A 72,089-nucleotide genomic window follows, 5' to 3' on the forward strand; every position below is an offset into this window, starting at 1 on the left:
AAGGAAGAGGAAATTAAAACAATAATTAGGAACTATTTTGCCCAACTGTATGCCAATGAATTTGACAATCTTAGTGAAATGGATACATATTTACAAAAATATAAATTGCCCAGATTAACAGAAGAGGACCCCATCTCAGAAAAAGAAATTGAACAAGCTATTGATGAACTTCCTAGGAAAAAATCTCCAGGGCCAGATGGATTTACAAGCAAATTCTATCAAACATTTAAAGAACAATTAATTCCAATACTATATAGACTATTTGGGAAAAAAGGTGAAGAAGGAGTCTTACCAAATTCTTTTTATGATACAAATATGCTGCTGTACCTAAACCAGGAAGAGTCAAAACAGAGAAAGAAAATTATAGACCAATTTCTGTAATGAATATAGATGCTAAAATTTTAAACAAAATATTAGCAAATAGATTACAGCAACTTATCAGAAATATAATACACTATGACCAGGTAGGATTTCTACCGGGAATGTGGGGCTGGTTCAATATTAGGAAAACTATCAGCATAATTGATCATATCAACACCAAAACTAACAGAAACCACATGATCTTCTTAATAGATGCAGAAAAAGTTTTTGACAAAATACAACACCCATTCCTATTAAAAAGACTAGAGAGCATAGGTGTAAATGGAGTCTTCCTTAAAATAATAAATAGCATCTACCTAAAACCTTCAGTAAGTATTATATGTAATGGGGACAATCTAGAAGCATTTCCAATAAGATCAGGGGTGAAACAAGGATGTCCATTATCACCACTGCTGTTCAATATCGTACTGGAAACGTTAAGTTTACCAATAAGAGAAGAAAAAGACATTGAAGGTATTAGAATAGGCAAAGAAGAAACAAAGCTATCACTCTTTGCAGATGACATGATGATATACTTAGAGAATCCTAGAGAATCAAGTAAAAAATTCCTTGAAATAATAAACAACTTTAGCAAAGTTGCAGGCTATAAAATAAACCCACACAAATCATTGGCATTTCTATATATTACCAACAAAGTCCAACAGCAAGAGATAGAAAGAGATATTTAAACTTACTGTAGACATTATAAAATATTTAGGAGTTTATCTCCTGAAACAAACCCAGGAACCCTATGAACACAATTACAAAACACTTTTCACACAAATAAAGTCAGATCTAAATAATTGGAAAAACATCAGTTGCTCATGGGGAGGCCGAGCTAATATAATAAAAATGACAATTCTACCTAAGCTAATTTACTCATTCAGTGCCATACCAATCCAACTACCAAAAAATCATTTTATAGAGTTAGGAAAAATAATAACAAGATTCATTTGGAACAACAAAAGGTCCAGAATATCAAGGGAACTAATGAAAAGAAATGCAGGGGAAGGTGGCCTAGCAATTCCAGATCTTAAATTGTATTATAAAGCAGCAATCATCAAAACTGTTTGGTACTGGCTAAGAAATAGAGTGGTGGATCAGTGGAATAGGTTAAATATGCAAGACACAGTAGTCAATGACTATAGTAATCTTTTATTTGATAAACCCAAAGACCCCAGCTTCTGGGATAAGAACCAACTCTTTGAAAAAAACTGCTGGGAAAACTAGAAAAGAGTATGGCAGAAACTAGGCATAGACCAAAATCTCACACATATACCAAAATAAAGTCAAAAGGGGTTCATATACATGATTTAGATATAAAGACTGATACTGTAAGCAAAATGGGAGAGCAAGGAATAGCTTACCTATCAGATCTATGGAGAACAGAAGAATTCATGACCAAACAGGAGATAGAGAACATTATGAAAAGCAAAATGGATAATTTTGATTATATTAAATTGAAAAGTTTTTGCACAAAGTCAATGCAACTAAGATTAGAAGGAAGGTAGAAAATTGGGAAATAATTTTTACAACCAGTCTCTCTGATAAGGGCCTCATTTCTAAAATATACAGAGAATTAAGTCAAATTTATAAGAATACAACCATTCCCCAATTAATAAATGGTCAAAGCATATGAACAGACAGTTCTCAGATGAAGAAATTAAAGCCATCTATAGTCATATGAAAAAATGCTCTAAATCATTATTGATTAGAGAAATGCAAATCAAAACAACTCTGAGGTACCACATCACACCTATCAGAATAGCCAACATGACAAAACAGGAAAATGATAAATGTTGGAGAAGATGTGGGAAAATTGGAACACTGATGCATTGTTGGTGGAGTTGTGAAATGATCCAACCATTTTGGAGAGCAATTTGGAACTATGTCCAAAGGGCTATGAAAATGTACATACCCTATGACCCAGCAATAGCACTTCTAGGGCTATATCCCAAAGACATCATACAAAAGGGAAAGGACCCACATGTATAAAAATATTCATAGTAGCTCTTTTTGTGGTGGCAAAGAATTGGAAATTGAGAGGATGCCTATCAATTGGGGAATGACTGAGCAAGTTGTGGTATATGAATGTAATGGAGTACTATTGTGCTATAAGAAATGATGCACAAGCAGACTTCATGAAAACCTGGAGAGACTTGTATGGTCTGATGCTGAGTGAAATGAGCAGAACCAAGGGAACATTGTACACAATAACAGCCACATTGTGCGAGGACTGATATTGATAAACTTAACCCTTCCCAGCAATACAAGGATCTAAGACATATCCAGAGGCCTCGTGATGGAAAATGCTATCTACATCCAAAGAAAGTTGAATTGCTTTTTTTTTTCTCTTCTGTTGAGTTTTGTTTCCTCTTTCTGATGGTTCCTCCTATCGGTTCTAATTATTACTTACAATATCACTAATGTGAAAATATGTTTAATAGGAATGTAAATGTATAGCCTATATCAGATTGTGTGCCGTCTTGGGGAGGGTGATGGGGAGGAAGGGGGAGAAAAAATTTAAACTCAAAAGCATATGGAACTGATTATTGATAAATAAAAATAAACTAATTAAAAAAAAAACAGAAAAAAAAGAGAGATAAAAGCCTGAAATCTGAGGGGCTCAGAGAAAGAGGGAGGCCTAGAGTCTAAGATTTTGAAAGAGAGACAGAGACAGAGAGAATGAGAGAGAAAGAAAGGGAGGAAGGGGGAGAGAGAGAGAGAGAGAGAGAGAGAGAGAGAGAGAGAGAGAGAGAGAAGCAACAGCTCCCCACTGCCCACCGCATTGTATAAATTCTTCCTTTTTATCCCCATTTATGTGATAATTTCCCCATTTTTCCTCTCCCCATACATTTCTCTTCCTTACCCTCTCATTTTTCTTTTGAGATCTTCCCAACATAATAGAATCAGAATGAGAATCTCTGTCTAATGAGACTCCCTCTAATTTCCCCAGCCAATATAACATTCTGAGGGGTTACACATGTCCTTTCCCTATATTAGAATGTAATAAACTTCACCTTGTTTATCCCTTACGATTTCTTCTTCATGTTTACCTCTTTATGCTTCTTTTGGCTCCTGTGTTTGAATATCAAATTTTCTCCTTAGTTCTGGTTTTTTCATCAGGAACGCTTGCAAGTTTTCTATTACATTACAAAATCCATTTTTCCCCTCTAATTCAGGGGCACCTGAGATCTCTTTCTGCCTTGTAGCTTCCTGGCCTAGTGTTCAGTCTCAGTCCCCTTGTAGTCCCTGAGCACTGGAATGCTGGCCCTGCCCTCCAACACGATCCTGGTTACCCCTCTCCCCAATGTCGTTGGACCTTTCTTTCTATCTTCTTAAGCTGTCCTTTGACTTGTAACTTTTTCTTGGCTTTCCTGATCACAATTTAGTCTGGTGTATTTTCTAGGTTGTTGAGGAAGAGATGTGCTGGGTGAGTTAGACAAAAATGCTTCCTCTCGGGGCAGCTAGGTGGCACAGTGGATGGAGCACCGGCCCTGGATTCAGGAGGACCTGAGTTCAAATCTAGCCTCAGACACATAGCCCTTACTAGCTGTGTGACCCTGGGCAAGTCACTTAACCCCATTGCCTAGCCAAAAAAAAAAAAAAAGCTTCCTCTCACTTCACCTTGAGTTTGCCATCATAAATTTTTTGATTCATTTTAAAATGAATGTTAAAAACATCACTTTTATCTCAAAGGGACAGATTAAGTGTTTATTTTTCCTTAAATGTGTGCTAGGGAGCACTGCCAACAGCTACTTGTCATCACCTGACAGGTCAGCAAATTGGAACACCCATCTTTTTTGTTTAAAAAAATTGCATATATCATATTCAGGTTCAGTAGCTCTTTCAAGTACTTTCCCATGAGACACTCAGTGAAGGCCTTGGTGGGCATGAGTTTTTTCATGGTCTCTCCCCATCTCATCAAAATGTATCTTAAAGATTATACTATTTAAAGGTCTCGTTTTGATAACAGTGTAACAGTGATTATCCTGGCCCCCACTGCTTGAAGGCCAGGTGTGTTACATCTCCCTTCTCCCCCAGTGTTGTCCTGCACCCTTAAGGAGGTATGGAGGTGTCTAGGTCCTCTGCCATTGGCTTGACCCTCATCAATGATTCCCCTCAATTTTAGGGGTTACCTTGTACCCCAGTTTCATTTAACCACTTAATCAGATTAGTTTTTACAAAGAAATATTTGAAATAACTAACATACAATACATTCCTTTCAATACCTGTGATAATTCCCCACTGTACCACCTCATACTCTGGTCCTGTGACTACTTTCTTGGGGTAGTGAATGTTGTATTATTCCAGGATCTCAAGGACAACTCAGGCTGGGACCTGCAAGCTTTCAGTACTCCCAAAGGGATCCAGGGCAAAGTGTGATTCTTGCCTCTCCTAATCTGAACTCTGCAAGTTTCTGACCTGGATTTTGCTCAGCCCTATCATCCATCTGGGAAGCTCTGCTAGATCAATCAATTAACATATATGAGGTGCCTACTATGTGTGAAGCATTACGCTTTTTGTATCCCTGGGGATACAGAAAGAAGCAAAAGACAGTCCCTGCCCTCAAGGAGCTCACAATCTAATGGAAGAGACTACAAGCAAATATATGCAAAGCAAGCTCTATACAAGATAAATGGAAAATAATTAACTGAAGGAAGATACTGGACTTAAGAAGGGTTGGAGAAGGCTTCCTGTAGAAGGTAGGATTTTAGTTGGGACTTAAGGAAGCCAAGGAGGTCAGTAGTTGAAGCAGAGGAAAGAAAGCATTCCAAACAGAGGGGACAGCCAGAGAGAATGTCCAGACTTGAAAGATGGAGGGTCTTGTTCATGGAAAAACCAGAAGGCCAATGTCACTGAATCAAAGAGTATGTGTCAGGGAGCAAGGTATAAGAAGACTGGAAGGGTAGGAGGGGCCAGATTAGGAAGGGCTTTGAATGCCAAACATAGGGAAGTTTGGAATGGGGGTGGTGATTGACTTGTTGGGGTGGGGGGAATTCATAGCTGAGTCCACACTCTACACGGGGAGAGGTAACCCCCACTACTATTAGGTGAGAGCACAGAAGAGGCATTTTTCTTTATCTTTCACTAAAATCACATCTTGTCTTCTGGAGTGCTACATGCAAGAGGCTGCCTCTTCTTTTACTGTGTCATCCTGAGTCCTTAACTATTATAAGGATCTCAGAGGATGAGTCAAATGCATGGCTGAAAGTAGATTCTCACAGGAAGGGTCCCATTACATCTTTGATCTCTGGTTTCTCTTCAGGACTATTTTAAGCCACTTGTCCAATTTTGTGAGGGTTAGTTTAGTTAAAAACTAGATAATATAAATGTACTTCACAGGATGCATGTAAACTGCAGAGTGTTTCAATACACTAGAAATGAATGAGTGAGGATGCTGCTATCAAACATCTACCCATTGTGAAATCCCTCTCTTTCTATAGATGCCTGAAATACTGTATGTGACATATCACCATCTGACATATGGGCCAAGTGAAGGTACCACTGTCATTTCACATATTAAATATTAGGAAAGTTTAATATTTTAAAGATAAAAAATAAATAGGAATAGAAATTCTGATATTTTCTTCCCATAACTGTTAGCAAACTACGTTCCCCACTTTGGAGATCATTGTTCTAGTGAAATTTCCTCAATAGTATTCTTCTTGGAGGAACAATAGGACCACCAGCAGAGGAATAAAGCCATGCCATAGGGAGGGGCAAGACAGGTAGACAGATAGACATAGATAGATGATAGATAGATGGATAGATAGATAGATAGATAGATAGATAGATAGATAGATAGATAGATAGATGGATGGATAGATAGGAAAGAAAGTGGAGAAAGTGAAGAAAGTGAAGAAAGTAATGGGAGGGAGGAAGGGGGAGAGAGAGAGAGAGAGAGAGAGCATTTATTAAGACCTTACTCTGTGCTAGGCCCTGTGCTAAGGTCTGGGGATACAAGTACAAGCAAGCAAAACAATCCCTACTCTCAAGGAGTTTACATTCTAATGGGTAAAGACCATACATAAAGGGGACCTTGGCATGGGGCAGGAAGGAAGGGCACCTGTGTGAGAGGGCAAGGCAAGGTGGCTGGCAAGGAGGAGGAGACTGACTTTGGGAGCAGAATGGTGCATGGGGGGCCTCTGGGTTCCAAGGGGGCTGGGCAAGAAGTGGGGTTGGGGGTGGTGCCCTCCTGATGTTTCTGTGGATCACTTGGGTAGGGCAGGTCTAAGGTGAGAGGGGTGAGGGGTCCTTGTCTCCCAAAGTGTTTTTTTTTCATTCTGTGGAAAATGTTTTTATTCTATGAAGGGGGGTGAGGTGGCTGATGAGTTATCTGAGTGTATTACGATTGTCTGTTTCTCTGAGTCCTTTGTTTCTTGAACATTTTCTCTGGTAATAAATTAAACCAATAAAAGTTGCCTAGTACCCACATCACAGAATTTGAGAGCTGGAAGAGAACCCAGGGCCTCCTAGTCCAATATAGACTCAAAAGGAAGACCCGTTCTACCATATCCAACAAGTGACCACCCAGCCCATTCCACAACTCCAATCCAATGTTCCAGGTCCTTCCCTCTAGGGGTTAAATAGACCAAGTCTAGTCCCTCTTTCACATGATGGTCTTTCAACTACTTGGAATGGTATCATAGTCCTCCTGAGTCTTCTCTTCTCTGGGCTAAACAACCCCATTCTTTCAATTGTTCCTCATATGGCATAGGCTCAAGGCTTTTTGCCATCCTATTGCCTTCCTCTGCTAAATATTTGTTGCCTCTTTTAAACTATGGTGCCCAGACCTGAACACAGTGTACCAGATGGGGTTTGACCATGTCAGAGTACAGACTCTCAGCTAATTATTTATGGGAGCTCTACCCCTCTGAATGTAGTACCCACTGATCACATTAGCTCTCTGGGCTGCCATATCACACTGCTGACTCAGGAAGTTGGCTGTCTGGTTAAACCAATGGTGTGTGGGAGCAAGCTCCTACTGGCCAATTGTTAAATTTTCAAGAATTTTCCCAAGCTGGTCAGTGCACAGTTCAATTAGCTCCTACACTGGTTATGTTACCTGTTGCTTTAAAAGAATTGGTGTCAACCATAGCACAGTGTATTTTGAATACATTACTGTTTTCTTGACCTAGCTTTAATAATGAATATTTGAAAGTGGATTGAATTGCATTTTGCTGGGGTGGTGCTAATACAATGCTGGGAAGAAAGCCTGGAGTAGCTACCAAGCTGTTAGAAAATTTTCCTAAAATCATCATTTGGTCCGTGTTTGAATCATCAATTGGAATGATCACTTGAAGATTCAATATCTGAAATAAAACAAGTTAATCAGTTTAAAATCTTCCTGGATTAAATTTTATTCTATTTCTCACCAATCTAATAAAAATCAAACTTGGCTAGAAACTGTAGCTAAAGAACTCGAAATGATTAAAATTGGCCCATCTTGGGCCTGAAATAGGCAGTCTGTTGTTTAGGAACAGCAATCGCTGGTTGGTGCCCGCATCCTGAAGTACATGTGTGCACTCACCTTCTTAGCTGCGTTGGGCACAGAGATGAGTTAACATTAATTTCTTGCTGGACTTTGCTTTCGTGATTGACAGGCTTGAAGAATTTTCCCTACCTTTGACTGTATTGTAGTGAGGATCACCTAACTTCCAGAAAGTGCAAAACATGATCCAATGAATGCACCACAAGAGCTTTGGAAAATTCAAAGATTGGTACTAGAAGCATGAATCTCTAACTGAAGTTTCAGTCATCAGATAAGTTTAAAGATATTCCATTTAATGAAAATCATCAATTTAATGTTCTTCCTAGGAATATGTTACTAGAAAATATAATTAAACATATGAACTTATGTCTTTTATTGGATAGAAACAACAATGAAAGTATTTTATTTTTAATAATATTTTATTTTCCCCCAATTACATGTCAAAACAATTTTAACATTTTTTTAACTTTTGAGTTCCAAATTCTATCTCTCCCTCCCTCTGCTCCCATCCCCCTGAGATAGTAAGCAATCTGATATAGATTATATAGATTTACCATAAACTTATGACCTTATATTTTCATGGGGGGAGGAGGAAAGCAAGTTGTTAGACATTATTGGGACACCACTGAATAAAACTCCCAGATATTTTATAAACTGGAGCTTTTTCATGCCTTTACTGGTGAAGTAATTTCTTGTAATCAGGTGCAAAGATTTTACAGGTATCCTTATCGATCTTCGTTTGATTTCATTCAGCCCGATGCTCTAAGAGCCTGGCAAGACCTTTTGGGACTCTGACTGTTATCAAGTGTGTTAGCCATCCCTTCCAGTTCGGTGTCATCTACAAATTGGATGAACATGCCATCTATGCTTAGTTGATTCTCTCGTAATCGATTTCTTTGATTTTTGTAGGACTGTATACCTAGCCAACCTGTGCTTAAAATTCAATCATGATTGGAGAAATGGAGCGACATCCCAATCTGCTAACTCTTTTCCCACTAAATTTACTGTCATTAAATCTGCTATGTGATCTACAATTAAACGATTTCTTACCTTTGTACAAATTACATTTGTTAAACTGAAATCTTTTACAGCTTCAACTGCACTGACTGCAATAGTGATAACTATCTTTTTAGCTTTTTGTGGGGATTGGAACATTGATTCTGCATTCTATTTTCAAAATCCCCAAAATCATTCAAATGAATTTCATCTTTTAAAATTGTGCTTAATAACAATTTTTTTTTCCACCAGCTATCCATGGTAAAGTGAGTTCTTCATAAGGCCACCTACATAGTTCTAATAAATCAAAATAAAATGCTTTCATTGACTGAGTCAAATTTATAAGTCAAATTTATAAGAATTCAAACCATTCTTCAACTGATAAATGGTCAAAGGATATAAACAGGCAGTTTTTAGACAAAGAAATCAAAATGATCTATAGTCACGTGAAAAAATGCACTAAATCATTGTTGGTTATAGAAGTGCAATTAAAATGACTCTGAGGTACCATCTCTCACCTATCAGATTGGCTAATATGACAAAAAAGGAAAATGATAAATGTTGGAGGGGAGCTCTGGTTTCTGGGAAGTTTTTCATGACATCAATTCTCAGTCTGCTTCACTGTTTCTTTCTTTCTTTCTTTCTTTCTTTCTTTCTTTCTTTCTTTCTTTCTTCCTTCCTTCCTTCCTTCCTTCCTTCCTTCCTTTCTTTCTTTCTTTCTTTCCTTCCTTCTTTCCCTCCCTCCCTTCCTTCCAAGTTTTCTTCCATAAAATGACCAATATGGAAATATGTTTTACATGATTGCACACTCTCAACCATGGCACCGATAAAAATGGTTAAACACAGAGCAGACTACTGCTTCCTGGGGCACTGCACTAAAGCCTCCTACCACCTACGCCTTGGAGCACCAGGAACCTCTTTTGGTCCAACCATTCAAGCAGTTTTGTGTCCATCTCATTGTTTCTTTGTCTAGAGCACCGTGCTCATCTCGCTATGTTTTCCACAAGAATAGTATGACATGCTGTCTCGAATGCTTCAGTCAAATGTATCTGCAACATTTTCTCACCTTCCTATTTACTAGCCCTGTCCAAGACCTGTTTTTGATGAAAGATATTACTAACCACCTCTTTATTTTTTTTAATTATTTATTTATTTAGGTGAGGCAATCAGGGTTAAGTGACTTGGCCAGGGTCACACAGTAAGTGTCAAGTGTTTGAGGCCACATTTGAACACAGTTCCTCCTGACTCCAAGGCCAGAGCTCTATCCACATCCACTGCGCCACCTGGCTCCCCGCTAACCACCTCTTTAATATTCATATTGCATTTTGAGAGCGCATGTAGACTGTAGGACGCCCTGTTATTCCCGTTTCGGAAAGACTAAGCATGAGTTATGCTGGAAAGGCTGGAGTTATGCGTTATTGGGGGGGGGCGGGCAAAGAGCCCAGAAAAGTGACGGTGCAGGAGTGGGAGTGAGGGAGGGGGGTCCCAGTGATCTTCAGAATCAGATCTCAGTTAGTTTTGCCGGGACTGAGTGGGAAATGGAGGGCACCGAGCACACTCAAAAAGCACTTTACATACTTTAAAAGACTACGTTAATGTCAGTTCTTGTTCTTCAAGCTATTGGAGTTTGAGTTCCTTGAGGGCAGAGACTTTTTCTAGATCCCTTTTGGATCGCCAGCATGAAGCACAGTACTCGGCCCAAGGTTCGGGACATAATGAGTGTCCAATGACTTTCGGAGGACCCTTGGGTCTTTTCCAGATGGTGCAGCCTGTGTCCCTTAGAGAGCAAGAGAACGTTCACGCCAAGCCAAGGCTTCGCTAGATCAGGTCAGACCAGACTCAGCTGACTGGCATCCGGGCCCTCCCCTTCTTTCTTTCTTTCTTCTGAGCTTGGGCGCCTTCGATTGCACAGCGTGGGGCTCTCCCGAGCCGGGGTGCCAGCTCGTTGGGCCTGGTGCTGCAGTGTGCACGTGCAGGGGATAGCAGTGGGCTGGACTCCAGGTACCCGCAGGAGGAGGAGGAGGAGGGAAGAAGGTAGCTCACACTCCGCACGTACCACCTCGGCAGCTGGAAGGCGTGACAAAGCCTGAAGACGCTACGGAAGGCCGGCCAATCATCGAGGAAGCGGCTTACCTCCACGTCTCCCCATTGGGGAATGGAGGCTCCTGGGGCGGAACTTGGCTGCAGAGGCGGAGCGCTTTTGCCAATCAGTAGGGACGTCAGAACTCGAAGCTCTGAGGACTGTCTTGCTGTGGCGCCGGGGCGGGGACGGGGGCGAGGCCGTCCGGGGCGCGTCCTAGCCACGGAGCTCGTTTATTGGCTGAACGGTTGCAGGGGCCGGCCGGGGTTCTGGCGAGCTGGGGGTGTGGCGGCCAGGGCTAGCGCGCGGTGCTCGGGCAGGACTGACCAGGACTGACCCTCCGGACGGTTGGCTTGGGTACGTGGGCGCTATGGCCGCGGCTCCTCCGACTCTGTGGGGCCGGCTCGGGGTGCGCGCGGCGCTCAGCACCCGCTGCGGCTCCGGGGGGCCCGGCGCGGGGGGCGGGGGACCCGGTGCGGGGGGAGGTGAGCCCCAAGGCCTCCGCCGCCACCTCAGCGCCGCCGAGCAGCCGCAGCGGGCGGCCCCCCCGCCCCCCAGCGCCCGCTTGGACAATAAGAGCTTCCTATGGGCGCGCTACAACGAGATGAAGCGCCTGGTGCAGGGTGAGCGCGTGGGGCGCGGCCCCCTCCCCCCCCTCCGTTCTCCTCTTCTCCCTCTCCTCTCTTTCCCTCTTCCTCTCTCCCCTTCCCCCGGCCAAATGAAGTAGAGCTTGGGGGGCGGGGGGGGGGCTCGGGTGACTTCCCCTTTGCCCAGGCCCAGCCCCCTGCTTCCAGCCCGTCCCCGGGGGGGTCTTACTTGAGTCTCTGCTTGTTTCCAGTCCAGCCCTGTACAAAGAGAAAGAAATGGTACTTGTACCTGCCCCCACTGATTGATTAATGAGGGAGCTGTGGCATCATTGCATATTCCACACTGTACCCTACCCCCAAAGATTGGCCCGAAGGATCACAGACACAGAGCTGGAGAGGGACCTTAGAGCTCCTTCCAGGCCCAAAAGAGACCACCAGACTTGGCCAAAGCTACCCACTAGTAGCAAGTGATGGAAAAGAAAAGGCGAGAACGCAGGGTCTCTGACTCCAAATCCTTCGTGCCATTCCTGCCCTTTTCTTTATGAACTTTGATGCATCGTGCCTCCCTTTACCCAGCACCAGAAAGCACGCTTGCCCCTCTTCTTTCCTCTAGTGTTTAAAAGTTCTACTGTGTATCTCAGGAAATGCTGGATGTGAAGCCTACATCCAGTACCACCTAATGGGTATGCACATGGTGAGGTGAATGAGTCTAGTTATGCTGTTGGTGTTGAATGGAGTGTTGAATGGGAGGACAGCTACAGTGTTGGAGGTGGGGGTGGGGAGGAAGGTTGATCTTTTTCCGAGTGTAATTTCTTCAGTTCAGGATGAGAGAGAGGGAACCCCCTCTAAGTATTGCAGTTCTTGGGGAGTAGGACACCAGGTTTGGATGTTTTGCATCCTCCTCTACCTTGACTTTTTTTTTTCCTTTGGGGGAAATTACCGTTGATGACCCTAGAATAAATTCATCTCCTTTCAAATTTAGGATCCACAGATAGCATTTGAAGGTTCCTCTAGGCTGTGGTTTCTGTTTTCTCTCACCACACAGTGAGCATTTATTAAGCACCTAATCACATTGAAAAGTGAATCAAGTAGGCCTCCCACAAAAAGGACTCCTGAATGTGCTTCCTGAAGCATTTCTCAGCACCTTTCCTAGTACATATAATTGAAGTAGGAGGTATAACAGCTTCTGAAGCTTCTTTGAGGTCTGGATGTTTGAGGTTGACTTGGCAGCCAGACGGGTGTGAGAGAGTAAGCTGCTGGCAAACTTTATTGCTGGAGCAGGCAACTCTGGAAACTGCCTGGAAATGTGAAAGCTTATTTTTCTCCTGAAGGAGATGAAACCCTGAATCATCCCAGCACTAAAAGATTTTGCCTTTCCAGTCAGTCTTTCTTTACTTTTTATTTTTTTTTCCTTGAGGATTTAGGTTGTTTGCCTTTGGAAAAAGGACTGATAAATAAAGTCAGAGGGAAACTTCACCTGTGAGTTGCTAAAACAGATGAGCAAATAACCTTACTTTTAAGATAATTTTAACTTGTAATTTGCTGCTTATATACCTGCTTTTTCATAACACCTAATATATTCTGAAATTCATCCTCTTAGGATCCTGAATAATTGTGCAGGATTTAAACTGTATAGACTGTACCAAGTTTCTGAGCCTGTTAGCTTTTTAAATCCTATTCTGGGTCTTTGTGGGGGCAGTGAAGAGAGGAGAGACCTAATAATGTGGTTAGGTTGGAGGAAAAGAACTAATAACCCTGAGCCTGTTTCTAACCATTGAAGTAGCAAACCCCATAATAACAACTACTCCCATCACTTCCCAAATCCTAACATATTCTTAACACCTAGCTCCTTTGACCCTCACAACTAATCCTATGAAAGAGAATGTAAGCCTTCCTCCCTTTCCCAGGACTTAAATGTGACTGTGAATTCCCCCTTGTCTTCTGATCCTTGTATGACTCTTGAATAGGGACCTGCCCTTCCTGAAGGCCTTCGTTTAGCTCTTTGGACATTGCATAGCTACCAGGGGAGCACATGGACTTGGCCGTTGGTTCTGCATTGATCTTGCTGCATTATGGACTTGGAGGTAGAAAGGCCTGGGTTCATATGCCACCTGTGTCACTTAGGAAGTGTGTGGCCTTGAGCAAGCAACTTAATCTGTCTCTAAAGCTCTAAACCTCAGTTTCCTCATCTGTAAAATGAGGATAGTAACTAGCACCTACTACTATTACAACAGCAAGCATTTATTAAGTACCTACTAAGTGCCAGTCACTGTACTAAGGTCTAGGGCTATTACATCAACAACAAAAAAATAGTACCTGCCTTCAAGGAGCTTATATTCTATTGGAGGAAAGCAACATATACATAGAAAATTAAGCACAAACTATATACAAAGTAGTTTCTGGGGAAGGGAAGGAAACCGATAGGTAACACAGTGAATAAAGTGTTGGGCTTGGAGTCAGGAAGACCTGAATTCAAATCCTGCTTCAGACACATACTAGCTGAGTGACCCTGGACAAGTCACTTTACCTCTGTCTGCCTCAATTTCCTCAACTATGAAATGGAGTTCATAATAGCACTGCCCTGTCTGAGTGGTTGTGAGAATCAAATGAGATAACTGTAAAGCACTTAGCATAGTGCCTGGCACTTGGATTGCTACTTAATAAATACTTCTTCCTTTCCCTTCCCCATAGCCCCTCCCCCAAGATACTCTAAACTGGGGAGACCAAGCTCCTTGTTTGCAGCCAGGGATTCCATGAAGCAGAGGCAAGAAGGGAGTGAATTCTGACCGTAGGAAAAGTGCAGAGCCAGGAGATGGAGTATTATATATGGCTGACCAGAATGTCAAGGGAGGGGAATGTGCTAAGCCTGAAAAGGTAGGCAGTACTAATGATTGTGAAGGGCTTAAGCTGAATGGAGAAGTTTGTGTTTGATCCTAGAAGCAATAGGAAGCCACTGGAATTTCTTGAGCAGAGCAGTAACATCACAAGTCACACAGGTGCTTTAGGAATATCATTTGGCTAGCTGCATGGAAGATGTCAAGGGTCAGCCTAGCAGAAAGACTGATTGGACTATTACAGTAGTACAAGTGATTGGTGCTGACAGCTTGAACCTGGGTCCATGGCCACAGGAGAGAGAAGGGAACAGATATGAGATGTTGTGGAGATAGAATTGACAAGACTTAGAAACTGATTGAAAAGAAGGGGTGAAGGAGGATGACCAGTTGAGGATCCCTACATAACTTTAAACCTGGGTGACTCAGGAAGAGGGAAGAGTCTTGGGGGGTGGGGAAGATAGTTCTGTTTGGGACATTGAATTTGAGCTACCTCAAGGACATCCACTGGAGATCTCTTCTAGGCAGTTGATGATTCAGGACTAGAGTTCAAGAAACTAAGGTTGTTTATTTCAATCTGGGAGTCATCTATTAGAGATGGTAAGTAGATCCAGAGTAGGTGCTGAGATCATAGAGAAGGGAAATGTAGATAGAGGAAAGAGAAGGCCCACGAGAGAACCTTGGAGATAGCCATGGCTGAGCCATTCCTGATAATAAAATAAAAACTGACAAGGAGTGACCAGACAGGAAGGAAGAGAGCAAGGGAAGAAGAAATGTCTGAGAGGATGGAGGGGGTCTGCAGTGTCAAATGCTTCAGAGATCAGCCCACCTCACTAAGGCGCAAAGGAAATACTGCATGGAAAGCACTCTGCCAACTAAAAAGTGCTCTATGGAAATTTCATTTGGCCTTGGTGAGAATATCTACACAATTCTGGTTGGGAACATGCTAAAACCTACTGGTTCCTTGACATTGCCCTGTGGGTGAGCACTGTAGCATTATACTCGTTTGACATATGGGAAAACCGAAGCTCAGAAAGATTTTTAAGTTGTCTAAGGGCTTGGCTTTCCCCAGTAAATCTCAGGGAAGTATCGAGTCTGGAGCCCAGGTCTCTACAGCTCCCTGACAGTACTATCCCTCTGCTTCAGAGGTTCTTAACCTGGGGTCCATAAACTTGTTTTAAAAATATTTTTAAAACTGCATTTCAGTAATTGGTTCCCTTTGTAATCCTATTCATTTTAAAACATTCTTTAGAATGTGTCTTTAGTCACTAGACTGCCTGCCCAAGGAGGGCATAACATCCAAAAAATTATAACTTAATTGACCTGTTCTAGTTCCACCTAAGGTCATCTTCCTTTTGCCCCCATGTGCTTTGACTGCCCATGGGTGTAGGAGCCCCAAGCACAGAAGAAAGCCAGAGTGGCAGCACTCCATTGGCAGTTTTCTGTGCTGGAGGCTCCATGCTACCCAACTCTGAGAACATTCCAAACTCTACTGGGAGGGCTTCAGAATGGTATGCTTGAAACAGGCCAGTTGTTGGAGCTTCCTACTGGAGTAAGACCAAATGTTTTTGAAAGCAAATTGAGGGGAGAGGGGGGGCGGGGGCGGGAAGAGCTTATTCTTTCAGGCTGGTGGAACAAACTAATTGTTGCTTTTCATTCAAGTAGAGAGAACCCTGCACCCTTACCCACAACTTTCTTAATTGAGAAATATGATATTTTAGGAAAACTTAAAGCTTAGAAATGAAATCTTATTTCTGTTTCCTTTCTCTGTAACACATATCCACTAGCACTTGTTCCAAAAGTGGAGACAAGTCAAACAAAGAAGAACTATGTCTGACTCAGTACAATAGGGAAAGTGTATTTGATTCTGTAAATAACAAGAAAGACCCACTTTGAAAGAATCCATAGAGATTCATTTTCCTATTCGCAGTTTGAAAATGACAACTCTTTTTTTTTTAAAACAACTCTCATCTTTTATTGGTATGGAGAGTACAGCAAAACTGGGGTACAGCAAATTTGGTCCACTGCTGATTTTGGTACAGCCCATTTTTTATATTTGTAAATAAAATTCTGTTTTATCAAAAAGATGTAAAAACCATCCTTAGCTCTCTAGCTGTTTAAAAAAAAAATAGGCTGGAGTTGAATTTGGCCCATTTGCCAACCTCTAGTAAGGAATCCCCCATACCAATATAGAGCAATGATCTGCTTCCGCCTTCAGATCTCAGAGAAGTGAAATACCTAGTACAACAGGTCACAGGACCAGCATGAGGCAGAGGTATTACTTGAACCCAGGGCTACCTGATGCTTCTAGTCAATCTGCTGTGCTGATAACTGTCATATCTAATTTTGATTTTTAATATTGTAACTTTTCATTAGCTCTCTGGGGGAAGAGAAAGGTATGAGCCAAGCAGGTAATAGTAAGTCCCAGCATAATGAATTCCAAGGATGTGGCCACATAAAGCTCTTGGTTTGGCAACTGGAGGGTAATAATCTAGTTGAAATTGGATCATGCCATTTCTGCTCCTAGAAGGGCCTTTGGAGATAGTCTGTTCTATCACCCTCATTCTACTGGGAAAGAATTCAAGGCAAGAAAAGGATTTAAGTGACTTGACCCAAGATCACTTTTCTAGTTCTGCAAGTAGAGATTGTAAGTCTCTGTTAAATAAGAGGCCAGGCTTCAGATCACCTCTTCCTACTGTGTCTGTCATAAACAGATAGACCTCTCCCATGCTGAGTAATCCTCACTCTATTGATGGCTCTACCTTTCAGATGGGCTTTTGGAGCTCTTGGCACCTGTCTCTACCTCCCTTGTTTAGGGTCCCCATATGTTTGGACACCTGGGACCCAACTTAGTTTTGAAATTCTGTTCACTGGGACTAAATTTCTTGAGGGCCCTAGGCAAAGGAATTCCCTCTAATCCAATGGATTGGGTAGGAGGGCTGAATATATTTCTCAAAAATAAGCATATAACATACGTGAGAGTAATTTAAGAATCTACATACAGGTTGTTGTCAGCCGATTTCTAAGGTAGAATTCTGAAAGAGCAGAATCCCTTCCTTCTTCATTTGCCTTCAGTATAACCCTAACTCTGCAGCTCTCACAAATCACTTTGACTCCAACCCTCTGTTTCAGAAAGGAACAGTAGAGAAAGAAGGCCCACAGAGAAGGAGAATTGGGAATGCTTCCAGAAATTTCTCCTGCCTGCACTTTGGAGACCATTGGATGGCTTGTCTCTTCTGTCTTGGCCTCCTTGGCTGAGAGGCTTCGCTGCCTCCTGGCTCTGCACATCCTACAGGAAACTCAGACTCTGGGCTTGTAGTTGGGGAAACCACATGGAATCACTTTGCAGGCAGTTCAGTTCTAAATGAATTCTTAATGAATTCCTTACTGAAAGAACCTCAGTGTGCACATGCCTCCATCTTGGAGTTCCTCTCTGAATTCTGTGGCAAAAGTGGATGCAGCTCAAATTCCTGATGAGAGGAATGGTCACTCACCTAAACAGGGCACTTGCCTATTCTGAGCTAACTGTGGGTCCTGAAAATATGTCAGGGAGGAATAGCAGATTACATGTTTAATATTTAGGAACTGTGGTTTTCTCTAGGCAAATCACACAAAACTAGCAGGCAAACAGTTAACATTTCCATCTTCACTATAAAGAAAGTGAAGGCGAGACCTTGAGCACTCTTAGAGGAAGCATTGGTTATTTGGTGATGGAGACAGCCAGGGTTGAGGACAATCATTTCTTTGATTCCTGGTTCCTGCTATCTCAGTGTTGGTTTTACTGAAAGGCTATGTTTGTATCAAACTGCTGTTTCTCTGAGGCTTAAAAGAAGAGGATGGGAAGAAGTTACTCATCATAGGAATGACACAATGTGAGTTGCCATCAAGAAGAAACTGTTTCAGAAGAGTGTGTACCAGTGCAAAATGCATTGTGTTTTAGGACTGCATGAATTTTAAGCAAAACATGAAAGGATTGGTTGAGCTCCCAGGAATCGCATAAGATATTGTGATACAAATGCTTTGAGCTTTCAGAGTGTGATACAAATGCTTGGGAAGCAAGGTGTCTGGTGACAGTACTGCAGTTAATAAATTGGATGTTGGGCAACTTCCCCCAATCTCTTATCTTTGGAGGGGTCTTAGCACTGGAAACTTCACTTTGTGCCTAGCATTGTGTTATAATAAAACACCCCCTCTTTTTCCCATTCAACAAGAAATAAAGCATTTGGGGCACCACTTACTTGAGAAATACTGGACTAGTATCCTGAAGTGTCAACTCTTAGAGTTGCAAGGGACCTTAGAAAGTTCAGCTCTCTCATTTTATGGAGGTGGAAGTGAAGGCCTGCAGAGCTTAGAAATGCATATGATTTACTAATCCATTAATTACCTAGCAATTTGCTCTGCTAGGCCCTAGAAGCAAACCCCAGAATATTTGTTATCCCTCTCTCTCTCTCTCTCTCTCTGTCTCTCTCTCTCCCTCTCTCCCTCTCTCCCTCCCTCCCTCCCTCTCTCCCTCTCTCCATCTCTCTCTCCTGCCACTTTCTACCATGACTCAGGATTGGGTATACCCTCTTGGTGGCAGGAGCTTTCCCTAAATTCTCCTGTCTATCCTGTATTTTGGGCTTTCAGATCTGCTCCCCCCCGGTGTGTGTAACCTCCTGAACCCTTCCACCATCTACGCCAACAATGAAGTGTGCCTGGCTGACATTGAGATCTATGGTTTTGACTATGACTACACTCTGGCTCTGTACTCCAACTCCCTCCATTCCATGATTTACAACACTGCCAGGGACATCTTGGTGGAACAGTATAAGGTAAGGGAGGACTCTTCCCACCTGGTCAGTGGCCTGGCCCTCATTGTCCCACTTGGGAAGTGCAAAGCATGCGTGTTGATGAATAAATAACATGTTGCTGACTCTTTGGAATTTCAATGGTTCTTGAGGTACCATCCAGCCTGATGACAAAGTTTGGGTCGGACCGGTTGCCTAGTTTGGTTTTGTTTTGAGGGGAGCAAGGAAGGGAGGAGGTTATATAAATCTCCCTGAATGTAAACAAAGGGAACCTTTGGAGACTTGCTGTCAGGGGGCATGTGGGATACTTATATATTTATGGCACTGGAGAAGTAGAGGTGAGAGACCTGGTTGCAAATCCCAGCTTTGACTTTGGTTTGCTTCACCCACAGCAAATCAGTTTGACCTCCCTGAGCTTCAGTTTCCTCATTTGCAAAATAGTGTGTGGGTGTGTGTGTGGGTGTGTGTGTGTGTGTGTGTGAGAGAGAGAGAGAGAGACATCAACACTTCTGACATCAACGCTATGACCTTCTAAAATAACTGCCTCTTAAGTCTAAGAAGAGGTTTAATGATTGAATTATAAGGTGGTTTTGGTACTTTTCATTATGGCCACTTTCAAAAAGGCAAATGGTTTTTTCATTCTGGCTCTTTTCCCTACTGCCTCCTCAGCTCCACTTTCTAGAACACAGGTGAAGACTCTACAAAGCAGAAAGTATTAAAACTCCTTAGTCGTGACTAACACGCTGCTGAATGCCCCATGTCTCTGAACTAAGACTAGATAGAGCTTGACTTGCAGTGCCATTTTTGAAGACAACAGTATAGAAGCAGTGCCTCCTCATCCCTCTTCCACTTCCTTTCTTCTTGCAGATAATTGTTCTCTCCTTTTCTCCTTGTAGTATCCAGAAGGGATCCGCAAATATGACTACCTACCAAACTTTGCCATCCGAGGATTGCACTATGACATTCCCAAGGTAAGGCCCTTCTGATTGCTTTGGTTGAGTACCTTGGGGGGAGTTGGGGTGTATCACTCGCCTACTTTTCATCCTTCCCACTCCCTGCAAAAAAGTGTCTGGATGACGTAGGATGACCTCTCAGAAAATTCTTTTGGTGGGTTTTCCATGTACTTACTGAGTCTCTTCCCACTGGGTTTATCCAGGGCTTACTGATGAAGATCGATGCCTTCCATTACATCCAGCTGGGCACCGTATACAGGTGAGACTTTCAGGAATTGGGGGTATGGGGAGAGGTGAACACACAATAGTGGCCTTGGAATTTTGCTAAATGGCAAAAAAAAAAAATCTAACACATAGAGAAATGAGAATTCCATGAGAATATAGTCATTGTTTTGTGGGCAGGAGTGTTGTCTTAGAGACATTGGGGTATTAGTGTAGGTTAGCTCTCATTCATTTGTTCTGTTAGATACCCACTTCCCTTCCATATAGGAGAGCCCAGGGTCCCATAGAGAGAGGAATCAGTTAAAGCTGACAGAAATCCATTTCCCTTCGCTGCCAACATGATTATTTTGTTTTTCTGAGAATGGATGATGACTTTTGACCAGAAGGTATGAATCTTCTCCCCAGTCTGGCTTGATTTCCTCATTTCTCAGACATGCCCGCATTGGGACACCAAGGACAGGCTGATTGGCAATCCCAAGCTTGCAGATCTATATCTGGAAGAGATCCTTTGCTCCGGAATGTTTTTTTTTTTTTCTCTCCACAATTCTTTCAAATTGCCCGTGCGTCTCCACTTACCTTTTCTCTCATGGTTTTTTTGCTCTTTTTAATCTTTCCTAGGGGCCTCAAGCCAGTCCCAGATGAAGAAGTGACTGAGTTGTATCAAGGCACACATCATATCCCCCTCCACCAGGTTAGCGGATTCTATGGCAAGGTGAGTAGACAGAGACTCAAGCCTTCCTCCCCTGAGGGTAAGTCTAATAATAACTGAAGGGAAAGGGTGGGAGTGGGGCATCGGGGAAATTGGCTTTCATCATCACTCTTGGCTCACTGATCTATAGCCTTTTGTAACTAAACAGTCTAAAGACTGGAGCTTACCCAAGGTGCAGTACTTCCCACAAGCCTTCACATCAGGAGTTACCTTCTTGCTTACCTTTCCTCAGAGAAAGGTCAGGATTTGAAACCTAATTTCCTGACGCCAAGGCCAGCACTCTCTATTGCATCACAGTTCTGGTTCTGATGCTTCCTAGTCAAGCTATTCCTCAAGGGAACTCTTATTCCTGTTAGATTCTCATCTCCCTGGACCTCTGTGTTACACTAGCTCAGAGTTTTAGACAGCCTATGCTTTGCTGGTGATATTCATGCTGCATAAAGGCAGGCAGATAGGTCTGGAGACCTCCCTCCCCTGTGCACACACCCGCTGGTGTCTGCTACCCCAGCTTGTTCCCCAAAGTGACCAGGTATGATGGAGAGAGAGAGGAATTTGATTTCCATCTTTGTTAGCTAAAGAAATCCTTGGGGAGCGAGGGAGTTAGGTGCCTGTAGCGAGGGGAGTCTAGTACCTGTCCATCATTGACTGACTCAGCAACTTCAAAAACGGGGACTTTGGATATTGGATGGGTTGGAACCTATGGTCATTTCTGGAGGCTGCTATTTCTGGAGCTATTGTCAGAACAGAAGCCTTGGTGGGGGTCAAGGAGGTGAATGGGCAATTGTCAGTAAAGCCACCTGCCTTGTATCTCTTGTCATTGGTGAGGAATCCTAAGCCATGGCTCTGTCACTTTGCCAGGGCTACAGTGCAAGATGATTAACACCTATTCCTCCAAGCATCTTACCCTCTCTTCCTTTCCTGGCTCTCTCAGGGACCAGCAGTGAAGCAATTCATGGACATCTTTTCCCTTCCTGAGATGACCCTCCTTGCAGTGGCCAACGACTTCTTCATTTCCAATGATATTGATTATGATCCCATCCACCTTTATAAGGATGTCACGGTAATGCTTCCTCCTGCACACCTGTCTTCTTCCCTGGGTGGTTTCCAGCCTGAATTCCTCTTGAGCGAGGTTGTAGAGATTGGGGCTCCATGCATGCCATCTGAGCCAAAGGTAAACTCTCAGCTGTTGAATGCCCTGGATCCTCAGCCTTCAGTCATTTCATGGCTACCAGTGGAATGAGCTTTCTTTTCCAGCAGTCGCTGGGGTTATGCGTAGAGGCAACAGCTCTGAGAGAGTAGTGACTTGCTTCTCCGTAGCACATGGCTACTATGTTAATGCCCTACTGGAACACTGATTGAGCACCTGCTCTGGAGTATGCTGGCATAAGACAACATCCTTACCTTTGAAGGTGTAGTATCCTGGTGGGGAGATCATGTTGTTGCATCCTTTATTTTATTTTCCTTTTTGTTATTTCATATTTGTTACTGTATATTCTAAGTGCCAGTGCTGCTATGACAGTAGGTGCACTAGACATTCAAAAGATGTCATCAGGGGCTGAGCAGAACCTCAGGGCAGTGCAAATGGATGGACCAGCTTAAATAAAGGCACCATGACATATGTATGTAAGGCAGTGGTGAGGGCCAGGGAATCAAAGACAGTGACTAGTCGGAGAATTTGGTTTACGTAGTAGAGTAATAGGAGATAAGTTAGTGAGTTTAGACTTTACTCAGGGGTTGGGGTTGGAGGGGAAGTCAGCAAAGTTGTTACCTGCTAAGGGGTGGTTTTAGAAAGATTCTCCTAAGGCCCAAGATGCTGAGTGGAGAGTTAGGGAACCCACCTCAAAAGTTGTTAGACTAGTCTAGCCTGAATGATGGTGATAATGATCCTGGACTGGGATGGTACCCATGAGAATGGGAAGGGGGGAGAATGAACAAAATGCAATGACTGACAGGGGTGAAGGGAGAGGAATGAAGGATTCCCACATTCCTGTAAGCACCAATGAATGCTTATATTGGAGGTGCTATGCCAAGCACCGGGTACAAAGACAAGTCGGGTCTAACCCCCACTCTGGAAGGGCTCCTGGGCTGCGGCAGAACAGAGTAGGGGCTCAGATAGTGGCCGCCCAAGATAGACCAAGATAGACCAAAGAACTGTCAAATAAAGAGGAAGGAGAGAGGACTGTGAGCAAGGGAATCAAGGAAGGCTTCCTGAAGGAGGTGGCATTTGAGTGATGGGCGGGGCCTTGGAAGACGTGCACACTGGTCATTAGCAGTGGTATCAACCAGAGGATGGACGTAGAAAACCATAGAGTATGTTTCAGGAACTGAGAGTTTGGCAGGGTCCTAGAGCAGTGCAAGGTAAGACTTGCAACAACCCCTCAGGTTCCATTTGTAGAGGCTTTGGATTCCAGGCTAAGGAGCTTCAAAGTCTTTAAAATCTCTGTCTGAACTTTCATTTCCTTGCCTTGGCATTAGGACTAGATTTCTAAGGTTGCTTATAGTTCTCGAGTGTTTTTTTGTTTTTACTTTATTTGTTAGGCAGTAGTGAACCCTTACACGTTTTTGAAGAGGAGAAGTGTTCATTTGGGAGAAGGAGTGTGTAGGGTATAAAGAAGGAAAGAGACTGGAGGCAATGAAGGAGACTATTCAGACATCCACATGAGAGGAGATGCTCAAAGTAAGGTTGGGAAGATGGAGGGGGTGCATGGAAATGGTGCTGCATGGCTCCAGTGCTGGAAAGAAGTCTCAGAGGGAAAGACTCGCCTCCCAGAATTAGTGGAGCTGCAACCTCTGCTCCACATCACTTTTCTTAGAAGAGGAAGGTTACCCTTTCTGAGAAATAGTTCCCAGAAGGAGAGAGGCTGGTCATTTCTGCCAGAGGAGAAGTTCTTGGTATTTTTTGATTCTTGAAGAGCCTCAGACCCGATTTTGTGGTATGGCCCATGGAAAGGATTGGGCGGGGGTGGTATTTGAGGGTGAGAGGTGCCTGCCTCCCTAATCTCTACCTGTGTGACTGAGAAATGGAAGGTTCTATCCTGCCCTCCTTTATGTCCTTTCTTTAGGGGAGGCTAGGCCATTGTGCAGGCTACTTTCTTAGAGACAAAATCTCTTCCCCTGGAGTGGTAGCTGGGGGTTAGATGAGTTTGCATTTTTCTATATCTTTCTTGGGAAAGAACAAGCTGTTCTATTAGAGGAGAGCAGGGACCCTGAGCACAGGCCGTTTTCTCTTATCTTTAAGAAACAGCTGCCAAGGAAGCTCTGAAGCTTGGAAGACCATAGAAGTGTCACTGCCTAGTGAGCTCAGTGTGGAGGTTAAGACAGGCTGGAGAAGAGAGAGGCCTTTTTTGGAGTTCCCCCCCCACCCCTGTACCCCTCTGAAACCACTGCAGCTCCTCCCCTCAGTGAGACGAGTGAGCCCTTGGTAACTTCCCAGGCAAAAAGTCAACCTTTCCATTTGGTTTTCTTGCCCACACTTCTGGGCTTAGGTTTTTTAGTGAGCTGGACAAAGGCGGGGAGCTGCCAGTTGGGTATGCTTGGGTTGTTGGCAGGCTTAGAACCTTCCCACAAAGTAGTCATTGGAAGTTAACTTTGGAGAGACAATTAAGACACAGAATGGTCCGTCCCCATCAAGGGGTATTCACCTTTCAGGAACCTGATCACTGTGGCATCCATAGAATGAGCAGGAATAAAAAAAGGCAGATGATGTGTAGATGATGCCTAACGTTTCTTGAATGAAGACATCCCAGTGGGCTGAGACACCCTGGCCCTAGAGCCTCATCACTCACCTGATGAGGGAAGCTCATGGAGTATCTGAAGGGATCCCAGGAAGATGGGCCCAGAACTCTGAGGGAACTAACAAGAAAAGGACCCACGAGCCTTCTCAGTGGCAACATGCTGACCTGGGTGTCTCTGCAGGAGAGGAGAAATGGAATTGGAACTCCCAACTGTGAAGGATTTGGTTCTTGTTCCTCACTTCAGCCTCCCACAAAGTGACCCTCCCAAAGGCCAACACTTCAGCCGGTGCATGTGCTAGATGCTAAGAATCCAAAAACCCCAAACCTCCCTCGTCCCTTCCTTCCTCATCCAGGCACCCATGACTGTGCAATAGACCGGTAAAGAGGGCCTGACAGGCTTGTTAGGCTTCACACTTTTGTGGTCAGAGCAAGTCCAAGGGCTGGGAGTTGGGCCTGGGTGGTCCATTTTAGGAAGGTTTGGAGCATTGAAGGTTTGGACGAACATTAAGAAGATTTGGAGGAAGGTAGCCAGGATGGTAAGAGGACCAGAAGCCATCCGAGGGCTCCATCGAAGGAGTAAGGACAGAGGAGAGAAGACTTGGAGTGGCAAGAAGGAAGGCCAAACCAGGAGCAGCAAGTGGGGGAAGGGGCCTAGGGTCCAGGAACATCAGAAGGGAGGGAATTTCCCCTTCATCAGAGGTTTCCAAGCAGAGGCTCTCCACTTCATTGAGACATTGTTATTCAGATATGAAGTCAGGCTGGACTAGATGACCTGAAGTCCCTTCCTAGAGGGTTAGGTTGGGACATCAGAGAAGGGGGAGTAGCTTAAGTGAATGGCCCTTAGTCTCTTCAATTTCTTTTCTTTCTCTCACTCTCACTTTTGCTCCCCCCTTCTCTTTTCTCTCTCCCCCGTGTATGCCTTGCCCCTTTCTCTCCCCCATCTCTCTTTTCTCTCTCCCCATCTCTCTCCTCCCTTCTCTTCCCCCTCTCTCTCTTCCTCCCTCTCTCCCTTCCCCTCTCCCCCTTCTCTCTTCTCTCTTTTTTCTCTCTTCTTCTGTCCCCCTTCCCCCTCTCTCTTCTTTCCCCTCCCCTCTCTTCCCTTCCTCTCCTTTCTCTCTCCCTTCTATCTTCTCTCCGTCACCCCTCTCCCCACACCCATACCCTTTCCTCATCCCTGTGTCCAGTACTTTTCTACTGGTGTTTCTTACTGCCAGGAACATAGCTGACACTCTCTGAAATTCTGGGTCTATGCATTTTGGCATCATGTACCCTGATTACTTTTTGAGGCTACATCAACTCTCTGCTAAATATACTGTACTGTTTTCTGACTGGGAAAGAGCTAGGGCAGACTTTGGAATGGGTGAGATTCTGTCTTCTCTCTCCTTACATGTGCTGTTGTGGCCTGGCTTGGCACTCCGTGCTGCTCCTGCCTTCTCTGCCAGGCTGCAGAGCAGCCTGTCTATTTCCAATAAATGTGGGGCCCAAGGTTTGGTGGCCCCCTCACTCCTGTTTCTGTCACTGCTCCAAGAAGTAGGGTCTTTTCTAGAGTAAGTCTAGGCTAAATCAAAAGCCCCAGACCTTAGGTCCCAAGGATATTTTGAACAAGCATAAGCCACAGCCATATTGGCTCATTAGATCATTTACATTCCAGGCCAGAAGGGATCTTAGAGGTCATCTGGTTTAAAGCCCTCCTTTTAAGGAAACTGAGATGCAGAGAAGTTGAGAGATATTTGGGCAGTAGCATAACTGGGATTCAAACCCTCTTGAGTCCTCTGTCTTCCAGTCTTGCCATTTGAGACCTGAAGGTTCTCCAGGTATGGTCTAGGGACCCCCAAGAGGTCTTCAACATCAAAACTCTTTTCATTCTAATACAAAAGTGTTTCATTTCTAATATGGTAAATATCAATAGATAGGAGCCATTCAAACCAAAGCTCAGTGGGGGTTCCTCAGTCATTTTCTGGAGTATAATTTGAGAACTGCTGCAGGAATCCCAATTCCCCAACCACAGGCCCTAGTTGGAAACCACACAAGGGCCAGAGGGATTTAATACCCAAAGTTTGCTGAAGAGTATTTGTCAGACTCCTGCATTTTCTTTTCTAGCCCTCCCACTCCCTCCTTTGAGCCCTTGGTGACCCCAGATAAGTTGTTCTTCTTGAGCCTTGGGCAGACTCTTTTGTCTCTCTGGTTACTGGAGGGGTGAGAGTCTTTTGTTTTCCTCCAACTCAAATAATTGCTTTGCTTTACTTTTTTGGGAGCCTCTTTTGCTTGCCCAGATGCTCTCTGGGAGCTCTCTGGGAATATGTAATCGGAAACCTTGAAGGCTACTCTTTGACCCCCTGAAATGTGGAATGTGCTGCTTCTTTTTACCCAGATGATTTCTGGCAGCTCTGTCTCCTGAGGGCATAAACTGAGAACTTCTCTGTTTCATCTCTTAAAAGGTGCAAAGTCCCAAGTCTGTCACTGATTCTGAGTTTGTTGTCCAGTCCTCAGACAAATCCTTCCCTTTGGAGATCCTTTAAGGAGAAGCAGCTAGTGGAGCCCCCAAAGCCCATCTTGAGCCTGAGTTTCTGCCATAGAACAGTTTGCATTCTGGAGAATTGTTTCCAAATGAATTGCCTTCTCCCTTGCAGCTGATGAGTTAGGACTAAGGGGGGGGGGGGGGGGTGGTGGTACGTGAACAGGCCATCAAACTTGCCGTCTGAAATGTAGCTGGAGACCTGTTTTCCTTCAAGCCTCATTGTGGGATAAAGAGCTGGATTGAGGTTTCCCTCTCACACCTGCTGGTCTTGTGGGCCACTCCCTAAAGCAGTGAGCTTCGGATCAGCTGCTCCCCATGATGGGGATGTTTTGAGGTTTTTTTTTTTAAATACACCCTCAGCTTTTCTAAAGCTGCATATTTCCTCCTTTTTTTGTCTTAGGATGCCATCAGAGATGTGCACATCAAAGGCCTTATGTACAAATGGATCCTCCAAGACTTGGGTGAGTTTGGGCCTTAGAACATGGGCAGACTCTACGTAGAAACTCCTGAAATTGAAAATGAGAGTGAGGGAGTGCATGCCCATGTGTACGTGTGTGTTGCATGCGTGTGGGTAGGTGGGTATGTAGAGGGACCCAGAGAGAGAATTGGACCACATTTCCTTGGTTGTGTGGATCAGACTGAAGCTTACCTAAAAATGCCAATCCCATTGGTTTTGAACTGACTCTCACATGTGCATGTGTTGAGCTCTGAGAGATTTAGAGACCCCTCAAGGACCGGAGTATAGGACAGGATCGTCTGGAATGAATTCACAGACTCAAGCATCCTTTAAGGCAAGATTTATTGTTACTCTATACAGTGGGCAGGGGTCCTTAAGGAACCTGCCAAGGTGGGCAGAGTTCCTTAGGGAACTTGCAACCTAACAGAAATGATGCTAAAGCTTATATAGGAAAAGTAGTGGATTATGTGTCAAGTATGCTCATTAGGTGATAACATACAACTACGTCATTCACTACTGGAAACGTGGGGGGGGGGCCAGGAGAAGAAAGTGTTCCTAAAGGTTACATTTTGATCTGTTATGTCTGATAACAAGATAGTTTTGGGAGTTGACGTCTATAGCTTGACTTCTGGATTGCATACAGTAACTGTGGGCATCAGTACTTGATAGTTTTGCTGGTACAAGATAATCCTGTTCATGCAAGGGAAATTCTACAGAGTTTAATTTGTTCTTGTAACAGGGAGAGATAGTTTGCCTCACCAGCCCCACTCATGAGTTATTACCAGAGATAGGGTCCTTGGGCTGGAAGGAAACTGCCAGGGATAGTGTTTCTGAGGCTAGGGAGAAATTGGAGTCCAAGCACAGGCACCCAAGTACCCCATCACAGGCATGCACATATTCTCTCTCTTCTTTCCTGTGGTAAAGATAATTAAGAGCTGTTTTTATTTATAATTGCTCTATTCAGTTCTGGTCTTAGAGGTTTGGAGGTCTTAAGCAATCCTCCCCTGCCCAGAAGTTATGCACTAATCTGAGGGAAAAGAGCTCTTGTGAGATCTTGGTGGGGGAATAGTTTTGTCTCCGAGCTGCAAAAAAGGTCTGTGGCTTTGCAGGTTTGATGTGAGGACTTGCCCCAGTGTCCAGGGCTTCCCAACTTGGGATTTTATTAGGATCAGGGCTCCAGATTGTGCCTGACTGGAGACGCAAAGTCCCCTGCCCGGGCCCTTCTGACCTCCCTGCACTTGTGTTTATGTCCGCTTTGTAGAAAAGTACATCCTTCGGGGTGAAGAGACCTATGCTGTCCTGCGCCGTCTGGTGGACAACGGCAAGAAACTGTTTCTCATCACCAACAGCCCCTTCAGCTTTGTGTGAGTGTCCCCAGGGGAGTGGAGTGAAGGTGGGAAGGGCACTCAGAAAGCTCTTCCTCTTCTCCTGCTTCCCTGCCCCCATATCTGGTCACATGTTGCAGTGTATCCTGCAGAGGCTGGAGCAACCACTGGGGCAAGGGGTGTTGGGGAGGTGAGGGGTACACGAAATGTGCTGTGGGTGTCCGAGGAAGAGAGTCCTCTGATCCTACAGAGAGGCCACGACCCTCCATCCTCTTCTCTGTCTCTCCAGTGACAAAGGCATGAAGTACATGGTGGGCAAGGAGTGGAGGGATTTCTTCGATATAGTCATTGTGCAGGCGGATAAGCCACATTTCTTTAATGATGGCATCAAGTAAGTGTGTGGGTCTGGAGAGGACAGCCTCATTTGATCCTGTGGCCTGGGTGTAATGGTGGGAGGGAGGGAAGGCAGCACAAAATCCTGTCCCTAGCCAGGCAGGCGGAACCAGCCTTCTTTGGAGCCTTTCCTTCTTCGGCCGTAATTCACATTTAGATAACCCCTTTGTGGTTTCCTAAACCACTTTTCTCATAAGCACCCTGTGAGGTCCACCAGTTTCATGGAGGAAGGCAGCCCAAGGCCCTTGCCAGTAAATGTGGGAGCTGAGACTTGAACCCAGATCTCTTGTCTTCCAGCTCAATATTCTTTTGCTACACAATGCTATTCATCTAGTGCCTGCAAATTGGGCTTCCAAGATTCTTCTCTTTCATTTTGTCAGAGAATAAGTTTCTGTCTCCTCTTGCCTGGAGCCAGGCCTCCATGTCACTTCCAGACCATGTCCAAACCATGCCACTCACTATACGTGCCTCTCCCCTTAGAAGGGAAGATCACAGGGCCTGTCTCCCTTGCTTGGCTCTGTTTGCATCCTCGGCACTTAGCACGTCATCTGGCACGCAGTAAGTGTTTATAACAAATGGTTTCACTTTCATTCATTCGTTCATTCATTCTGACTGTAGAAATGAAACAATATCTTGAGTTGCTGTTTTATTCCCTAAATATTGGAAGTTGGTCTGGACACGTCCAGCTCAGAATCGTGAACCCAGCCCTGACTCAGCCCCAGTCCCATGGGCCCCTCAGAGAAGCTCTATCAACTCCACATTCTTCCTTAATGCTAGGAGTTCATGTTACTACTTTACAAAGCTAAGGCCATGGAGTGGGGTGGGTGCCATATTGTTGTAAAGTTTGAAGCCTTCAGCTTGGAGTTCCTTTTTTGTTAGAAACCTCGTTGGCTGAAGGTGTCCTTAGAGGGATGGAGTCTGTTTGGGAACTTTTGAGCCTTCACTTTGTGTTTTCCAGAAGGCCTAGCCTTAACTTAAATGTGCTTTCTCCTTGATAGGCCAAGTCCACTTTCCCTTAGTTTTTCAAGGAAGAGCACTTGTGAGCAATGGAGGGGGTTTAGATCCAACCATTGAGAAATAAAGCAGAGACCAGGATCTACTCAAAGGCAGATGTTCTGAGAACACAGGCCCAGAAGGGTTGGTGGCTGGGGCCTAGGGCACTTGGTGGCCCTAGGGGAGCCTCTCAGGGATAGTTAGGGACAGTCTCAGCTGCTCCTGGTTGGGCTGAATGAACCCTTTGGCTGGGGCACTGACTGTAGCCTAGAGACAGCTCGTCTCTTTGATCTGAACCCTAGGGGCCCTTTGTTTGGGTTTTTGGCCCTTCCTCCCATTGATTTGACTAACTATAGATGTGACCCTCCCAAACCTCCCACTACAGTATTCCCTGGGCTGAGGCCAAACAAAAGCATCATAAGCCTGAATCTGGGCAAGCCTTTGCTGGCTTCCTCTGCTCCTGCTTATTCCTAGAATAAAGGAAGTCCCTTCTCTGTTCTTAAGTGTTGGGAGAAAAGGAGGAAAGGCAGCCTCCTGCCATCAGCCACCACAGCAACTCCGGGCTGCTTTCTGGGGGAGGGGCGACACTGGGCCAGGTAGGAGGACCCTAGACTCCCAGATTCTGGAATTTCCTTTGTAGCCTCAGGTTTGCTTCTTTTCCTCTGTCTCTCTCCCATATTGTCCCAATAACACTTGACATGCTCCCTCCCCCCAGTTTCTGTAGCCTGAAGACAGGAGTGGGAGAATTCCTGCCCCAGAGCAAAAGTGACAGACCAGTGCCAAATGGGGGAGGGGGAGGTGTACTGAGACAGGGGCGCTAGCTTCACAGCTCACTGACATTCACAAACGTTCTGCCCAACGTGACCTCTTAAAATTTCTTTCATAAAAATATTCTGTTTCTGTTAAAGGGCCTTTAATTGGTTGTTGTAGGGTTTTTTTTGGGGGGGGGAATACTCTTTCTCTTTCTTATAGGCCCAGTTCCTCTATGTAACCTGCTCCAAACATCTAGAATCTTCTGTACCCCAACAATGTTCATAAACTCTACAAATGCTGCATGAGCCATGGGTTTTCTAGGGAGGTAAACAAGATAGGAGCAGATGAATGAATGCAACAGTGTCTGGTAGAACTGGAGCCAGAGGGCCAAATGCCCCACTCTGGCAGGAGTATCCCTCTAACATGCATTTCTGAAAGAAGTGGGCATTCTCTTTGAGAGGGGAATAAGAGGCTGGGAAACCCCCAACCAATTGGCCTGAGCTCTGGGGCCACATATACCTATCTCCTGCCAAAGACTGGATAGCTAATATAGGAGAATTCCCCTATCCCAGGAGGAGAGGGAAGACACTAGGTGCCTGAGAGCTGTCCTTTCTTTCTGGCAGACCTTTCCGACGATTGGACGAGAATGGAGACCTTCAGTGGGATAAGATCATCAAGCTAGAAAAGGGTCAGGTATACAAGCAGGTGAGGCCTGTGCCCATTGTTCCAAGGGCCTGGATTGGCACTCCTGCTTCTCTCCACTCACTTGGATGGCTATCGTAACTGTTTCCAGGACTGTGTCTACCACCCCTGTTTCTCAAGCACCACAGTATCTCTTCCAGCTGGAGCCAGGGGCTTGGGTCCTGACAGCAGCTGCTTCGGGTTCCTTCCTGGCCAGCTCTTAACTTGGGACAACAGGCACTGAACCTCATTTCTACAAGGGAATATGAGGCTACCATGCTGGTGCTTTGGGGGGTGTGGCATCAGGCTCTACTTAGAGGGAAGGTTCAGGTCAGGGATTGGGAGGCACAAAGGGAAAGAATCAAAACCACCTCCAGTGTGCAGGATGTGGGCCTCCAGTTTCAGCAGGAGGGCTTCAAACTTTGTACGTTTTCCTGTTAACCTCAGGGCTCCTCAATGTGGCAGATGCAGAGATTGTCAGTGACATCACAGTCTGGGAGTATCAGAAAGGTCTCAAGGAATTGTATGACTCATTGCCCTGGCCTGAAGGGCCTATTCCACCCCCCCACCCCCCCCCACACACACACTCTTCTCAAACCATAACCCCTTCAGGCTCCACCCAGCCTTTGCCCTTCACACTTAAAGGTACCCAACAGAAGAGGTGCCCACTCCCCTCCCCTCAGGGCACGTGGTCAGGAAGGAAAAGTGGTTTGGAATACTCAGGGCTTTGGGTTCTTCAGTTTGAGAGATAGAAAATGTTTCCCAGAGACAGCATTCTAGTTGTTGCAATTCTAGGATCTGAGGTCCAGTCTGGGACAAAATCCACAGGCAAAGAGGAGGAAATCTTTTCTTTTTCTTCAATCTGTTAGCCACAATGAAAGACCAGACTGGTCCTCCTGGCACTAGGGTGCACCTCTCACATCTCCTTTTTTTGGAGCTTGTTTGGGACAAGGAGCTAAATTACTCCCATCACCACCAGTCCTGACTTGTTTGCAGAAGAAAGCAGCTTAAAAGGGGAGGAACTGAAAAGATTCCTTCCTTCAAAGTCATTCTTTTCATCATCACCAGTAATAGTAAGATATAATATTGGTACTTCTCCAAATCGGAGAAAGTTAACAGAGTCATAATGTTAGCTAGCATTTATTTAGTGCTTTAAGGTTTACAAAGCAATGTACTTGGTACCTCATTTGATTTTTGATCCCCACAACAGCCTTGGGAGGTGGGTGCCGATATCCCCATTTTTAAGATGAGAAAACTGAGGCAAACAGAGAAGTGAGCTGCCCAGGGTCACACAGCTAGGAAGTTCCTGAGGCCAGATTATTCAATGGAAGGATTTGGGAAGAGATGGCTAGAAAACTCAAACTCAGGTTGACATTGAAATGGAATTGACCTTAGGGCTGCCTTCTGAGCAGCATCCCTTACTTGAGGCCGTATTCTGTAGTGGAGGACCCTAATAGTGCCAATGACTTTGGGTACAGTTCAGAAGAGGTTGCAGTGGTCATGACTGTGCCGCTTCTATGATTCTATGATTCTATGAGGAGGAGTAGACTGCCCTGATTTGGGGGCAGAGCAGCAGGGTGCACAGGGCTTATGCTGGCAGGACAGCAAGGCTAAAGGTCAGTGAATTTCAGGGAGGAATAGCATTGCCCAGTGAAGCATCTATATCTTTCTATAATTGTTCCCCCCTCCAACTTTCAATTATCCCTAAACCTGGATCTCCTGCTCCATCCCTAGGGGAACCTGTTTGATTTTCTGCGGCTGACTGGTTGGCGAGGATCCAAAGTCTTCTACTTTGGTGACCATCTCTACAGTGATCTGGCAGTGAGTCTTTTTAGGGAGCCAAAAGAGGGAGAGGGGGACTTCACACTAGGGGCTGTATGGACAGCAATAGTGGATCCCCTCTCAGGGCCTAGGGGAAAATCACTAGGCAGATTCATTGAGGCCAAAGAGGCGCCAGGGGGGTAGGCCATGGCTGTCCTCTTCACCACACTGTTCTTTTCCCTGCCTCATTGCTGCCTTCTCCAAGGACCTAATGCTTCGTCATGGCTGGCGTACTGGGGCCATTGTTCCAGAGCTGGAGACTGAAACCAAGATTGTCAACACAGAGCAGTATTCTCAGTCACTGACATGGCTACAGGCCCTCACTGGCCTACTGGAACGTATGCAGGTCAGTGCTCTCCCTCTGGCTGGTTCCTTTGGACCAAGAGACTTGGTGTAGAGTGGTGGAGGTAGAGCAGAAAACTGCTTGTGATACTTTGAAATGTTTCCAGGTTAAGTCCTAGAAGCCAGAGGCAGCTCTGGCAATAGCCTTTGGGCTGCTGGGTCCTCCATCTCCCTTCATGTCCAGCAGCAGCCTTTTTGGCCCTCTAGCTTGTCCAGAGTGTTGACAGGATCAGAGTTAGGATTCTGTGATGTGGTAGGACTTAAACCAGAATGTTTTCTTTTTGGTTGCTGCCCAGATGTTTCGAGATGCTGAGTCCCAGCAGGTGCTCCAAGACTGGATGAAGGAGAGACAGGAGATGAGGTGTGTTGAGGCTCCAAGGCCAGTGTGGCTGGGTCTGGGGGAGGATGGGCCTTGGGCTAGACTTCCCTAGGGTGGGAGGTGACTTCAGCCCCTTGAGTGAATAACCTCCCAAGACCTCTGGCCCCATGATGCACTGGCATACAAGGCCTAGGGGCATGGTCCCTGTCCTGACACCTGCCCTTCCCCCTCCCTTCTCCCTGACACTTTGTTTCCCTATCCTTCAGTTGAAGAAGTGTGCACCAGACACTGGGTGGACTAGGTGCTAGGCCTAAAAAACATCAACAAAACAGCCTCAGTCCTCAAAGACTTACATTCTAGGGGAATGTCAACAGTTTGGATGTCACAGTCATATTGGAATTCATCTCCAAGGTCCAATTTGCTTGTATTTGTCAAGAGTTCAATCTGTAACAGTTAAAAAGAAAGAAGTCACTCCCTAGGCTGTGTCTTTGAGGCTAAAACCAGGCCCCCAGGGCCTTGCCCCACTGTGAGCTGGAGCTCTCTCACACTCTCCGTTTTCTCCCAGGGCTGTCACCAAGAATTTGTTCAACCCTCAGTTTGGCAGCATCTTTCGAACCTGCCACAACCCCACCTACTTCTCTCGCCGGCTGTGCCGCTTCTCAGACCTTTACATGGCTTCCATCAGCTGCCTGCTCAATTATGACCTTCGCTATACCTTCTTTCCTCGCCGCACTCCTCTGCAGCATGAGGCCCCCCTCTGGATGGACCAGCTCTGCACAGGCTGCATGAAAACCCCCTTTCTGGAGGAGATGGCCCACATTCGCTAGGGTGTGCGCTTCCCTCCCGGGGGTGCTGGGCCATTCACAAGCCAAGGCCTGGTATAAGACTGGATTCTTCTGGTCTCAGCACATCCCCCTCCCATCCCCTAGCCCGGTCCGGGGTTGGGAGCCAAAGGGTGACAATGGGGCTGACCACCAGGGTGTCCCATGGAGAGGATACACTGGCATCAGCTGTTGCCTTTGTGCCTCTTCATTATGATCTCCTTAGGGACCCACACGACCCTATTCATACTGTCCATTGGATGGGTGTTGGGGTTTGTCTGCTTTGGTGCTAGGGAGGAGCCTGTCCCTGAGGCTTGAGGGATGGGTATCCCCAGTTAGAAATCTGTTTCTCTGGGCCAAGCAACAGAGCCCAGCCACAGCTGAGAGAGAGAGAGAGAGAGAAAGCATTAGAAAGAGTGTGGATCCATGTGCCTACTGAAGAGGCAGGCAGAGAATCTTAGAACTCAGAAGGCTAGTCCCAGTGGACTCTGGAGGACCCTTTCTCCCTTTGATTGCATCTGGGACCTAGGAAAATGAAAGGACTTCCCCAGGGTCCTAGTGTGCAGAAAGTGAGATTTAGTTTGGGGGTTAGCAGAGGGGGTGGGTGTTGTTCTTTGGGGTGGCAGGGTTGGAGTCTTTCCTGGGTTCAGAGGCCTTGTAAGACCTTGGGATTCCCTCAGGAGGGGCCTGGAGCCTGCTAAGAAGCCAGCTGCTTTGGCTCTTCCACCTTCACAACCCCTCCCCACAGCCTCTTCCTGGAAACCTCAGGCTACACCCTAGCCCTGCAATGGGCCCCGTGCCTTGTCTGCTTTCTCTTGCCAAAAAGCTGCAGCTTTGACTCTTAACTGCACAGGGAGAACTCTCGGGAAAGCAGCAGGGTTGGGGCTGGGTTACAGACTGTATTTGGCAGGCAGAGAAGCAATAGATGCCTCCACAAGGTTCCCAGGGCTCTTGCTAGTAGCAGGGGCTCCCCATTCTGTCAAGGCATGTACCAACCCAGCCCTCCACCCAGAGGTTGGACGGGGGTCTTTGGTCATCATCTCGTCTCAGTCCCCGCCTTGTAGGTGCTGGCAGGCTCTCCTCCCATATTTGCTGCCTATAAATAGGGAGAAGCCCACTATCCCATCCTATTACAAAGGAGTCTGCATCTGCAGAACATCTCCAGTGGAGATAGTGGACGTGGTGGGCATCGTGCTGTCCCTGATGCTCTGAGCCCTCCAGTGGTGGGCTCCCATGGAGTTGGAAACATCTCTGTGCCACCCCTGTGCAGCTTCTGAGCCCCCCCTCCTTCCCTCACAGTCAGCTAGAGCTGCTAGACCGGGAGGCAGGAGCAATCTTACTCAAGCCTTCTACCTCTCTGGCCACCCCTCACTCTTCTCTTGCCCCTTTCCTCTTAAAGGAAAACAAAACCAAAAATCCAGTTGGTTTTCTATCTCCTTTATTTCTGAAGATGCTCTTCCCTCTACCTCCTCCTCAGAGAGCCATCTGCTGAATGAACGTCCAAATGTTCTAGATGGCTAATATCTGTCTCCAGACAAATGTTAAGTACTGGGGACAGTAATAGAAGTAAGCCACCCCATGCTTTCAGGAGGCTTAGATTCTGATGGCTGGAGAGCCAGCCCATGGAACAAAGATACCAAAGGCAGTTTAGCCTTCTGTCGAGTCAGTCCGTCAGCTAAGCCTGATGCTTTGGCCAGTGTTCCAACAGCTCAACTTGCTTGCCTACTAGAGTTCCACTCACTGCTAATGGTGTAGAAATTGTTCACTACTTTAAAATGGTCTCACCTGCCACTACCTTCCCCCGTAGTGAAATAGTTCTCAGGGCCTTCTCTTCCATGGAGAGGGAAAGCACTGAGCCAGAATCAAAAATAAAGGATTGTGATTGAGAGGGTAGAAGACTGAAAGGAAGGTGGCAGAGGGCCCACCTGGACTTGCAAAAGGATTGCCCATATACTCAGCAACAGGACGGGAAGCACCTTCCACAAGCACTTAATTTTAGAAGTTTGAATAAATGCAAATAATGGAGGCTAGGGTAGGCAGTAGCATGAGGAGGATGAGGAGAGGCACCTCCTGGATGCTGCTTGAGCCAGGCTTTGAAGACTGGGCATTTTAAGGGGCTTCTGGAGGGAAGGGAATGTACCCAGGTATGGTGCACAGCCTAGGTAGAGGCAGAGAAATGGGAGATACTATGTCCTCAAGTGTATGAAGAGAAGTACTGTGGAATACATTCAGATAGGTAAGCTAGAGCTAGGTTGTAAAGAGCTTTAAATTCCCACAGTATTAGTGTTCAAGCAGGGGCCATGAACGTGGCTAGAACTGAGCAGCCATAGGGCAGGGCTGTCTGGGGATAGGCATGGGGTGGTGGTGACGTTTGGGGGCTGGAGTCAAAGCCTTAGAGTGGAGAGGGCAAGCCACTTGCACAGCAGTTTGTCTGAAGAAGACAGAAGGGGGATTCCACTATACACTTAAAATACATGTAGCAGCACTTTTTGTGGGAGCAACAAATGAAACAAGGATGTCCATCAACTGGGGAATGGCCAAACAAATTGTGGTATGTAAATGTAATGGGGTATGATGCTGTAAGAAATGACAAACGTGATTACCAAGAAGCCTGGAAAGACAAACTTGAGCAAAGTGAAGCAAGCAGAGCCAAGGGAACAATAATACACAATGACTATGATAACAAAAAGAAAAGCCACTGTGAAATCATGAACCATAAATGTTTTTTTTTAATTACAAAAAAAAAAAAAAAGCCCCAAAGGAGATGTGAGAAGAAGCCTCCAGCAATACACACTCCCCTTCTCCCCCACCCCACCCCCATTTTTCTGAGGTGGGAGATCGATGGATGTGGAACGTTGCATATGATTTCAGATTTGTTCAATATGTTAGTTTTGCTGATGGCTTTTTCTTCCTCTTTTTTCTTTTAAAAATTCTTTTTGTTATATGGAATGACTTTTTGAGAGAAAGAAGGGTGGGGGGAGGGCAATTTTAACAATGTAAAGATTAAAAATCTTTTTAAAAGATCTGGAGTATTTTGGACAGTCCATACAATGTGGGTTGTATGGTGGATAGTGTATTAAAGAAACCAAAAATGGTCTTGAACCACATTGAGAGGCATAGGACCTAGGTGATTATTGTGCAGTATTCAGTCAGTACTCGTTAGACCACACTTAAAGCATTGTGTTCAGTTGTGGGGGCCACATTTTAGAGAGGGCATTGATGACTTGGCCATCATGAATTTATGTGTTCAGTTATGTCCAACTGTCTGTGACTCCATTTGGGGTTTTCTTGGCAAGGATACTGGAGTGGTTTGCCATTTCCTCCAGCTAATTTTACAGATGAGGAAACCAGGCAAACGGGGTTAAGTGACTTGCCCAGGGTCACACAGCTAGTTAAGTGTCTTGAGACCAGATTTGAACTTAGAAGATGAGCCTTCCTGACTCCAGGCCCAGTGCTCTGCACTGTACCACCTAGCTGCCTGAATTTATTAAACACAACTTTGTTAAGTGCTAGGGATGAAAAAAGAATGGCCCCTGCTTTCAAGCTCACCTTGTAATGGAGGCAACGACATACAAATAACTGTACGTGGGAGATAAATAGTGTGATGTCTCTTCAATGCCATCAGCTTAAGCCCCCACCAGCTGTGTTCCTCCCATTTTGAGGTGCCAGTAAGGAGCAACCCAATTACATTTAATTACATCAGTTAAATTTTACAGAGGGGTGTTTACTTTGAAGATTGAAAAAAAACACAACTACAAACATTTCCTCCCAACACTTACGGAATACGATCTTTCCTAAGCCACTTTCATTGTGGAAAGTAGGTTCACTCAGCATGGTTCTTAAATAAATTGATGTCACCAAGTTGACATTTGTATGTGGATGTGGGCTGGTCCTGGATGCTAGTCCCAAATCGCCACGTGGTCCTCAGTATATCAATGCTGTGCTGACTGCAAACCTGAACTCTGAAAAGATGAGGCTAGAGAGCCCTATTGATCTTTCGAAACTCACAGGATTAGTGGTTCCAATCCCTTCATGGAAAATGGAAAACAACAAACATATAGGCCAAGGACTGAAGCCTTTTCTCGTGACCACATTACCCAAGGGGACAGCATTGCCTCTCACCAGCTGCTGTGAGTGGAGTAACACCAACTGAGCACGTCTAGAGCAAGAATAGCCAAAGTAACTAAACCCATGCCAATCAAAAAACAAAACAAAGCCTCTAACCCCATGGTTAGCAAACTAGAACCAAGTAGAGATTGCTGTTGACATGATGGAGAGAGTACTGGGCCTGGAGTCAGCAAGACCAGAGTTCAAATCTGGTCTTGGACATTTACTAGTTGTGTGACCCTGGGCAAGTCACTTCACCTCTGCCTCAGTTTTCCTCATCTGTAAAATGAGGACAATGATAAACAGCAACTATCTCATAGAATTGTTGTGAGGATCAAATGAGGTAATGTTTGTAAAGTGTCAGCTAGGTGGCACAATGGATAGAACACCGGCCCTGGAGTCAGGAGGGCCTGAGTTCAAATCCGGTCTCAGACACATAACACTCACTAGTTGTGTGACTCTGGGCAAGTCACTTAACCCTAATTGCCAAAACAAACAAACAAACAAAAAATTAAAAGTGTCAGCACAGTGCCTGGCACCTACTAGGTCCTTAAAGAAATGCTTATTCCCTCTCTCCCCCTAGGGAATGTTCGTGAGTGCTATGTAGTCTCCAAGGCACTTCCAATTCTATATCATGCTGTACCAGAAGTAGTGTCAACTGGTGAAAACTGGGTCGACTGGTATGGCCCCAGGCCCTTAGGATGCAAATGTTCCAAGACTAATAAACTCCAAAACTGGTCATTAACCCCTTTCAGCCTCTTGCTGAATGTACCATTAAGGTTCTCTACTTCCCTGGTCCTCATTCCTACTCCCTTGTCCCACACTCCTCATTCTGTATTAGGTAATTTAGAAGATAGCCTCACTCTGCTGGTCATATAGATAACAGGCAGAAACTATGGTTTCATACTGGCTCTGTCTCAATGGCCCAGTCCTAAGACTCTCCTTAGAGTCTTGAGGCCTCTGACAGGAGCATGGTTATTCTCTCCCCTACTGTGCGCTGACCACTGTGGATATGGAAGCCACACACCAAGACTATCCCTGCTAGCAGCTATTATCCTCTCTTTGTTGAGGAGCAATAAAGTTTGTGTGCTGATGCTTTTCATCTGAACTCACCTGCACTACAAACTGGCGACAGCAGTAGAACATGAAGGAAGAGAATGAGAATGAACTGGCTCAGAGAATTTATGCTCTGCAAAACCTCTGGCCCCCAACCTTGTTTTCCCCACCACCCTCCAAAGTACACGAAGAAGACATCCACCAGATAGCTACCCTCTATCCTGACCTCACCCCCTTCAAATCTAGTAAACAGCAATCAGGGTAGAGTCTAGTCCCCAGACTAGCTACACCCCCAGAGGATTATGGGTCATATGTCTAAATCATGATTGAATGGCCAGATGGGGGAACTAGACATTTTCTGGGTGTCCTAGACACCAGTTCACAGGTGACTATAGTACCTGGGGTACAACATAGGAAAAGCAATAGAATTCCCTTTAATGTCTTTGGCCCAGGTTATACCTTGGGGCGCACCCAAGTGACTGCCATAATTACCATGGTACTGCTCCAGCCTATTTAATGGACTTTAGTGGCAACTCCCACTGAAGACTGTAGCATAGACTTGTTGAGCTGCTTTCCAGAGGCAAACCAATATTCCAGCTAATCACAATCCTCCATGATTGCCCGTTTCTTCCCACAAACAGTGGGGTGAGTAGCAGCTTGACACTCCCCTTGGCTCCCTCAGTTTCCCTCCCCCCCCCACTAAGGTGGGTGAACCCAAGTAATAGAGAATTCCAGGTGAAGAGAGAGATAATTTCTCTAATATAAGAACTATTGGATGTTAGTGCTGTACTCTAGACCGTTTCCTAGTTCAACAGCCTGAAGTTGCCAGTGAGGAAGGCCAATGGTACTTGGTGATTAACTATATACCACTGGGAACTAAACCAGGTTGTGGACACAATTGCCCCACAATGACAGACATGTTGACTGTGACTAAAGTGGGAATGAGTGAACCACACTGAGTCCATCTTGTGACTCAATTCTGGAACTAGCTCAATTCCCTTTCTATTCAATTGTGAATCTGGTCCCATTTCTTGTGAGAAAACTTTATTCAATTATGGGAATTATGAGAAAACGTTATTGCATTGTTTGAACCTAACCATGCATGACTGGGAAGCCGGACCACCTCTCCTGGATGTACGGGTATCAAGGAAGACTATTATCTCTGGTGTGAGGGCTGCTTTTCACTTTGGTGTCCACCAGCCACACAACTCTCACCTGTGGCTCCAAGAAGTTTTAGCTTGCACAGTGGCCACACCCAAGCAAACTGTTTCAGCAGATGGGCTAAAGCAGGTTGAGGGTAACCGACAGGCCTCAAACCTGTTGGTGAGCTAAGGGAATGTCTACCCCAAGTGTGTGAAGACGTCCCCCAGCTGAATGGGCAGATGAGAACAATTTGTTCCAATTACCATGAAGGCAGTAGAAGCAGGTGCTATGGAGTACTTAGAGCTTGCTTAGACATTAAAGATGCCAAGGTCATCCACTGCATCCCAAGCCATCACCAGTCATCTTGACTTTTGTCTTGCCACTGGACTTTGATGACTCTGGAAGAGAGATTGAGGCTGACGACTTCTGCCTCACTTAAATCCAATTTATGATCAAGTTAAGATATTACCCATACATTTTTGCCTAACAACTAGCACAAAGAAAGCAGAGGTTCTCCACCAGCCAGCACTGCACCATCCATACATGGAACCACCAGTTACAGCAAATGGAACAGTCTTGAATCCTATGGATAAGTTCATTCACCTAGGCAGTGTGCTTTCCAGGGATGTACACATAGATGATGAGGTTGACACACACATTGCTAGAGCTAGCTCAGTGTTTGGGAGGCTCGGAAAGGAAAGTGTGAGAGAGAAGAGGTATTAGACAGACTACCAAACTGAAGGTCTACAGAGCCATTGTTCTGACTTCATTGTTGTATGCCTGTGATACCTGGACAGTCTACCAGCACCATGCCAGAAAATTGAAGTACTTCAATTGAACTGTCTTAGGAAGATTCTGAAGGTCACTTGGCAAGATAAGATACTGGACACTGAGGTCTTTTCTCAAACTGAACTGCCAAACATTCAAATTTCACTGCAGAGGGCATAAATCCAGTGGGGTGGCCATGTTGTTCAAGTGACAAATATATACTGGCCTAAAAGACTATTTTGTGGAGAACTCACACAGGGCAAGCACTCACATGGTGGTCAGAAGAAATGATACAAGGATACTCTCAAGGTCTCTCTAAAGAACTTTGGAATCTGGGGCAGCTAGGTGGCACAGTGGGTAGAGCACCAGCCCTGAAGTCTGGAGGACCTGAGTTCAGATCCGTCCTCAGACCAAACACTTGACACTTACTAGCTGTGTGACCCTGGGCAAGTCCCAATTACCCTGGGTAATCCCAATTACCTAAAAAAAGAAAAAGAACTTTGGAATCATTTGGGAGACATGAGAGACACTGGTACAGAACCATTCAGCATGATGTGCCCACATCAAAGAAGGTGCTGTGCTCTATGAGCAAAGCAGATTGCAGTAGCTCAGATTTAGAGACACCTCCACACATGTTTGTGTGGACTATTTGTGTCTGACCTGTGGTAGAACCTTTCAAACTCGTATTGGCCTGATCAGCCACAGTAGGACACACTGTGCCTTGACTCCAACATAGTAATTCTGTTTTGGTCCTCTTCAAGAATGAAGGACGATCAGCACCAAGAGACCCTTAACCAAGAACCTGGGTTATGCTGACCAGAAACCCAGTCAGATCCAAAGATTGATGCAAGGAAGTTTCTCACAATTGTACATATCAAGCAACCCATATGTCTTATCTGAAAATTGGCCCCATACTGGTTAATCAGTTACTATCTCCTTGTTCCTTTGATTAAATACAAACATTTGGGGGGAGTGGGACACCTTTTTCTGTTGCATTGCCCATACTGCAGTTCCAGGTCATGGTCCCAGGGCAAGAAAGAGCACTAATACACCAGAACTTATGGCCACAGGGGAACAGGGAACTCTGGTCACAGTTCCAGAGCAGAAAAGAGTGTTTATGGTCACTCACAGACCAGCACAGACCAGGAGAGTAGTAAACACATCTCTCCTCATAACATACTACCTTGGAAGAACTGAAAACTTACAAACCCCCAGAAATAGCTCTAAAAACAGAAAAAAAAAAAAAAAAACCTGAGGTCAGTGGCCTCTCCACCACAGGAACAGAGCCCAACTTTAACATATAAAGTTAAAAGTCAAGAAATAGGCTGGAAAAATAAGCAAACAACAAAAGAAGAACTTGAGCATAGAAAGTTACTAAAGTTAGATAGAAACACAAACTCAGAAGAAGACGACAAAGTCAAAATTGCTACATCCAAAGCCTCAAAGAAAAAGGTGAATTAGTCTCAGGCCCAAAAAGAATTCCTGGAAGAGTGCCCAAAATTTTTCCAAATTAAATGAGAGAAGTAGAGGAAAAATTGGGGAAAAAAATGAAAGTGATGCAAGAAAATCAGTAAAAAAAGAGTCAAACAGCTTGGTAAAGGTAAAAAATGGTAAAGAAAATAATACCTTGAAAAAAACAGAATAGGACAAATAGTAAAAAGAGACACAGAAATTCACTGAAGAAAAGAAATCCTTAAAAAGTAGAATTGACCAAATGGAATCACTGACAAAAATTGTGAAATTCAAGAGACTTAGTTTCTAGGTAATTAATAATTTTATTAATTATGGCTAGTGAATAATTAATAAAAGAATGGTCATTTGGCTTTCTCTCATAAACCAAAGATGAATCATCGAGGCCAATCAATGTTTATATGCCTTGGAAGAGTGGGTATTCCTGACAGTGGGTATTAATGAGAGAATGAATATTTTAATGAGAGGTGGGTTTACTCTAATGAGGGGTTGGGGGACATGACTTTAATTATGTCCCTCTTACTTCTTGTTGTTGTTGCTGTTGTTTGTCCTTCATTCTCAAAGAGGACCATGACATCAAGAAGGTGATGCCATGACTTGCAAGTGAATAGGATTTAAGTGAGGGAGGGCTGTGCAAAGTCACCAGCCTCATTTTCTCCTCTGGAGCCATCTGGGACCAGTGGCAAAATATAGATCAAGATGACTGGAGATTCGCCCCCCCCCCCCCACTTATTTCCACCTAGACACACCACCCCTCACTTCAGGAAATCTAGACAAAGGAATCTATCTCCACCCAATCTTGCAATGGGCCAGAATACACCTAGATTAGTTTTTCTTTGTAAGGTTTTCTAGTTGAGTAGGGCAATCTCATCAATCAGCAATGTTCTTCAAAGACTGAACTTTGAATAAGGAAATAGAAAAGGGGGAAAAGAACTTGGATCCCCCCCTTCTGATATTAATTGGTTATTAATATATGAGAGAAATAACCATTTCTCTCATCCCTTCACTTTATTCTATTGAGAGATGCAATCTCTTCAATGAATCACTAACTCATATGACAAACACTTCATCAAGGGTTACTAACTATGGGGCTTATGAGGGGAAACAATGTGAGAAGAAAAGGAAAGAGATTGACCAATGCATTGACCAGACCAAAAGGGGGCAGTCCCCTTTGTTACAGATAAGAGGCACGTAGGGAAAAGATAAATAGCAACAAAATTAAAAAATGTCCATTTAAAGCTCAGAAGTCTCGTCTCATACGGCTGTCTGGCTCTCTGGAAACATCTGATGCAGCCCTCTGGTCTGGGTGGGATCTCAGAACAGTTTCCCACTGACTGGCTTCTCTGGTTCAGGTCACTTGTAGACATCCCCTTCTCTGTTAAAAAAATCTCTTACGAAATTGGTCTTAACAAAATTTTAAACTTACTTTGCCAATAACCAGATCAGTTAGTGAAAGTTAGCTCAAGTCTTATCTCTACTATTAGAAAATCAAATCTAGAACTTTTCAGACCAGAGAATTTATATTTTTAGGTTACCAATTGTCATGTTGAGATATCACAGAAACTCAAATACAAACCAAAAATTCGAACCCATTCTTATACTTAACATTGTTCATTCCCCCATTAAGAAGGTGAGATTCTGCTAAGGAACTAATAACAGAACACTTTCTATCAGATGAACTCTTATGAATTCTCTCAAAAGTTGCCATATTAAATACAATTTTAGCAAAAGATGTTGAGATGGAGTGTATAAATATATAATTTAAGAACAGTGCTTATTAACTAAGTTGTTCATAATAAAACATTTTTCAATTTCTAGCCATGTTCAAATGAATAACCCTTAGGAAAAATGGATCTTTTTAATAGAATATTTCTTTAAGGCATTTACAAGGGAGACCACAAGCCATTCTTCTTTTGAGATAACCAATTTGTGCTGGAATCCTTTCCATTAAAACAGAACTGAGACAGTTATGGTATTAACTTCACTAAATAACAGAATCATATCCTGGTTTCACATGTCTTTACATCATTGCTTAATTATATCCATACTATTGTGAGAAATTAAAGGACCTTATTTTACACAGGAATTGGTTGTTGTCCTTCATCCTCGAAGAGGACCAAAATAACATCACTATATTACAGTAAAGTTACAGTGTGCCTGACTGGCTGATCAGCCCAATATGAGCTCAGAATGCTCTACCATAGGTTGGGCACAAATAGTCCATGTGAACATTTGGGGAGGATTCTCTAAATTCCACATCTCAAGTTTCTTTTAAGCTACTTAAGTTCTGCTTTGCTCATAGAGTACAGCACCTTCTTTGATGCCATGCTGGGTGGTCCTGTGCCAGTGTCTCCCATGTCATGCAATCAATTCCAAAGTTCTTCAGAGGGACCTTGAGAGTGTCCTTGTATTGCTTCTTCTGACCACTATGTAAGTACTTGCCTTGTGTGAGTTCTCCATAAAATAGTCTTTTAGGCAAGCATACATTTGTCATTCAAACAATGTGGCCAGCCCACCAGAGTTGTGCTCTCTGCGATGGAATTTGAATGTTTGGCAGTTTAGTTTGAGAAAGGACCTCAGTGTCCAGTACTTTATCTTGCCAGGTGATCTTCAGAATCTTCCTAAGACATTTCAAATGGAGGCTATTCGATTTCCTGGCATAGTAGTGGTAGACTGTGCAGGTTTCATAAGCATACAACAATGAGGTAGGCACAATGGCTCTGCAGACCTTCAGTTTGGTAGGTAGCCTAATACGTCTTCTCTCCCACACTTTCCTTTCAGCCTCCAAAACACTGAGCTAGCTCTGGCAATGCATGCATCAACTTCATTATCAATGTGTACATACCTGGAAAGTTCACTGACAAGGTAGGTGAACTTATCTACAGCATTCAAAATTTCTCCATTTGCTGTAACCAATGGTTCCACGTATGGATGGTGTGGTGCTGGCTGGTGGTAACTAGTAACAGCAGATGACAAGGCTAAATATTTATCTACTTAGTTGTTCAAAATATAGAAAAGACTAAAATTCTAGGCCAAATAGCTCAATTCTTATAGCTGCCTCTCACTATAGTATCTCAAGTGCCTGCCAGCATTAGCCTACAAGATAAAGACCTAACATTGTGTTTATACAGATCACTTAACATGATTACAGAAATTTGTCATAAAAGAAGAGGGTTAAAAGTGTCATGTCTGGGTATCAGGGCAGCCTGTCCACAGGGCTCCATCCTGGGACCCAGTCCTGAAAGGGATGTCAGAGGCGGGTCTGGAACCCCAGAGAGGTCAAGTGAATTGTCATGGTCACCGATCCTTAGAAAGACACAGCCACGATTCCAAACCAGGTCCTCTGATTCCAGCCCCAGTGTTCTGTCCATTACATGGCAGCTGTCTGTCCCTTCAGGGAGTGGAGGAAGAGGTAAATAGGTGGGGTGGGGGAGAGGTGAGATGGGGAGAAAATTTGGAATCTTGTGGAAGTGAATGTTGAAAACTTTAAAACAAATAAATTTTAAAAAATAATAAATAATAAAATAAATAATAAAAAATATTCTACCCTAAATGTAAGGACAAGTTGGTGCAAAATGTCTTAAGTATCATAAATTAATCCCAAAATACCATAAACAAAATAAATCTTTAATTACCACCCCCTCTAGTCAAAAAATGTTTGCAATAGGGAAGAGATTCAGTTTTCTAAAGTGAAGCAATGCTAAAAATATACTCAATTAAATTAGCCTTATCATAGTAATTCCTAATGATTTAACTAATAATCTTACAATTTTCAGAAGTGATACCCAAATAATTTTAGATGAAACTTCTCTTTTAAATATAGGCAAACCTGGAAGTTTATAACTTCTTAAATTATAGTACTTCAGAATATCACAATACATCATGGTCAGCAGAGCTGATAAAAATGGCAAAACAGTTTTCAAACCCATTTTTTCACCTTCTTTTAACAGTACAATTCATAATCTAACCATATCCAAATTGTAAGTTGCCTTTCTAATAGCATCTGATACAGTAGTTTACCAAATTTCACAATATAATAACATTTAGAAACATAACAATACCATAAACAATATTATTTATTTGAAACTTAAAACCAAACCCATTACTAATCAGTTGGCCTCAATTCAGGTGAATGTGCTTCTAAATTACCTTACACAGAAAATCTCATCATCATTGACAGTGTATACTGATCACATCTAAAATCCCACATAAAGTTATCAAGGATAAAGTAATTACATCGAATTAAAGAAATAATAATAGTTAACATTTATATAGCACTTGCCTTATACCAGGCACTGTATTAAGCACTTTACAATCAGGTGATTACCCACAATGACCCTGGGAGGTGGGTGCTATTATTATCCCCATACAGATGTATGGGGTAAATTGAGGTAAACAGATGTAAGGTAACTTGCTTGAGGTCACACAGCTAAGAAATTTCTTAATGCCAAATAACAAATGTCTTTTATAGCAGGTTCTGATTTACCATAATTATCCTGATGGGAGAATACACTCAGACCATGTTCTGATTTCTTTCAGGACAGATTTCGGACCAAGTCAAATAAAATCCAGATCTATAATTGCTAATGGTAACATTTAAATCTCCAAGGCCCGTCTACTGTTAGCACTTCAAAAGAAAGAGCTCATTATTTTTCAAAAGCTCTTTTTTTAAGACACATGGTGACAATTCCCAAGCTCCCTATAACCTTTTCCCCTATTTCCTCAAAGAGTTGGATCAATTCTTAGTCCCTTGCTTCTTTTACCTGTCTTTGAGGTTTTCCAGATATGGAACTGGCCTAAGTATTCACCTTCCAATTCCTTCCTCTCCCCCTCCCCTCAGTTTCAAGCTGCATATCACAGATAACCACATAAAGTTTCCCAATATAGACATGTACCTAGTTTCACATTAATAATACTAGGAAATACATATGAAGTTTTACAAACAGTTTGAGTTCACACCTATTATCATTAGGTTAGCTTAAAGTATTCTGGACTTGTAATATTATAAGATTCTAGTTGAATGGCTGTTTTTGGCCTAGGCAAAAAAAAACCTAAGGAATTTGATCTAATGCTGGCAGGGCATGGCCAGTTTCCCCAGGCAGAAACCTTTGAGCTTTCACAGGAGTTAATTAAATAATTCTTGATCTGAATAGTACAAGGAAACATTTAAGGTCCTATATAATAGTCACAGATCAAATAACCAATATTTTTACCACATCCAACATTTATATAGTGTTACTATCTTCTATATTCCTAAAGAGGTTTTTTTTTTTTTTAAAAGGCAATTGGGGTTAAGTGACTTGCCCAGAGTCATACAGCTAGTGAGTGTCAAGTGTTTGGTCTGAGGCTGGATTTGAACTCAGGTCCTCCTGACTTCAGGGCTGGTGCTCTATCCACTGCGTCACCTAGCTGCCCCTAAAGAGGTTTTTTTTAAACATTTACATCAGTTTTTAACAATTAAATCCATAACCCACAAGAATTAAGAGTTCACTTTTCAAACAATATTTCTAATGCAAATGAATTATCAAATTAATGTTGGGCAATATCTTCATACACATTACAAATCAAATAACTGGGGTAACTTGGCTTAAAATCATACAGATAACAAGTTTCCTGACCCATGTAGTATAATAATAATAATAATAATAATAATTTCACTCAAAATGAGACCAGAATAAATTCAATTACACTTGGATCTATTTTCCAAATTGTATCATATAGAACTTCAATTTATACTTTAAATTATTTAATATATATTTTACACAAGGGCTATTTATTCAAAGCATTTCATATGGGATTTACTATTCCCAGCTAATCCACTACCAAAGATTTTTAAAGTGACAGTATAAGAGATTTTGGGTTTTTTTCCGGTGAGGCAATTGGGGTTAAGTGATTTGCCCAGAGACTCCACTGTGCCACCTAGCTGCCCCATAAGAGATTTTAATTATCACACTTAGGAACACATTGCTTATCAAATTTCTCCTAACCCTCTCTAGTTGTCTGTATGGGCTTTCAAATCAAGCTACAAAATTTCTATTCTCAATCTATCTACTTACAGTCAAGACTTTCTCACACCCTCTAGACATGTTTATACCATCTGAAGCTGGCACATGGGTACCCAGAGCAACTGTCCAGGGACAAGAGGAGTTTGGAGTATGCGGTCTCACTATTGCTTGTGCCATACCCCCTCCCTCCCACCGTCCCCAAGCTTCCTTCCATATTTTCCCTCTAGCCCTTATTTTTCTTTCCAAATCTTTCAAACGCATTACTCAGACTACACAACTTTCCTTTACATTTCAACCATATCCCAGGCTACACCTACTGTTAACTCTTCCTCAGCTATAGGGCTAATTTCAATCCAGGTGACTTCATTAATTTAATTACATATTGGGCAGATTCTTAAGGAGTCTGAACATTAGTAAGCTATTGGCTAGATTTTAAGAATCTGAGCAGTGGCTAGATTTTAGGAATCTGAACATCTTAATGGAGACAAGATGGACCTTATATACAGAAAGACTGTGGGAGGGATCCAGGAGTGACCAAGTAGTTTGGGGTGACTGGCGGAGGGGTTTAAGGCAGATCTGAATGGGAGTGGCCAGTAAACTGGGGTGAATAGAACTCCTGGGACCTGGACTATGGAGCCTAGCTAGGATTAAGTGTGGGAAATGGCCAGGGGCCATAGGGAGGTAAGACAATGGAGGGGAGATTGGCTGTAGCCACAATGAAAGGCCAGTTGATGGGATTATAGCTTCAGGCGAACGGCAGAGATTTGGCCATGTGGGAAAGTCCAGGGTTTTTCCTTTCTGGAGCCTAGATCCCAACCCCATCACCATTATGGATCTTGTAAAGGCCAATTGGGAATTCCTCCTTCTATTGGGGCTGCCTCTATCACTGCTTGTTTTTCACTTGGGAAGAGCAAAGTCTTGATCAAATCAGTTACATCTTTCCAAGTTAGATAACCTAGGGACATTATTCCTCCAGGCAGAGAGATGAGTGACAGAAAAGTTTGTTTTGTCTAATAAAAATCCTATTTGCCTTTTCTTTCAATATTTTCTCTGATTCATATAAGGGAATCCCTTTGGCTATGCTGTTTTTACTATTTTTAGTCCTCATAATGTATAAAAATTCTTAAACTGACCCAAGAGTTTTCCTTGCACTCTGTGGCTGTTTTAAGGTAGATTCTGTGGGTGGCTTGGTCTGAGATCATTATCAGTTTATAGCAACTGCTAATGCCACACCCAAGAAAAACTGTAGCAGTTTTATTTCAAGGAAGTAATTCTCTGATTCCACCTTCTCTGATTCCACCTCCAAATCCACAAATTTTTATAAATCGGGATAAAGTTCCTGTCTTTTGATTTTGGCCAAAATCAAAACACAGAAAAAGAATTCCTTTTTTTTCCTCCTAAATTACCTCTTTAAGCCTGAGGGAGTCTCACCTACCTTTTTTCAGTTCCCCCACTTAACAAATGCGGGCTATATCTTTGCAAATCTCACAGAGACAAAGGGACAGACGTAGACAAAAATTTACAGATCCTTAGTTACCAGAAATCAAAATTGAGACATAAAAATTACTTTCCTAGTTTGGGATTACCTTCTACTCTGCTCAAGGCAATATCTTTTACCCAATTACTTAACCTAATTCCTTAGACCAGGGCTCTTAATACACTCTTCCAACCATACCCAATGCTGACTCTACTCAAGGCAATTTCTTCCTACTCAGTTACTTAACCTGTACCTACTTCCTACTCTGCTCATTGCAGATTTTATTTTTACTCAGTGCCACACCCAGTCCTACACTCAGACCTATTACTCAAGGAGTTCTTAACTTAATTTCTTAACTTTTGCAGTTGGTATTCTCACAACTTGCCTCAATTTCTTTTCTGAAACCCTACCTGAAAGAAACTTCAAGTCACACCTGCCTATTATAGCAGGACTGAAATTGCTCAGGCAGCAATTTCAAATGAATCTCAAATTTCCCAGGTGGCCCTACACCCCAAAAATCTGTGCACACATATACCCACACAATTAGTCTCTGTAGTCTGCATCAAGGAGACCCCCTGCTGTTGAGAATGAAAATGGAGGGTGCTGAAGTGCAAAAACAGATAAACAGACATAGAATATAAATTTCAGAGTTCTAACAAGAAGTTCCCCTCTTGTGAAGGAATTCTAGTGGTTAGGATTTGGCACTTTCACTGCAGGGGCCCAGGTTTGATCCCTGGTAGGGGAACTAAATATGATGTGATCTAGGGGTGCTAGGAACCCCAAAATGCAAGGGTACAGCGTGCGTCTGCCTTGAAAGAATTTGACCACTCAAGCCTTCTTTCAGTCAGAGTAGTGAGGTTTTATTATAGCACCAGTTGGACAGGCAAGATTCTAAGTATCTGTACTTAATGGGGGTGAGAATGATACTTTTATACAGAAAAAGGGAAAAAGGGTCAGTGAAAAGATATTGATGGAGGGGCAAGTAGCCTAGGGTAGTACAGAGGTAACAGAGAATGAAAGGCTGGTCTGGGTTGCCCACTCCCCCCATGAAAGGACAGCTGAAAGGATTATACTGGGATGGGCCAGATGCTCAGGGCTGAAATGTGTGAGAAAGTTCAAGGACTTCTTTTTAAGGGTCCCATTGCCCCATCAGACCCAAAAAGACATAAGGGAGAGAATCTGTTAATCTATTAAGAATCTGGAGAGCAGAGCTCTGGTCCTTTTTGTCATTGCCAAACTGTGACATAAAAAGTTCGAGAGACTTAGTTTCTGGGTAATTAATAATTTTACTAGTTATGGATAGTGAATAATTAATAAAAGGATGGGAATTTAGTTTTCTTTCATAAACCAAAGATGAATCACAGAGGCCAATTAATGCTTACATGCCCTTTGAAGAGTGGGTGTTACTGACAGATGGAAATCAACTCTGATTGATTAACAATTAATGAGAGAATGAATATTATAATGAGAAGTAGGCTTATTCTAATGAGAGACTGAAGGACATGACTTTGGTTATGTCCCTCTCACTTATCTCTACCCAAACCACCCCTACCTTATGTAAAGTAGCAGATTGTACAGGGCTGTGGCTGCCTCGGACTTCCTCCTAGAAGCACTAGGGAGCCACTGGGATTTTTGAGCAGGGTAGAGATGTGGTCAGAGCTGTACAACAGAACTGGAGGTTGAAGTCATGATGGTGTTTGGAGGCTAGGACAAAGATTTTGGAATGGGCATTTTGTCTGAAAAGGATCAAGAGCTTTAAGTGAACTGCTAGCACAGCATGGTTCCACAGTGTGGTATAAAAGCTCCCAAACCTAATGTGTAATAAATAGGTGACAGGGAGCCACTGCAAGTTTATTGAGTAGGGGAGGGATGTGATCCGATTGGAGCTTTAGGAAGATCACTTTGGTGGATGAATGGAGGATAGATTGGGGTGGGGAGAGACCTGAGGCAGGCAAACACAACAGCAGCTACTACAAATAGGCCAGGCATGAGGTGATGAGGGCCTGTACCAGGGTGGGGTCAGTGTCAGAGGAGAGAAGGGGATGTATTTGAAAGATGTTACAGAGGTGAGATAGACAGGCCTTGACAACAGCTTGGATATGGAGAGTGAGAGATAGTAAGGAGTCCAAGATGATTCCTACGGTATAAGCTTAAGGGACTGGGAGCATGGCGGTGCTTTTTTATTGTTGCAATCTAGGGCAAAGTCTGATTATATCACTCCTGGTCTGAGCTCTGTAAATTTCTGAGGTAGGGGGCATGGGTGTCTGTGCAATGCTACTGTTGGTTTGCCCCTAGTTGGAAATTCCAGTAGTAGACTACTGCTGGACTTAAGCACTGTCAGTCAGTTATAAAGCTCTGAAAATTCAGAATGATAGAGCTTTGGTCTGGGATTCCTGCCCTGGTTATTCTACTACAGGCTTTAGCTTGGATTGGAGGCTAGAGCTGAGACCTCACTCTCAGATCTCCTGAGGTCACAGTCATATGGCTACTGGTTTTTAGGAACTTGTTTATACCTTAGTTCACAACATAGTTCATGCTCTTCACCCAGGAACTCCACCCCTAGGTATAAGTCCCCTCCTCAGTCTGCCCTGGATCTACCCTGAACAGGGCAGTGAGCAACAGAGCTGTCAGCTGGCACCTGTTCCCATACCCTGCACAAGATCAGGGTCTCCCTATATGGGTCTGGGACCTCTTCTTGCCCTATGCACTTTCAGTTCCTATATGCTACGCACCAGGCCAGCCTATCCCCAGTATCTAGACTTTTCTGTCTGTCTCCCTATGTTGACCTGGGCTGTGGTTTTTTTTTCCTTGGATTTTCTGACCAAGACTTGGTCTGGTGTGTTTTTTACATCTTTGTGGAGTTGTGAGGTAGAGCTCAGCTATAGTTCTTCTTGTTACTTCACCATCTTGGATTTATCTCTGGAACTTCCCTCAGTCCTTGAGAAGGTGGGTACAACTGGTGATATCAGCCTAATTCTTCTTTGAGATCCTTGTAGCACTGATGGCTCTCATCTATATCTCCCTTCTCTGCCCCAGCTCGGTCTGACTTTCTCTTTCTCCTTTTGCTGGTTACCTCTGAACTTCTGGTTCTTTCTGGCTCAGTTCTGACCCTACTTCCTGACCTCTCTGCTTCTTTTGGTCCTGATATAATGCCTCCTTATTATAGAAAAAGTTCCTCAGGGAACCAAAAGAACCAAAGCTCTCATGGAATAACATTGATTGATTCACCAAGGTGTGCAGGCCCTGTTTACACAGTTTTTTTTTTTTTTATCTCTTTGGATTTGTAGGCCTAACAGTGGCATAGTTGGGTCAAATTGTATGTATGCACAGTTCAGTAAATTTTGAGGAACAAGTTCCAAATTGTTCTCCACAATGGTTAGACCATTTTACAGCTCCACAATAGTGTGCCAATATGCCTGTTTTCCCACAGCCCTTTCAACATTTGTCACTTTTTTCTTTTGACATCTTTTCTAAACTGATGAGTTCAAGGAGGAACCTCAGAGTTTGTTTAATTTGCATTTCTCTAATCGTTACATTTAATCATTACATTAGGCACAGCTAGGTGGCACAGTGGATAGAGCACCAGGCCTGGAGTCATCTTCCTGAGTTCAAATTCAGCCTCAGACACTTACTAGCTGTGTGACCTTGGGCTAATCACTTAACCCTGTTTGCCTCAGTTTCCTCATCTGTAAAATGAGCTGGAGAAGCAAATGGCAAACCACCCCAGCATCTTTGCCAAGAAAACCCTGAATGGGGTCACAAAGAGTCAGTCTTGACTAAATTCATCATGTAATTTTCAAAGGTGTTTAGCTTGTTGCTGATTCCTTTTGGCCTTCTTTTTGTTCTATTCTCATTTTTTAAAACTTATCTCTCTCCCACTCCACACATATAACCTCCCCACCTTAATTGAAAAAAAGAAGAAAAAAACCCTATAATGGAAAACAAAATTCTACATTATATGTCCAAAATCCAGAATTTAAAAATATATGTCACCTGCCATCTTGAGTCCATCATCTCTCTGTCAGGAGGTACAGGAGGTGTACTTTATCACCTTGCTCAGAGTTCTTAAGTCTTTCAAAATTATTTTTCTTTTCCTTCTTGTTATGGTATAAATTGTCCTGGTTCTGCTCACTATGCTCTACATCAGTTCAAAGTAGCCTTCCAAAGTTTCTCTGAAATCATCCCCTTTGTGATTGTGTACAATAATATGCTGTTGGGTTAATGTGGTAGAAAAAGAAAAAGAGAGAAAGGGAGAGACAGAAAGAGAGGGAGAGAAAGAAGACAATGCATTGTGTGTCTTTCCCTGAATAAAGGTGGGTGATCTTTAGCTGGCATTTCCTAGCCTTGATGGCAGCCTTGTGAGTCTGAGACATCAGGAGGAGCCCCTGCTTTCCTCCATGGGGGCTAACTGGCAGCAATGACAAGGGGAGGACCCCAAGAGGTGCACTGTCTGGCCAGAATCCCTCTGAGTCATCTTAGTGGGGCTATTCCTTACATCAACATGGTAAACCAACCAGGGACAGTGTCACTTTGACCTGTGCCACCTGCAGTCCTGGGGGGTTGAGCATAGCTCAAAGACCCTGGAAGACTGAGGCATCAGTAGGACCTGGGATGAGGGAGAATAGTCAAGCCTCATCACAGAGGGATGGGGCAAAGCAAAGACTCTGGCCTAGGGCAACTGAGCCAGGTTCCAACAGCAGAGTGAGCAGTGTTGCTGACTCCAGTGACAGTGGCCCCAGGTGAAAAAGCAGACCCCAGGGGGCAAAGAGAACTCTGAGCCCTGAAGCTAGGTCAGAGGTCATCTTTGCTCTAGCCCTTGATGCCCCTGATATTCCTCCTGCTCATTGTTACCTCTTTACCTTAGGAGACCTACTCTGAACTGCAAAGATATTGACATCACCTACCACATGAACTGAAGTGTTTACATCAGGGATTTGGCTCTTCAGAAGCCTGGAGTTTCAACCATATTTGGTCATATTTTCAGGAAGCTATTATATTATTTTGGCAGCTGGGTGGCGCTACATTGGAAAGAGCCCTAGGCCTGGACTAGGAAGACTCACTTTTGTGAGTTCAAATCCAGCAGACACTTACTAGCTATGTTACCTTGGGCTAGTTACTTAATCTTGTTTGCCTCAGTTTCCTCATCTGTAAAATGAGCTGGAGAAGGAAATAGCAAATCACTCTAGTATCTTTGCCAAGGAAACCCCAAATGAGGTCACAAAGAATCAAACATGACTGAAATAATTGAATATATTATTTGTCATCTTTAATTTTGTCAAAATTTTACTTTCTTTTTGGCTGTTTGTCTTCTTGCAGTGAGGCTTATGCAGGTTTCTCACATTTCCAGGGTCAAAGTTATCCAGTGACAACTCTAAAACTATTTAGGTGGTGAAAGATCCTTTGGAAGATCTTTAGAACCTTAGAACAAAGAAGTGGAATGTGATAAGTAGAATATCATAAGGCCAGACTCGTGTAGGTTTGGCTAGTTTTTTAAAAAATTGATATTAAAACTGTCCTAGAGATTTAATTGGCTCAGAGGACTAAGGCTCAAGCTATTGACACAGCTTCCTGGTTGTCTGAATACAAAAAGCCACCCCTTCATTAAAGGCCAGTGTCCCTAGTACTGAACACAGAGAAACTGAATGGCTGAGTTCAGCCCCTTGGCTCAGCCAAGGAGTATCTCAATGCCATATTGATTACTTCCAAAATCAAAATTTCATCCCTTTATCCTTTTCCCCACATATCATCCAGCAGGAGGTGTGAGGAAAAGAGGAGTAGATCATGAACAGCAGTACAATCCTGCTATCCTCCCATTGTAGTTACCTTATTATGAAATTTCAAAAGAGCACTGACTCTGGGATCAGAGAACCTGGTTTCAAATCCCACCTCCGTGTGACCTTGTACAAGTCACTTATCTGCCTTGGCCTCAGTTTCCTCATCTATAAGGGAGATTAGATTAAATGGCTTCTAAGTTCCCTTTCCATTCAAGCTCTCTATTATTCTATGATCTAATATTTCAATAAAACATGGCAATTAAAAGGTAAAGTGATTAAGATCTATGAATGAGAGTAGTTTGTCAAGAACGAAACCCCTAAAATGGGGATGGGGAATTGGTAGCAGAGATGAGATATTTCCCATTTGTGTTCTGTGATTTCTGTGCACATTTCATGTCCTATCCCTAACTCTAGATAGAAAGAGGGAGGGGGTATCGGGGGATGAGAGGGGCATGGGAGTGGTATGTGGGGGTGGGGAAGCAGCTACATGGCTTGTATGAAGTCCAGGCTCCATCTTGTGAGCAGTGAGGAAGACCTCCATCATTGAGATCTGCATCATCTGCTGGCCAAAACAGATTCTACACCCCCCAGTTGGTTAAGTAAATCATAACCCATCTGACAGCTGGCTATCCCTGAAGATTGCTGAAAGCAGATATATAAGCCAGGGGAGGTGTCTGGCAACACCTTTATCCTTAGCCCACATCTTCTATCAGAGTAAAATTGATTGGGGCGGAGGGAGATGATGTGAAAAAGATATTATAGGATGAAAAGCTACAGATGGGCCATGATCTGCAACTGGTGAAAAGGAGGCCATACAGAGATAAGAACATGAATTCATCAAAGGCTCCAAATCTGCCCCCTAAGACACCCTGTGAGCTCTCTTCTGTAGCCTCCATTCACCTGTTCAGGATCAATTATTAGCTCTCAGGTTCAGGGCTAGGGGGAGGAGAGCACTCGCTCAAAGGAGACAAGACTTCCATTGGAAATTTAAAATTACCCCCAAATACTTTTTAGAGTTGATGTTTTACAGTCTTATGAAGACACTCAGATCTGACAGGCTACCTAGACTTCTTTTATCTCTCCTCTGGGGGGGTCTTACCTTCTCCTTTACCACCAAATGACCTTTTCCTAGGACATGGTAATTTTTTTAAGTTTTAAAAAAATATATTTTTATTTTCAGTTCCAAATTCTCTCTCCAGCCCCTGCCCTACCCATTGAGAAGTCAAGAAATATGATACCCATTATACATGTAAAATATATTTCTACATTAGCCATGACCCACCACACGCCGCCCCGCCCCAAAGCAAAACAAAGGGAAAAAAATATGCTTCAGTCTGCCCTCCAGCTCCATCATCTGAAGATAGGCAGCATGTTTCATCATGAGTCATTTGGAGTTGTGCCAGATTATTGTATTGATCAGAGCAACTAAATTTTTCACAATTGATTATCTTTACAATATTTCTGTTACTGGGTACAATGTTCTTTCAGTTGTGCTCACTGCACTTTCCAATCAGTTCATACAAATCTCCCCAGGTTTTTCTGAGATAATCCCGCTCATCATTTCTTATAGCACAATGGTACTCCATCACAATCATATGCCACAACTTATTCAGTCATTTGCCAATTGGTGGGCATCCCCTCAGTCTCTAATTCTTTGCCACCACAAAAACACCAAAAAGCTACTATATTTTTGTACACATGAGTCCTTTCCCGTTTTCTTTGATCTCCTTAAGGTACAGACCCAACAGCAGTATTGTTGGGTCTATGGCATTTAGAAAGGTTCAAGAGGCATAATTTCTGGGTAATTTAATGGTTTTATTAATAATGCCAGCATTTTAATAAAAGGATGGTCATTTGGCCATCTCTCTCTTAGACCAAAGTCCCCTCATGGCAGGGGGTCCACAATTTAATATGTCCTTTGAAGAGTAGGTCTTCCTGAGAGGTGGCAATCAACTCTGACTGGTTAACAATTAATGAGAAAATGAATATTACAATGACAGGGTGGGCTATACTACAATGAGGGTCTTGGTGTATGTGACTTGGGTCACCCAAATCTTGGTCAAAGAGACTTAGCAATTTCTTTATCACCTGTCTGACAAAAGGGAGAATCAACACTTACCTAGACCCATCTGAGCAAACACAATGAGCAGGAATGCAGCCATTAGTCCAGACTTAGATTTCTTTTTTTTATTGTTATTATTTTCTTTTTTTAGTGTCTTTTTAAATTTTTTTCTACTTAATAGTATTTTATTTTTTTCCATTTGCACGTAAAGATAGTTTTCAACATTCACTTTTAAACAGCAAACAATCTGATATAGGGTATACATGTACAATCATATTAAACATATTTCCACATTAGTTATGTTGTGAAAGAAGAATCAGAACAAAAGGGAAAACCACAAGAAAGAAAAAAAGAGAAAATAGTGCGCTTTGATCTGCATTCAGACTCCATAGTTCTTTCTCTGCATGTGGATAGCATTTTCCATCACGAGTCTTTTGGAAAGGTAGTTTTCAACGTTCACTTTTATAATATTTTGAGTTCCAAATTTTTCTCCCTCCTTCCCTTCCCTCCCTCCTCCCCAAGATGGCAAGCAATCTGATATAGGTTATACATGCACAATCATATTTAACATATTTTCACATCAGTCGTGTTGTGAAAGAAGAATCAGAACAAAAGGGGAAAACCACGAGAAAGAAAAAACAATGAAAATAGTGTGCTTCGATCTTCATTCAGACTACATACTTCTTTCTCTTGATGTGGATGGCATTTTCCATCATGAGTCTTTTGGAATTGTCTTGGGTCATTGTATTGCTGGGAAGAGCTATCCTGTTAATCATCACACAATGCTGCTGTTGCTATGTAATGCCCTCCTGGTTCTGCTCACTTCACTCAGCATCAGTTCATTTAAGTCTTTCCAGATTTTTTGAAATCCACCTGCTCATCATTTCTTATAGAACAATAGTATTCCATTATATTCATATACCACAACTTGTTCAGCCATTCCCCAATTGATGGGCATCCCCACAATTTCCAATTCTTTGCTGCCACAAAAAGAGCTGCTATAAATATTTTTGTACACATGGGTCCTTTTCCCTTTTTTATGATCTCTTTGGACACAGACCTAGAAGTGGTATTGCTGGATCAAAGGGTTATAGCCCTTTGGGCATAGTTCCAAATTGCTCTCCAGAATGGTTGGATCAGTTCACAACTCCACCAATAATGCATTAGTGTTCCAATTTTCCTACATCTCCAACATTTATCATTTTCCTATCCAATCATTTCCATATTCATAACATATATATAATATTATAACAATGTAGTTATTAAATACAAGAGAGAAATAATCATTTCTCATGGGTCAGAGAATATATATAGTTCTATAGCCCTTCGGGCGTCATTCCATCTCCAGAATTGTTGGACCAGTTCACAACTCCACCGACTCTGCATTGGTGTCTCTATTTTCCTCAATTCCTTCAAGACTGTCCTTTTCCTCTTCTGTCATGTTAGCCAGTCTGATAGGTGTGAGGAGGTACTTCAGTTGTTTTAATTTGCATTTCTCTAATCAATGGTGATCTATGGAATTTTTTCATATGACTATTGATAGCTTTGATTTCTTCCTCTGAAAACTGCCTGTTCATAACCTTTGACCATTTATCTACTGGGCAATGGCTCCTATTTTTATAAGTTTGAGAAATTAGGCCTTCATCATAGAAACTTAATGTAAACATTTTTTTTCCAGTTTCCTGCTTTTCTTTTAATTTTGCTATATTGGTTTTATTTGTGAAAAAACTTTAATTTCATGTAATCAAAATTATCCATTTTATCTTCCATGATTCTCTCTAGCTCTTGTTTGGTCATGAATTCTTCCCCATCCATAGATCTGACAAGTAATTTCTTCTATTCTCCCCTAGTTTGCTTATATCACCCTTTATGTCTAAATCTAAATTTTGAGCTTCTCATAATATATGGTGTGAATGTTAGTCTATGCCTAGTTTCTGCCAGATTGCTTTCCAGTTTTCCCAGCAGTTTTTATCAAATGGTGAGTTCTTGGCCCAATATCTTGAATTTTTGGGTTTATCAAGCCCTAGGTAACTATGCTCATTTGTTTCTGTATATTGTGTACCTAACCTATTCCATTGATCAATCACTCTATTTCTTATCCAGTACCAAGTCATTTTGATTATCACAACTTTGCAGTATAGTTTGAGATCTGACACTTCTAGGTCTCTTCCTTCATTTAAAAAAAAAATTGATTCTCTTGATATTTTTGACCTTTTGTTCCACCAGATGAATTATATTATTTTTTTCTATAAAGGAATTCTTTAGTACTTTGATAAGTATGGAACTAAATAAGTAAATTAATTTAGGTACCATGATCATTTTTGTTATATTGGCTTGGCCTATCCATGAGCAATTAATATTTCTCCAATTATTTAGATGTCTTCATTTGTATGTCTTGGCAGATAGACTCTCAAGCATTTTTTATATTGTCTGCAGTTATTTTTTTTTCTGGACATTCAATTGCATTCTTCTTCCAGGATGACTTTTAAGTGACACTTGGTTTCTCAGAATGAATAACATACTGATTTTGGCTTTTTCCAGCTACTAGGATCATATGACTCAGATATGTATGCTCATACCCATATGAACAGAAAGAAAAAGTGAATAAGTAAGCACCAGTTGGCTTTCTAGAGAGAAAAGCCTGAGAAAATGAGACTTGTGGTCCAGAGCCTAAGAAGCAGCAGGTTACTTACTAACAGCAAATGGCACCGATTCTGTGGCCTAGAAGATGCTTTAAATGAAAGCAGGCCAAAGCTCATGTTTCAAATAAGAGACCAAGTCTGAAGTCTCCAAAAAGGAAACAGCTGCAGGTCATCCTTGTATATTTTGAACTACATGGCCCTAGGACCTCATGATCTACTTAGTAGCCCATATTACATGACTTTGAAGCAGTTTGTTTAGATCCACATTTCACCATGAGGTGAGAGATAGGAGACATGAATAAAAAACACTGAGAAGGCATGCCAGTGTTTTTAAGTCATTTTGGCTTTGCTTGGCCCATAGTTCCTTTTTTATTGGCATTTTTTTTTAGGCAATTGGGGTTAAGTGACTTGCCCAGGGTCACACAGCTAGTAAGTGTTAAGTGTTTGGTCTGAGGCCAGATGACTTCAAGGGCTGGTGCTCTATCCACTGAGCCACCTAGCTGCCCCCCCCCCACAGTCCCTTTTTTATCTGCAATTATTTTAAGTAGAATTTCTCTTTTTATCTCTTCCTGCAGCGTTTTGTTGATAGTCTATAGAAATGCCAATGATTTGTGTGCAATTATTTTCTATCCTGCAACTTTGCCGAAGTTGTTAACTATTTCAAGTAGTTTTTTAGTTGATTCTCTGAGGTTCTCTTTGGCTATTCTAATTCCTTCAATTTAGGGGGAGGGGTAATTTATGTGGTTTTTTGTTTTTGTTTTTGTTTTTAGGCAGTTGGGGTTAAGTGACTTGCCCAGGGTCACACAGCTAGTAAGTGTTAAGTGTTTGGTCTGAGGTCGGATTTGAACTCAGGTCCTCCCGACTTCAGGGCTGGTGCTCTATCCACTGAGCCACCTACCTGCCCCCCCCATAGTCCCTTTTTTATCTGCAATTATTTTAAGTAGAATTTCTCTTCTTGTCTCTTCCTGCTGCGTTTTGTTGATAGTCTATAGAAATGCCAATGATTTGTGCACAATTATTTTCTATCCTGCAACTTTGCTGAAGTTGTTAACTATTTCAAGTAGTTTTTTAGATGATTCTCTGAGGTTCTCTTTGGCTATTCTAATTCCTTCAATTTAGGGGGAGGGATAATTTATGTGTTTTTTTGTTTTTGTTTTTGTTTTTGTTTTTAGGCAATTGGGGTTAAGTGACTTGCCCAGGGTCACACAGCTAGTAATTTATGTTTTAATGATCATGCAGTTTAGGATCTATCTAGTCCAAACTCCTCCTTTTATAGATGAGGAAGCTAAGGCCTTTGTAGGTTAAGGGACTTGCCCAAGGTCACACATGGGATCATAGACTTAGAACTTGGAAAGAACCTCAGAGCCCAGTGAATTCAGAACCCTCATTTTACAGATAAGAAAACTGAAGCCCAGAAAATATCATATGATCATAGATGTAGAGCTGATAAGGACCTCAGAGGCCATCTAGTTCAATTTTCTCCTTTAATTCATGAGGAAACTGATACTGAAGGGAGAGGAAGTGATTAGCACAATGTCACAAAGGTAGTTGATGGCCCAAAAGGGATTTGAACCAGTATTCTTGACTTCCAGTTCGAAGTTCTCCCCTACTCCAACAAAAATAGCTATTGAGGGAGGATGGGGGGCAGGAAGGCACACTCCCTGTGCCTTCTACCACCTAAGCCTGAGAGTTGGCAGTGACAAGGATATGTCAGACCCAGGAATAACCAATCCAAACTCCAGAGGACAGATGAGAAAGCGTGCTTCCCATTTCCTGACTGAGATGATGGCTGGACTGTAAGTACAGAATGAGACATGTTTAAGCAACCTCAATTGACTTTGCTTGACTTCTTCGTTATAAGGGAGAAGGAGTGTTGTAGATCAGGGAAGAAGGAAGTAAGGGCAAAAGGAAAAAGAAGAAAATGTGAATGAAATGTTTTAAAATACACAGAGACAGCATAAGGAAGTTCGGAATGGAACACAGACAAGAGGAGTTGGGTGGCTATTATGGCAAATGTGATGTGTCAAACTCAGCTGAGCAAATCTGGCCTTGTCCCCATTCCCAAACCCACGAATTTCCTGAAGCTGACTAGACATTCTCACTCCTAGCCTCTACTTCGTAAACGTCCCAAACTGTCCTCTCTGGGATTCCCAAGCTTTCTCTATGCGCTTTCAGTAGTGACACAAAACAACTTACCAAGTGAAACCAGAGAATGTCCCAAGACTGGCACTTGCAGCCCCTTCCCTTCTGCCTAACCTCTCCTACCTGCAGCTCAGCCATTTCCTCTGACTCAGTACCCTATATAAACCCTGTTCTTAAGCCCCTGCTCAGGTACCCTAGCACTTGCTGTGTGGCACCCCCAGCTGCAACTCACGTGCCCCTATTAAAGACCTCAGTTTTGCTGTATTGGCTGTTTTCTCTTGAATTCAGGTTGGCAGATGTATACTTTTAAAAATCAAGCTGTATTATTGGAGATTGGTTTCATATTTTTCTGCCCTTCTTTGGATATGGAAATGTTCATGTTTCTTGATAACTGTCAAGTTCATAATTTAAAATATATTTCTTAAAATGTAGAGGAGTTGATCTTCGACTACCCTGAAACCCAGAAATCCCAGCATGTAACCACAAGGTATTAATGAACCTACCTATAAAGATGCTTCTATGCCAAGATTCCTGAATAAGTATGAACACCTCTTTCTGGTTGAGGAAAGAAAGGAAAAAATGAGATTGGCTGAGCAAATAAGCTAACCATATCCCTGGGAGTTTTGAATAGCTAAGCCTTGGGGAGTTTGGGACAGTCTCAAATTGAGAGTCAGAAGTGGAGGAAGAACCAGGCCCCTGATAGGGAATCAACCTTGGTACGGAGGAAGAGATTTCTTTCTCCTCCCTCGTCCCCTCTCCCATCCCCAATAGGCCACCTGGAATTGAAGTGGAGCTATTCAATCCAATGAAGATGCTGTATCCCACTAGCAGAGACACACACTCCAGCCAAACATGGATACAAAGAGACAGTCACTCAATTCCCTGTAAATACCCCTTTTTTCAAAAATCATAATTGGCTTAAGGATTGGCTGGGTGGATTCAATCTAATCTTGGGGAAGGGAGGAAGTGTCCTGGTAGAGGCTTGTGTCAATGACATTAAAAAGTTCTGCCTGATCCATCATGGGGGTCCCTTGCACCCTGAGAGGGAGATATACATCTCTAAGCTCTGGAGACCCACCTTGTCTGGGGACCCAACAGTGGAAGTGGGATTTTGGATAAGGATCCTCAAAGCCTATGTGGGTTACATAGGCTCAAAGGGGGAACAGATCAAGCAAAAGTGGAAAAATGTCAAAGACATTCTAACATTTTGTGGTTTTTATGTCTACATTCTCAAACTGATATCTCTGTTTTACATTCGACAACATTTTTGTCTCAAAAGCATCCTTAGAATTTCACTAGAATGTGCTTGTCACAATAGCTCAAATTGTCAAGGTTAGAGGTCTTCCTGTCTTCCTGTCCATTCTGTTTACATGGACTTTCTCTTCCTCTCTGTGTGCCCTATCCCCTGCCTCTCCTATTCCTGTGACCATCTCCTCTCTTTGTCCCACCACTGTTCTGTTTTGTCCCTTTCTCATCTAGGTGTCCCCAACTTTCCTGATGTTTCTCCCCTTTCAACATATCTGTTTCTATTTGTCTCTATTTTCTTTTTTTTTTTTTTTTTGGCCTCTTTTTTTGGTTAGGCAATTGGGGTCAAGTGACTTGCCCAGGGTCACACAGCTAGTAAGTGTCATGTGTCTGAGATCAAATTTGAACTCAGGTTCTCCTGACTCCAAGACTGGAGCTCTATCCACTGCACCACCTAGCTGCCCCCTCTCTCTATTTTCTATATGCCCCCTTTCCTCTCTCTCTGTCTCTCACCTGGATAGCTGGATGGCTCAGCAGACAAAGCACTGGGCCTGGAGTCAAGAAGACCTGGGGTCCAATCCAGCCTCAGACATTTACTAGCTGGGTGACTCCAGGAAAGTCACTTAACCTCTGCCTGCCTCAGTTTCCTCTTCTGTAAAATGGGAATAATAAAAACACCTACCTCTCATGATTATTGTGAGGATCAAATTAGATGAGACTTTTTAAATGCCTGAAAGATAGTAGGCACTTAATAAATGCTTGCTCTCTTCCTCCCTTCCCTTTCCTCCCCTCAATGTGTTTCTCTTCTCTATGTCCTTTCCATCTCTGTGTGTATTTCTCCTCTCTGATCCTCACTTCTCTCTGGGTCTCTCTCCTCTTTATGTGCCCCTATACTCTCTCTGTATGACTCCTGTCCTTATGACCCTCCTCTCTCTCTGAGTATCCCTCCCTCTCTCTTTGTCCTGCCAATTTCTGTGTCCTTCCTTCTATTTCTGTCACCCCTTCCCCATGTGCTTCCTTTCTCTCCATGTTCCTCATTTTTCAGCATGCCCACATCTCTCCCTACTTCTCTGTCTTCTCTGTATGCCCCACTGTCCTCACTATCTGATTTTTCAGTGTCTCTCCCCTCTCTAGCTGTCTCTTGTTTCTGTCTCCCCCCTCTTAATATTCACCCTACTTTCTATGTACATATTCTTCTCATCGTGTACCCTCTTTGCTGTATGCCCTCCTTTCTTTCTGTACTTTATTTCTCCTATGGTCGATTTCCTCTCAGTTGGCCCACTCTTGTCTCTCTTTGTTCCTCTATTTTCTATGGACCCTCAATCTCTCTCTGTTTTCCATCTGTGTCCTTTTAGGATAGGGACATGTTCTTATCCTTTTATGAATCTCCTAAGGCAGGCTGAATCTACTAATTATACATAACTGCAGTTGGAAGGAGTTGGCATCATGCCTCACATCATGAGGGGAAAAGGCTATGCAAAAATGGAGGCTGGGTAGGTAGGATGGCCAGATACGGTAACATGAGCCCTTCTGGTGGTATATGTATGGAGAGTACATGGCAATGGGAGAAAACCCCATTGACTTGAAATTACTAGCTCTGGGGGTACTGGAGGGAGTTGCCAGATTGGGTCAAGAAAGTGTCAGGTCTACCATTCCTGGGTTATTGTTAACTGTGATGGAGAATCTGAACCAGCCACAGAAGAAAGCTGTGTGTGAAGTGGGTTGGTGCACTCAGTGGCTAGAGATGGAGTTCTTAGGTTTCAAGGACAATGTGACGGAAGTAGAAGAACTGGCACCAACAGGGGTGAAAAGGGGCAGAGACCAAGAGGCTGGAGGCAGGAACTGACTGAATATTGGTGGGAAATAAGAGAGGCCTCTGGCCCCAGGTGTCTCTGGGAAATGTGCTATCTGTCCCAACTGATAGGAAGGCTACAAGGCTCCACAAGATTGAGAGCAAGACTGAAGATGAGACCTGGGAAGCAGCAGTAAGAAAGGCCCAAGCTTGTCCTCAGAGCAGAACCTGACTTTGTCTTGTCCCACAATTCTCCAGGTGCTCAGCTGGCCCTATCTCTCCTGACACTCTCGGTATGCTCACGCTGGTCTCTATGTGTTGGTCTATTCTCTCTGAGGAACCTTTGTCTCTCCCCTCCCTGTCTCCTTCTTTTCTTTTGTCACACACCTCTCTACCCCCTTGGCTCTCTCTCAACCCCATTTCAAGGGGCTGATCCCCATTTGCTCTTCTCTTCTCCATGTGCATCCTGTCCTACCTTTGTTCTCCCTTCTCTGGGTTCCTCCTTTCTTTGGTTCCACAAACCTCTAAATGGCACCCAGTCTCCACCTCTCTCCTCAGTCTTAATGTGCTCACCCTTGTCTCTCTTTGGTCTCTCCCTGTCCCCTGTCTCATCTGTATCTCTTCTCTCCCTCCTTTCTCTGGGTGGCCCCCTGGTTCTACCTCTCAATGTACCCATTCTGGACTCCATGCGTCCCCCGTGCTCCTATAGCCTGGCTTGGCTGGCCTCTTCCTTCTCTGGAGCCCTCCTTCCTTTTGTCCCATAACTCTTTAGGTAGTCCCCTGGTCTTAGTCTCTCTCCACACTTTTAGACATGCCTACCATGGTCCTTATTTGGCACTCTCTTTTCTCTTGGTCCCCTCTCCTGAATTTTTCTTTCCCTTTTCTGGGTCCCTCCTTTCTTTTGTCCCACAAATTTCCAAGTGGCACTCAGTTTCTGTCTCTCTCAACCTCTCCAAGTGCTTCCCTTTCCCTCTTTATCCCTCATTTTCTTTTTCTTTTTTTAAAATAGTATTTTATTTTTTCCAATTAGATGTAAAGATAATTTTCAACATTCATTTTTATAAGATTTTTATTTCTAATTTTTCTCCCTCCTTCCCTCCCCAAGACTGCAAGCAATCTTATATAGGTTTTATTTGTGCGATCATGTAAAACATAGTTCCACATTAGTCATGTTGTAAAAGAAGAAACAGAACAAAAAGAAAAAACACAAAAAAACAAAGAAAGTGAAAATAGTATGTGTCAATCTGCATTCAGACTCCATCAGTTCTTTCTCTGAATGTGGATAGCATTTTCCATCATAAGCCCTTTGAAATTGTCTTAGACCATTGTATTGCTTAGAAGGGCTAAGTCTGTCAAAGTTGGTCATCACACCATGTTGCTGTTACTGTGTACAACATTCTCCTGGTTCTGCTCACTCCACTCAGCATCAGACCATACAAGCCTTTCCAGGTTTTTCTGAAGTCCATCTGCTCATCATTTCTTATAGCACAATAGTATTCCATTACAATCATATACCATATCTTGGTCAGCCATTCCCCAATCGATGGGCATCCCCTCAATTTCCAATTCTTTGCCACCACAAAAAAGAGCTGCTATAAATATTTGTGTACATGTGGGTCCTTTTCCCTTTTTTATGATCTCTTTGTATCCCTCTATTTTCCAATTTACCCCCATCCTATTTCTGTCTCTCTCTTTTGCTGGTCCCTCCTTTCTTTTGTTCCACAATTCTCTAGATGGGTCCCCTGTCTAACTCTCTGAGGCTATCTAATCCAACCTCCTTATTTTACAGAGAAGCAAATTGAGGCCCAGAAAGGAGAATTTCTTCTTGCCCAGAGTCATAAGGGTAATAATAATAATAGCGAGTGTTTCTAGAGTGCATTAATGTTTGCAAAGTATTTTACATTTGTTATCTCATTTAATAACTTCCTGAGTTAGGATTTGAACCAAGGTCTTCCTAATTTCAAGTCCTGCGCTCTATCCACTAAACCAAATTGCTTCTCATTCCAAGGATGGAAGAGGAATGATTTGAGCAAATAGAAGATGGGAGTGCAGTGACCCTGCAAAGGTCCTTTGTTCCAGTGGGGTCTAGGTTTCACTATTGGCTTAAGGAGGGTACAGTAGACACCACACCAACAAGCCTGGAATCCCAAGGCAATAGGAACCAGGCTTTCAAGCAGAAGGACAGGAAACATGGTGGAGATTTTGGGGAAGGAGATGATCAGGGCCCTGACCCAGCTTTGTCCACGCCCTGACAGGTGTTCAGGATCCCTTTTGGCTGCTACTATTTGCCCTCCAGACCAAGGGCTGACCCAAATCCCACGAGGCAGATGCTTTCATTCATTACCCTGTGGTTGGCCCATCACCAGGTGAGGGACCATGTAGGACCATGAAGAACCATAGAACCATGAGAATGAGGATTTGGAACCATGGAACATCAGAGCTAAAAGGGTGCTCGGGGATTAAGACCAATCTATTCATTTTAAGGATGAAGAAGCTGAGATCTGCCCCAGAAGACTGAAGTAGCTAAGTCATGGTGACATAACTGGTGAGTGACAAGGATTCCACCTTGGAGGCCTTCTGACTAGTTGTCTCCTGTCCTTTCACCCACATTATTCTTACCTCTGAGGAAGCTGAGTGAGGCCAGGGACGGGATGTGGCTTTTCCCAAAGCCACACAGTAAGTTCATGGCAGAGGTTGGATTCCTCCCAGAGCAATATACTGGAAGGCATACACTGGAGCACATACTGTGCTAAGCCATCTTTCCCTCCCCCCCCCCAGCTCAAACATTCATATGATGCAGAACTGGAAGGAACCTCAGAGGGCATCTATAACAATACATTCATTTTACAGATGAGGAAACTGAGGCTCAGAGGTGTAAAGTGACTTGCCCAATGTCATGCAGGTAGGAGATGGCAGAGGTGGGATTAGAACCCAGGTCCCTTGCCTCCAGGGGCAGTGCACACACGCTGTATTCCTTGCCGCACCACTGATCACAGGAATATTTATGGGAGGACAAGGACAAGAATGGTATAGGATAAGAAGCCCTGGATGGATTATAACATTCACTGGTTAAAGGGAGGATTCACACTGATAAGAATTTGGAAGCATATTTAAAACTTTATTTATAGTAAAACTGAAAATATTAAGGAATAATATTTTATTCTACAGCCCTTTCCAGACTCTTGGGGAAAACCCCTTGGAAATATGAATTATAGGTCAAGACTAAAGGGAAAAAAGGCTTTCTATTAGCTGAATGGATATGGAGTGATAAGTACATTGAACTCTGGTCTTATTCAGTCATTGCCTCCAAACTCACCTGACGTGCAGCCTTTTCCACTGAGAAGGGATGAAGATATCAATGAAAGGGAGACCAGCCCTCTGTGGAACTCCAGGGGCTAGGGGAATAGTATAGGAGAAATGGGAGAGTGCCTTGGTTACTCAAGTCATTCTTGAATATGAAGCTAGATCGTATTTTATTATTTGACTGTAGCTAGACTGTTTATAGGAATCTGGATCAAGTTTTTTAACCATATCTTTTCCTTGATCCAGATTCCTATAAACATTACCTGAAATTGTCTTGGGGCAGAATTATGTTGGAGGGAATAGGGGATGATGCTACACCACTTTGGATATCTCTCTCTCCTAGGGAAAAAATGACTTGGATATGCCATCGCTATGCCATTTTAGTAAATGCATTTGCTTAGAAAAAGGAAAGGAAAGGGGGATTTATTGACAAAATGTAGGATCCCAATGCAGACACAGAGGGCAATGATATCTCACACGAGAAAGGCCCCAAATGAAGGTTTGAAGAAAGTGGAAAAGAAGGAGGGGGGAAAGGAGAAGTGATTCCTTCAACAAACAGTAGGGAAGACATCTAAAGACAGGACTTTGAAGAAGCTAGAAGAGAATAGAGAGGTGACGGAGTTTGGCTGCACAAGGAGATGGACATCTCTGTAGAAAACCACAAGGGAAGTGCTTGCTTGACTCTGCCTACCTGTTAGAAGAAATTCACTTTTCTTTTGCTCCAACGAGATAAGAGGTAGGAAGGAGAGAAAATAAATAGATTTCTGTTCATTTTTTAAAAACAGAATGAACTTTCAGACACAGGTCAATGAGATTTACTTAAAAGGGTTCCTTTTGTTCCAAGGGAAGCTTCCTGAGGTCAGGGAGATCCGTAGATGTTTGCAAGGTCAGAACAAGGTGCATCAATGCAATAGAAAGGAAAAAGGAAAGACAAATCAATGAAATGCAAGAACTTTAAAGATAGAAGAGAGGAGAAGGGACAAATAAAAGGATGTGAGGGCCACAGATACAAGGGAGAGAGGGAATGGGACAGAGAGAGAGGAGAGTGGAGAAACACAGAGGGAAGGAGCATAGAGAGGAGTGGGGAGGGAGCACAAGTAGAGGAGAGGGGGGAGACAGGGAGAGAGGGAAGGGGCATAGAGACAGAAAAGACTTGGAGAGAGAAGAGAGGCAGTGAGAACTAAGGGAGCACATAGCAGAGGGGAGAGACAGAGACGGGAGAGTCAGAGAGAGGATAAGGGATACAGAGAGAATGAAGTAAATACATGGAGAGGAGAGAGGAGAAACACAGTGAAGGAGGCACATGAAAAAGAAACATAAGAGATGTGAAGAGAGTAGAGGTAGAGTGAAGGGGGCTCATGGGAAGGAGAGGAGAGAGACATGGAGAGAGAGCAGAGACTCAGGGAAATGGAAGTGGGTACATGGAGAAGAGACAGGAGAGACAGAAAGACTGAAGGGGGCACATGAAAAAGAGGGGAGAGAGACTACAGACACAGAGAGAGAAATGGGAACATGAAGAGGAGAGGAGGAGAGGAGAGAGACAGAGAGGGAATGAGACACAAGGAGAGAAGAAAGGAAAGACAGAGAAAGGGTAGGGAGCACAGAGAGGGGAGAAAGGAGGGCTGGAGGGAGGCAAGAGACACAGAGAAGGGGTCTAATGGAGAGGAGAGGAAAGAGACAGGGAAAGAGAACAAGGACAGAGAGAGACAGAGAGATGGAGACAGAGGCAGAGAGACAGACAGAGAGAGAGTAGGGGGCAGAGGGAGAGGAGAAAGGAGAGCTGCACATAGAGAGGAGTGAGAAAGATAGGGGAGGGAAAAAGACAGAAGCAGAAATTTAGTTAATGTAGACACATAAAAGTGAAAGAAGGGAGAGGGAAATAATGACAGCTAATATTTTTATAATGGGCAGCTAGGTGGTGGCTGG

General features: G+C 43.4%; 1 protein-coding gene across 1 annotated transcript; it reads left to right on the plus strand.

Moving 5' to 3' along the window:
* Window positions 1-11,301: 11,301 nt before the first annotated feature.
* LOC114025532 (5'-nucleotidase domain-containing protein 2-like) lies at window positions 11,302-37,726 on the plus strand. The gene is made up of 14 exons (XM_027838981.1): window positions 11,302-11,554; window positions 18,976-19,160; window positions 20,033-20,107; window positions 20,293-20,348; window positions 20,930-21,023; window positions 21,952-22,080; window positions 27,673-27,733; window positions 28,991-29,093; window positions 29,344-29,445; window positions 31,817-31,898; window positions 33,609-33,695; window positions 33,901-34,041; window positions 34,334-34,398; window positions 34,922-37,726. The coding sequence occupies exons 1-14, from the start codon at window positions 11,302-11,304 to the stop codon at window positions 35,181-35,183; spliced, it is 1,695 nt and encodes a 564-aa protein (XP_027694782.1). The 3' UTR covers window positions 35,184-37,726.
* Window positions 37,727-72,089: the final 34,363 nt, after the last annotated feature.

Source organism: Vombatus ursinus, unplaced genomic scaffold (assembly GCF_900497805.2).
Source record: "Vombatus ursinus unplaced genomic scaffold, bare-nosed wombat genome assembly UNPS02014831.1, whole genome shotgun sequence".
NCBI lineage: Eukaryota > Metazoa > Chordata > Mammalia > Diprotodontia > Vombatidae > Vombatus > Vombatus ursinus.

What these genes read in the sequence shown, in the direction of transcription:
- LOC114025532 (XM_027838981.1), top strand. Translation starts at nt 11,302, where the DNA reads ATGGCCGCGGCTCCTCCGACTCTGTGGGGCCGGCTCGGGGTGCGCGCG. An exon ending in TTAGCGGATTCTATGGCAAG is followed by an intron (nt 21,024 to 21,951) that starts GTGAGTAGACAG and finishes TGGCTCTCTCAG; the next exon opens with GGACCAGCAGTGAAGCAATT. An exon ending in GCCTACTGGAACGTATGCAG is followed by an intron (nt 34,042 to 34,333) that starts GTCAGTGCTCTC and finishes GTTGCTGCCCAG; the next exon opens with ATGTTTCGAGATGCTGAGTC.